This window comes from Mauremys reevesii, linkage group 16 (assembly GCF_016161935.1).
Source record: "Mauremys reevesii isolate NIE-2019 linkage group 16, ASM1616193v1, whole genome shotgun sequence".
NCBI classification, from domain to species: Eukaryota; Metazoa; Chordata; order Testudines; family Geoemydidae; genus Mauremys; species Mauremys reevesii.
This window is the reverse complement of record NC_052638.1, coordinates 7,712,123-7,771,575: the sequence shown is the minus strand read 5'-3', so window position 1 is coordinate 7,771,575 and position 59,453 is coordinate 7,712,123. Positions and strand designations below refer to the sequence as shown.

The 59,453-nt window shown below is 43.7% G+C and overlaps 1 protein-coding gene across 1 annotated transcript; it reads right to left on the bottom strand.

The window, feature by feature from the left end:
- Window positions 1-200: 200 nt before the first annotated feature.
- LOC120384656 (cyclic nucleotide-gated cation channel beta-1-like) lies at window positions 201-43,323 on the bottom strand. Its single transcript, XM_039503637.1, has 17 exons — window positions 42,961-43,323; window positions 29,965-30,072; window positions 25,808-25,958; window positions 24,463-24,622; window positions 23,639-23,847; window positions 22,950-23,000; window positions 22,217-22,303; window positions 19,729-19,793; window positions 18,718-18,840; window positions 17,668-17,809; window positions 17,121-17,280; window positions 15,456-15,553; window positions 15,284-15,367; window positions 13,951-14,069; window positions 12,464-12,610; window positions 8,263-8,458; window positions 201-2,229 (listed from the first exon to the last, which is right to left on the bottom strand). The coding sequence occupies exons 1-17, from the start codon at window positions 42,990-42,992 to the stop codon at window positions 2,023-2,025; spliced, it is 2,139 nt and encodes a 712-aa protein (XP_039359571.1). The 5' UTR covers window positions 42,993-43,323; the 3' UTR covers window positions 201-2,022.
- Between the last annotated feature and the right edge of the window lie 16,130 nt (window positions 43,324-59,453).

Below are 59,453 nucleotides of genomic sequence, written 5' to 3'. Positions count from 1 at the left end.
AGCGGTGTAATTGGCTTTGTGGTAAATGTTACCACTGAACTTCTTGATTTGCACCGAGAAGATGAGTCTGTCCAGGTGCTCACGTGAAATATGGCATAAAGACTCATAGCTCTATGACAAATTTGTAATATTAGTTAGGGGTTGTTTTAAGTCTGAGAAAATTGTCCTAAAAGCTTGCACATAAATTTGTTTTGTTGATGTATAGCAAATTAATAGACAAAGCTAAAATAAGCAAGAATTTTTAACACATTCTCTGATCCAGAAATGAATCCGCACAGGATGAACAATAATCTAAAAGTTTAATGAAAATGCTTTGGAATATGAAAGCCACTGCAGCAGAAGGCATATTATTCATTTAAACTATCCTTACAAACCATATCAAAATATACCCAGGAATCAAAACCCATTTTCACCTATAATTTTTGCACAGATTTCCTGTTTTGACTTTTAAAATGTTTATATAGTGAAAAAATACTATACACTTTCCACCAAAATGTAGGAAACTAAATAATGTACAAATCTTCATGGGATAAGAAATATTCAGGGAAGTTTCAACTCTCTTATCAAAACTCAGGCTTTTACCCTGCAGTGTTAAGAGCAGTGGTGACTTCAGCTGTACTTGTAACATATCTGAGTTCCTTAAATGTGCTGCGGTCTGTAAGAATTCTTAACAGAAATCAAGATGCTGCTAATCAGCATTGACATGTATTTCTGCCCCCAGAGAAGCCCACATAGCTTCTCCGAGGACCATTCTTGGGAAGGAGAACATTTGTAGGCATGATAGTAAATGGTGAAGAAGGGGTAAGGTAAAGGTCAGTCATTTCATACCAAAACTTTCCCTGTAAAATAAGATCTGAAAAGTGACAAATGTATAATGTACATATGACTGTAACTGTTACAGTGGCATCCTACTCTCTTAGCAGCATGGCCGTTCCATATGTAAACTTCTGAGGTCTGCACTACTAATTAGAGCATGAGTATTTGTTGAATGAGTGGAATTCTATTTTAATACATTTTGGGACTGCCCCATGTAGCAAACATCTTATTTCTTCTTTAGGCAAAGAAGAAGGGAAATGTTCCTTCAACCCAAATGAGATTTCTTGGTTCAGACACTGAACCAAAAGATCAATTTTTGTTCAGCCTGAGTCCCGACCACAGTACTGTCTATTGGGTGAGCACCGAACCAAAGAGATGACGAGCAAAGTATTGCAATAATAAGCTTTGTGCGAAGCAGTAGCCTGCTTCCTTATAGGCAGAGGGCCTGAGATCCAGCAAGTAACAAAGGAATTGCAAAGATGATGTTAAAAATGTTGATCAGCCTATGAAACCAAGCTGTGTTCATATGGTGACACACACACCCCATTAAAACACATTACGGGCTTGTTTGCATATCTCAGAATTCTGAACTCGGGAGAAGTCCTGTCTTTCAGGCTATCAGTTATGCTAATTTTCTTTGCTGTTCTTTAGAACCATGTTGGTTTTTCCATCATTTCCGCGTCTTACACAGCATCGTCTATGACAGCCTTGCAGCAAATGGACAGGAATCTTGGCTTTTCTTCTGTTTGTTTTGAGTAAATTATGAGTCACATTAAGGGGGGGAAAACAACTGCAACCTTTAGAAGGGGCTGCACTGATCTCTGATGCAAACAGACACTAACGATTCAGAACTGGAAAAAGCCAGTATTCATTACTGCAAGGCTCCCTCACTGTAAGGCTGGATTTGGAGGCAGGAGGGTTGGCCGGGTATTTAGTGGGAATGTTTATGAAGGAGTTCAATAAATGTTGACTTCCAAAGTGTAGAAGCTTTGTACAGTTCTGGGCCCTATGGCAAAGAGCCTTATCAACAGCAGCCTTGTGGTCTAAATACCCAAGAAAGGCAGAGCATATCAAGATGGCTTCATGAGCGACGCTTAAAGCCATTGAACAGAAATCGGAAACCAGTAAAAGCTTCTATAGGATGCAGTTGTCTGGCTGAAACTCATGGCAGTGGCTTTCTAAGAGGGACAGCGGGTTGTTTGCTTTTCATTTCTTTTCTTCCTTGTCTGAAACTTCCACAGAAAGAATCTGTTCGCTGCTTTGTGGGGCAGGACTCATGCGAATAAAGACTGAATTATCTGAAGACTTTGAGATGATATCCTCCTTGTCAGTGTGGTCACCTGATTTACAGGAGGCTCTAGATGAATCATGGCGGACTGGTAACTTCAGCAGAACTGGAGTGGAACTGGATTCCTGGAACACAAATAAAACAAAGTAAAAGTGATGAGACCCTAATCTATGATTGGGACCCTTAGGCACTACCACAGTATTAGTAACATGAATTAATGTGTCTGGCAGAGAGAGAAAGGAGAATTTCAAGCCATTTTGCTGAGTCCGAACTCGTTATCAAGATTTCACCTCACTATGATGTTTTTCCTTTTGGTAGGGGAAGGTGACTTATATGCTCAAGAAACAGCTAGAGATCAAAGACTCACAGACTTTAAGGCCAGTAGGGACCATCATGATCATCTCGTCTGACCTCCTGCACATTGCAAGCCACAGAACCTCACCCACCCACTCCTGTAATGGACCCATAACCTCTGGCTGAGTTACTGACATCCTCAAATCAAGATTTAAAGACTTCAAGTTACAGAGAATTCACCATCTGCTCTAGTTCAGACCAGCAAGTGGCCCGTGCCCCATGCTGCAGAGGAAGACGAAAAACCTCAAGGGTCTCTGCCAATTTGACCTGTGGGAAAATTCCTTCCCGACCCCAAATATGGCAAACAGTTAGACCCTGAGCATGTTGGCGAGACCCACCAGCCAGACACCCAGGAAAGAATTCACTGTAGTGACTCAGAGCCCTTCCCATTTAGCGTCCCACCTCCGGCCGTTGCAGAAATTTGCTATCAGCAGTCACAGATGGCCACATGGCATTGCATGCAGTCTCCTCATACCATCCCCACCATAAACTTATCAAGCTCAGTCTTGAAACCATTAAGGTTTTCTGTCCCCTCTGATCCTTTTGGGGGGCTTCTTCTAGAATGTCACTCCTCGGCCAGTTGGAAACCTTTGTCTAATTTCAAGCCTAAACTTGATGGCCAGTTTATATCCATTTGTTCATGTGCCAACATTGGCACTTAACTTAAATAACTCCTCTCCCTCCCAGGTTTTTCTCTCTCTGATGTATTTACAGTGAGCAATCATATCTCCCCTTGGCCTTTGTTTGGTTAGGCTAAATGAGCCAAGTGCCTTAAATGTCCTCTTGTAAGGTAGGTTTTCCATTCCTTGAATCATCCTACTAGCCCTTCTCTGCACCTGTTCCAGTTTGAATTCATCCTTCTTAAACATGGGAGGCCAGAATTGCATACAATACTCCAGAGAGGTCTCACCTGTGCCTTGTATAATGGTAATAACTCTTCCCTATCTCCACTGGAAATGCCTTGCCTGATGCATCCTTGGATTGCATTAGCTTTTTTCATGGTCACATCACATTGGTTGCTCACAGTCATCCTCTGATTGACCAATACACCCAGGTCTTTCTTCTCTGTTGCTTACAACTGATATGTCCCCAATTTATAGCAAAAAATCTTGTTGTTAATCCAAATGCATGACCTTTCACTTTGCACTATTAATTTCATCATATTTCTGTTACTCCAATTTTCAAGGTCATCCACATTATTTTGTATGATATTCTGGTCCTCCTCCATATTGGCAATATCTCCCACCTTTGTGTCATCTGCAAATTTTGTTAGACCACTCCTGTTTTTTGTGCAAGGTCATAATGAAAATGTGAAATAAGATTGGCCCCAAGACTGATCCCTGAGGAACTCCACTAGTAACCTCCCTCCAGCCTGACAGTTCACCTTTCAGTTTGACCCACTGTAGATTCCTCTTTAACCAGTTCCTTACCCACCTTTCAATTTTCATATTATTAGTTAAATTGGAGAAGATGAGGGTTAATTTCCCATGTGGAACTGTATCAAATGCCTTACTGAAATCCAGATAGATTAGATCTACTCAATTTCATTTGTCTAAAAAAATCAGTTATCTTCTCAAAGAAAGAGATCAGGTTGATATGGCACCTTTTGATAAATCACGTTGTATTTTATCCGAATTATCATTTACCTTTATGTCCTTCACTACTTTTTTTTTTTTTTTCCAAAATCTGTTCAAGAGCTTGCATACAACTGAGGTCAAACTAACAGGCCTGTAGTTTCCTGGATCACTTTTTTTCCTTTCTTAACAATAAGTACTATATTAGGGTATGAACCATAGGGTATGAACCCTGAGTTTACAGATTAATTAAAAATCCTTGATATTGGGCTTGCAATTTTGTGTCCCAGTTCCTGTAATATTCTTGGATGAAGATTATCTGGATCCCCTGATTTGGTCGCATTAAGCTGTTTGACTTTGACCTTCACTCGGATGTGCTCATTTCTACTTCCATATCCTTGTTCTCATTAGCCACTTTGCCACTACCCCTAAGCTCCTCATTATCCTTATTAAAAACTGAGGCAAAGTACTCATTTAGGTGTTGGGCCATGCCTCAATTATCTTTCATCTCCACCCTGTCCTCAATGCTTAGCTGTCCCACTTCTTTCCTGTTTTTTAAAAAATATTTACATGGCTAAAAAACCTTTTACTATTGTTTTTTTAAGTTCCTCTGCAAGGTCCAAATTTGCTTGGCTTTTGGTAGTTCTCACTTTTCCCCTACACTTTCTGACCTCCAAGATGTAGCTTTCCTTGCGGATCCACCCTATCTTCCATTCCTTGTAGGCTTTCTACTTTCTCTTAATAACCTGGCTGAAATGCATCTTCATCCAGTTTGGTCTGCCTTCCCTAGAAATTTTTTCCCCTTGCTTGGGTTGCAGGCTTCAGATAGCTTCTGTAACTGACCAAGTAATTCCAAGCCTCCACCACATTCAGATCCTTGAGTTCTTCAGCCCAGGCCACTTCCCTAACTACTCCCCTTAGTTTTTTTAAAGTTTGCCCTTTTGAAATCAAGGACCCTAGTTGCAGATCTATTTTTGTTTATTCTTCTATTTTTAGTTTAGATGGAATTAGCTCATGATCACTCGAACCAAGACTGTCCTGTACAACTAGTTCTTCTGAGGTCTTCGCTACTTACCAATACTAAACCTAAAATGGCATCACCTCTTGTTGGTTTGACTATTTGGTGAAGAAATCTGTCAGCTATCACATCCAGGAATATCTGGGCCCTACTATTACTAGTAGCCCTTGTCCTCCAATCTATATCTGGAAAATTAAAGTCTCTTATAATCACTCAACTCCCAGTAGTATTTATTTCATTAAAAATATTTTAAAAGTCTCTATCCATATCCAAATCAGACCCTGGGAGTCTCTGGCAGACCCCAAGCACTATCTGAGAGCTTTCTTCCCCAAAGTGATTTTGACCCAAACAGATTCCATTTGATCTATACCATGATTTGTAATTTCCTTACATGCTGCATTGCCATTGATATACAATGCTACTCCAACACCTTTACCTCTATTTCTGTCCTTCCTGAACATCAGGTACCCTTCAATACCTGTACTCTAGCCCTGACTACTATTCCACCATGTTTCTGTTATCCTTATGATATCTCTTTTCACTTCCTGCACCCGGAATTCTAGTTCCTCCATTTTGTTACCCAGGCTTCTTGCCTTGATGTACAGGCATCTTAGTTGTTTCTGGTTGGCTTTGCCCAGATTCCTCGTCTGCTTAGGTACAGTCATTATACTGCCAGTATCGCCGACCTGACCGTTGTTGCCAAAATCAATGACACTATCTTTCCCCTTGATGTCCTTTCTCCTACCCTCTGTTGTTCCTTTCTCCATTGCTGCATCCTCTCTTACTTGATTTTCCTCCTGCTCAATATTAGCATCAGGCTTGGAGATTACATGAGCATCTTCCAAACATTGCCCCCAAATTCCTACTTTCAAGATCTTTTCATCTGTTCCCAACCTCCATCCCAGAAGTCTATTTCTCTCCCTACTCAGGTGGAGTCCATCCCATGAGAACAGTCCTCTGTCCATGAATGCCTCCCAGTGGTCAAACATCCCAAAGCCCTCCTTGGTTTGCCTTCGTTCTCCTCTAGGGAAAGGCAGAATTCCACTAAAGATAACCTGAGCCTCTGTTTCTTTAAGCATTGTCCGTAGCCTTGCATACCCTCCCCCTTGATGCGTTCTAGTGAGAATCTAGAGGTATCATTTGTTCCCACATGAAGGACAATCAGTGGATTCTTTCCTTCTCCCATTAAGATCATCTTCAGCCTCAGGTCCACATCCTGTATCTTAGCTCCCAGCAGACAGCACACCATCCTGCTCTCTGGATCACCTTTGACGACAGGCCTGTCTGTTCTTCTTAGTAGGGAGTCCCCAGTCATGTAGATCTGCATCTTCCTGGTGCTGGTGCAATTCTCCAGCCTTCCTCCTTCACTTCTTTCTGGCTGCAAATCCTGTTGTCTTTTGTTCTCATTTGTGGTCTTCTATCCTACATCCTCTCTTCTCTCAAGGCTTCGAACTCTGGCTATGTCCATGACTTTTCCCCTCTTCTTGTAGGACTAGCTGCTCTTCTCTTCTTCCTTGCCTCCCAACTTCTGTTACGGCGTCCTGCACCCTTTCAGTTTCCAACTCAACAAACCGGTTCCTCAACTCTATTTCTCCTTTGCTAGCCTGTCTTTTCCTCTGCCTTGTTCTCAGTCACATGCTTACCCCAACCACATCCTCACCCAGTATCTACCCTCCCAGTTCTCTAGTCCAGCTTGCATCTGCAAGTCTCGAGGTTTCCTTTCAGCCTCCTCTCACTTTCCACCCCTCCATTCAACCCCCCTTCGAAACTCAGCCATGGTTTCCACCTGCCTCTCCAAACATTGAATCTACTCTTTCATCAGATCTATCGGGAGGCGCTTTATACAAACAAAACTCCTGTCAGGTACCCTATCCAGGCTAATGGACATCCCGCAGGTTCCACATCATTATAATGCAAGTAAATTGTGGAAGCTTTCTTCATACAGTTTAGTCATTGTGCTTCAATTCTAATCTGAAATATCCCCAGGATTTATCCTAGTTTACCATGGTACTAGTTTTGCAATAATGTGTAACAGCCCACTGGATAAGTTGCCAGCTGGGCCTAACCTGGATCTCTCTCTCTAAAAGCATCGGCCTCTCCATCTTACATCAATTAGCAGCAGCCGTCTCAGAGACCTTTTTATGCGAACCAGCGACTGGAGAAGGACAAAGACCTACCTGTGTTGATGTGGGTTACGAATGGAATGCCTTAATTACGGAATTCATTCTCCATTACTATCCAGAAAGTGTTGTGTATGTCAGCATCTATATTCTCTGCCACTTTGAACTATTCTTTAATTCTTGTTACAGCATTTAAGTGTACGAAGCCTTCTTATTCTTTTACGAAGGAGGCTAGAAATATATTTCATTGTTCTATGTGTCTTTCTAAATACTTATACAGCCCTCTTTACCATGGGACCTTAACACTACTACTAAGCAAAGACTTTCAGTTATGATACTGTCTGTATAATATAGTGATTATAATACACAGGTATAGCTAATTAATACAAGCACAGTCCTTTAGTATATTCATATTAAGGCTTTTACTTCTTTTAAATTCAGCAAATCATATGCAGACAGAACCACTATTGAATACTGGAGCGTGACTTCTGCTACAGTCACACGGCTACAAAGCTGGACCAATATACTTCCCTGTGGATGTTGGATGTCTGGCTGCGTACTTGTCTGTCTCTTTAACATAATATGGATTGGCTCTATGAATGTTACACAGTAGAGTGGTGTGTGATGTGGATATATGTCCACTGCAGACTAGAATGAGACCTAAATTTTTCACATTATTAGGATCTCCTCAAGTGAAAAGCTAATGTGTTCTGCTAGGCCACAGATCAAGTTCGTACATTAGCCCACTGGATTACAACGCCTTCCTGCAAGGGTTTCCTCAATCCATCTAGGACCACTCTTCCATATTGCTCTCATATGAAATGAGTTGGTTATCTCAGCTGATTTCCTTATGGACAAATTTCTGTCCATGATTGCCATCAGTTGGCACCCTTGTAGATAGTCCAAGCAGAAAAGTAAAAGAAAGAAAGAAAAAAAGAAAGAACATGTAGATTGTGATCAACCAATGGTTCATTATTGTTCAGCTGAAATATAGACTCTCTGCTGTTTCTTGTTAAGTCTCCATGAACGGTGTTGCAAGACGATAGTTTCATTGTGAATGAAAGATCAAAAACTCCAATCCTTGGTCCTTACCTGCATAGCTTGCATTGCTTTCAGCTCTCTCAATTTCCATCTGATATGGGCAAGTTTTCCTCTGCCTCCCATCTTTCCTGCAGCTGCCAGGGCAGCTTGAAAGAGTTTAGGTGTCCCAGGTCTCGGAGGAATGATAAGCACATCTTTTGGCATGCCTTTTTCTTCTTTGGGTTTACTGTTGTTTTTCAGCATTTTCCTAGAATAAGAAAAAGACTAATTTTGTCCAGAGACATGCAATGTTGGATTAATTTTCTAACACAGACAGTTCAAGTTTTGCAGTCGTTAAAGGCACTCTCAACATATTAGACTTTGTTGCAGAGTAGAGCTGGGAAAATTGTGGGGAAAAAATTCCTGTGAATATTTTAAATTTTTTTTTAAGAATATGAAAATGAAATTCAACAAAGACAAATATAAGGTGCTACATTTAGGGAAGAAAAACCAAATGCACAAATACAGAATGGGGAATAACTGGCGTGGCAGCAGCACTGCTGAGAAGGAGCTGGGAGCTGTGGTGGATCACACCCTCAGCATGAGTCAGCAATGCGATGCTGTTGCAAAAAAAGCAAATGCAATTTTGGGTTGCATTAACAGAGACACAGCATGCAAGACACTGGAGGTGATAATACTGCTCTGCTCGGGGCTGGTTAGGCCTCAGCTGGAGTACGGTGTCCAGTTTTGGTCACCAATGTATAGAAAGGAACTAGAGAAACTAGAAACAGGGCCGGCTCCAGGCACCAGCTGAGCCAGCTTGTGCTTGGGGCAGCAGATTAAAGGGGCGGCTTCCCGCCCAATCCTTTTTTTTTTTTCTTTTGTGCTTCGCCGCCTCCGCCGCCCCTGCAGGTTTTTTTCATTTTGGTTTGCTGCTCCTGCCGCCCTGTAGGGGGCGGCAGCGCGGAGGAGGGGAGCTGCTGGGAGCGGTGCCAGGTCTGCAGCAAGTCCCGCACGGCAGCCCACATCCTTCTCTGCCTGCCCACCGGAGCGGCATGGAGCCCTCCCAGCAGGCGGCGCGGCGGGAGGGGCCGCATGGCGAGCGCCCCGCTTAAGGAAGCCCTGGCCGCCCCCCTTCTCTCTCCCCCCTACCCCGCTAGCTGGGGTGTGCACTCCGCTGCCTGGGGGCTGTAGGGCTGGGAGTCCCCCTGCACCCGCCACCCTGCAGGTATTGTTTTTTCTTTTTGGTTTTTTGTTTTTTCTTCCCTTCGCTGCTCCAGCCGGCCGGGTGGTTTGTTTCACGCCCCCCCACCCTTCGCTGCTCCAGCCGGCAGGTTTGTTTCACGCCTATCCCCCTCCCCCTCCCCGCCCCGTCACTCCGACCGGCCGACAGATTTCCCACCCCCACTTCGCTGCTTCGGATGGCTGGCAGGTTTGTTCCCCCCTCGCCCCTTCGCCGCTCTGGCCGAGCGGCAGGTTTGTTTCCCCCACACACACTTCGCTGCTCGGGCCTGACTAGAAAGGATCCACAGGTGAGCGACAAAGTTAATCAAAGGGGTGGAATGCAGCCATGTGAGCAAAGGCTGAAGGAACTGGGTGTGTTTAGTTTGGAAAAGAGGAGATTAAGGGGGAATATGATAATGGTCTTCAAATCCTTGAAAGGCTGCCATAAAAAAGATGGAAAAAATTGTTCTCTCGTGTCACGGAGGGCAGGACAAAAGGCTTCAAACTGCAGCCTGGCAGATTCGGTTTACATCTCAGGAAAAACTTCCTAACTGTAAAAACAGCAGGACAATGGAACAAAGTGCCTAGGGAAGTCATGGAATCTTTCACTGGAGGTTTTCAAAAGGAGGCTGAAGAGCCACCTGCCTTGGATGGTTTCGACACAACAAATCCTGCATCTTGGCAGTGAGTGAGACTGGATGATCCTGGCAGTCCCTTCTAACCCTGTGATTCTATGATTCGATGAGTCTGCTTTGGCTGTGTTTGTTCCCATGTTGCATTCACAGTTCCTGTGTACATTGGAGTGATACAATTTGACCAGTACAAATGTGTGCAGAGAACACATTTAGTCACATGCATTATTCTCTGCAGAAGCCAATTGTAAATGTGCATGCACAAATACATACATTCCAGAGCCGTGTTATAGCCACATTCGCATGTACCTATGTCCACGTCACTTGCACTCTGCCCACCTACCCCTGTCCCTCGGTCTACTTCTACCATTCTAGCCTGGCAGCTAGGTAGTAGTAGAATTCCAAACCTCTGTGCTGCTGTGCTGAATAGAATGAAAATTAATTATTGAGATTAAATTACTGGAGGGGAAAATTTAGGCTGAATATCAAGGAATCATTTTTCACAGGGTGTGGTAGCAGCCACATTGCTTGACACATTTAAACGTAGACTATACAAAACACACGTAAACAGGGAACAATTCTGCAATGCCAGAGGGATAAACTAGAGGCCCTAATTAGTCTTTTCCATTCCTGAAGTGCAGATGATGTCCTGACACGCCTAGGATGAAAAACGGCAATAAACGAGGAAAGGAAATTACTAGCACTCTGCTCAGCAAAACTGACGAAGAAATACATCTTAAACTACAGCTGGGATTTGTAGGAGTCAGGATGTAATTACTGTAGACTCAGTTGTGACACCATCCCCAAGGAAAGATAGTTACACTGCTCATGAGCGGAACAGGAACCAGTCTGTCATTCTGAGAGTCACAGGCTAGCTCCCCGCTCTTGCTCCAAGAGGAGGTGGGGAGAATCTGCTTCACCTCTATACCTAGTTCAGATTACTTGCCTTGACACGTTGGCTCAGCTGTACTGGCTGGTGCATGAGTGGGGGGGGGGGGGGCAAGGCACTGCTCACTCCTCAGCATCCAGGGCCGGCTCCAAGTTTTTTGCTGCCCCAAGCAAAAAAATTTTCCTGCGCCCCCCCCCCCCCCAAGCCCTGCCCCAACTCCGCCCCTTCCCTGCCCCATTCCAACCCCTTCCCCAAATCCCCAGCCCCACCTCCTCCCCCGGGCGCGCCGCATTTCAAGCCTGGGAGGGAGGGGTAGAAGCGGAGTGGCGGCGCGCTCGGGGGAGGAGGCGGAGGTGAGCTGGAGGGGGAGTGGTTCCTCTCCCCCCCCCCCGCCAGGGTTACTTCCTGCTGCCTTCTCCACACCCCCCACCTAGGCTGACCAGACAGCAAGTGTGAAAAATCAGGACAGGGTGTGGTGGGGTAATAGGAACCTATATAAGAAAAAGGCCCAAAAATCGGGACTGTCCCTATAAAATCAGGACATCTGGTCACTCTACCCCCACCGCCGCAGCTCACCTCTGCTCCGCCTGCTCCCCTGAGCGCGCTGCCGCCACTCCGCTTCTCCCCCCTCCCTCCCAGGCTTGCCGCAAAACAGCTGATTCACGCAGCAAGCCTGGGAGGGACGGGGGAGAAGCAGAGCAGCGGCACGCTCGGGGGAGCAGGCGGCAGTGGAGCGGAGGTGAGCTGGGGGGGGAGCGGTTCCTCTGCCCCCCCCGGTTACTTCCTGCGGCCCTTCCTGCGCCCCCCACCGCCGCAGCTCACCTCCGCTCAGGGGCGGCTCCCGGCTTTTTGCGCCCCAAGCAAAAAAAAAGGAGCCGGAGTGTCGCCCCTTGGAAAGTGCCGCCCCAAGCACATGCTTGGAGCGCTGGTGCCTAGAGCCGGCCCTGCCAGTATCATACGTGTGAAACAGGAAGTAGGGGCTGCTCACCCTCTGTGTTGCTACTTGTGATTTGGGTTGTATATGCAGGAGAGCAAAGTGATTCCTAAAGTTTCTGCTTCAGCCAGTGTCACAGTTTGGCCCTTACATTGCAATTTGATCAAGGCAGATAAATTACATTTTCTTGTGAAAAGTGCCATGGAAGTTTGAAAATGACCACAAATTATTAGGACTTCAGTTTAACATCCCATCTGCAGAACACCAATTCCAACGGCACCAATGCTAGCTCAAAGGGAAGGGCACCGTCTGCTGAAACATCAACCATTCCTGTAGCACCTACGTTTTTCATCTCTAGCCAAGTCCTGATCAGGCTCAAGTCTGCTTCATTTATGAGAACTGATGTAACTGAACCTCAAAAAGAAGATCTATGTACAGTCTGGTGTGCTTAGCACTGAACATTTTCCCTTAATGCTTTGGGTGTAATTTCTCCAGGGTGCAATCCCAAAGATCACCTGTTCTTTCAGAGTTTGAAAATTGCACTATATCTGCATGTTTATGATAAATGACATTTACGAACATCCTGTCACTCACCTAGCCTTCTTACGCAGCAGCTTCTGAGATTCTGGATAATGCACCAAAATTTCATTCAAGTCCTTCTTCTCCAAGATGAAAAGGTTAGTAAATCCATGAGCCACAACATTTGCTGTGCGACGATTTCCACCTCCCACTGCCAACAAGCTAATTAAAAAACCAAGAGAGGTTAAAACTATTGTAGGTAGGGCCAGTTCAGTTTTTACCATTTAAAATCTGAGATTTTACATGGTTTGATCGCAGAGTTTGCTGCAGGAGTCGTGTCACCGGTGTACTTGGAGCTCAACTTTTGCCAACCGTGACATTTTACGCATCTAACATTTTAAATGTTTTGGTGATACACTGGTATGAAAGTCACTACATAAAAATGATTTCATTGTAGTTATTTTATAATATTGCTCTTTAAAACTAGCTTAATACAGACAGAAAAGTACCCACCACCAGCGTGTTACAAACCACTTCTGTACTCTGGGCAGCTATGCACAAGTGTTGGATATTAACAATAGTAGTGACTGTCGTTTACATACTACCATAGTAACCAACTTTATGTAGGATAACCAGTTCAGCATTTTAGTTCCACCCTTCTTTATTACCACTGCAGAGTATGTAGATCATGGCCAGTAACGATGCATAGATCTTTTTAAACGATAATATTTTGTTTTCATGTTTGTATCTCAAGCTCTTGTTTCTACTTTGGGGTCGGAGGACCTGAACAGCCAGCCTAGCTCATTATAAATATGTTCTCACCCTGATAACGATGAGTTATTTTCACTGTGCTTTGATTTCACCCATTCTCACTCACATAGATTCCCTACCTGAAGCCATATCAGCACAGGGCAAATGGCCTAGAACAGGAAGCTTGCAATGATTTCTTATTGAGTGATTTGTGATTTGTAATTGTGATTTCTTATTGAGTGATTTGTGATTTGTAATTGTGATTTCTTATTGAGTGATTTGTTTTTATCCAGGGGGACCCTGAATATCCTTGTTGCAGGCCTGTGGTAACCCCGTTTTTATCTATTTCTGACCATATTGTGGTCAGCCATCTTTTCAGCTGAGAAGCACAGCAGAGGACTCCTGTAAATGCTGTTTAATCAGCCAGGATGATTGTTGATGACCAATATATGGCATTCCCTTTTTTTCCCTTTTTCTCTTCCCCAAGAGAGTTGCCTTTGCAACTATCACTAGACAACCAAGTCAGTTCATACCATGCAGACTTACATAGAATGGAGTCAGGGAGACAATGACAGTTCGAAAGTTTAAAATTAAAAAGTGGAATTTATTTGTGTTAACAGATCTCAGTGTTAAATTGTGGCCTCTTTTAATTATAACAAGCAAACAGGTCCTAACAATGGATCCTCATTTCCAGATCTGATTTCCAAATTTTTATTTTTCTCCACTTCTGCCTTATTTCCCCAACTTCCTTCTAATCTTAGTCTTAATCTTACACTTTATTCTCCCAATTCCCCACCGATCCTCTCTCTGACCTTATTTCTCCAAACACAGATCCAGCTTTCAGTGTCACAAGCACAGTTTTGCCATCAGGTCCTCCAACCACCTGCACCTGTCCAGCTTGTATAATGTACATCTCTCGACCAATTTCCCCCTGAAACAAAGATTAGAACAACTTGTAGGGTGTGCACTGGTCATCCTGCTGGAACCCAGAAAGAGGGGAAGAAAAAGTATGGAAAATGTACAGAGACCCTGATGCTCCAACTTAAACTATTTAATTACTTCACTGATGTTGTTTTATGTCTCATAAAGATATTTTCCTAGCTTTCCACTTGCCGCTCATGAATGCTGGAGGTTCCAAAACGGGAATAGGTTTGATCATCTTTTTTTTTTTTAAACAAATGCTTCTCAACACGTTTTCTAAATATTCTTCCCTTCTGTTGTTGTTTTATCCTGCTTATTCTCAGTGGTTATTGTTTAATGAGCACTCACAGCTGCTTTCCTCCTGTATTTTTTCCAATTGGTGTTAGTGCCGTGCACATTTAAATCAGCAGAGGTCACTCTTTGCACAATATGATAGTGACACAGAGCACATTTTTGCTTTGAATCGCTCTTGCACAACTTAATCAGTTCCTGGTGTGTCAGTGGCTCTTCTCATGGCTTCAGGTAGCTCTCAGGAAGTGCAGCACGGGAGGTGAAACACAGGAGTGGCCAAAGGGGGCTATACTGTTCTGGCTCCCGGCATAACCGAGAGGCTGCCTTACTTTACAGCAGCCCTGTATGACTGCCTGTGGGCTGCTCTACAGCTCGGAATAGCTGGAACACTTTGCGCTCCATCCACACTCTCAGTATACACCTGCTCCAGAGGCTGCACAGGAGGGTAATGAAAAGCTGCATAAGCCAGCCTGATAATATAAGGAGATACGCCTATCCTCACAGAGCTGGAAGGGACCCTGAAAGGTCATTGAGTCCAGCCCCCTGCCTTCACTAGCAGGACCAAGTACTGATTTTACCCCAGATCCCTAAGTGGCCCCCTCAAGGATTGAACTCACAACCCTGGGTTTAACTGGCCAATGCTCAAACCACTGAGCTATCCCTCCCCCCATTAAGTTACTTCTGTGCCAGAGGAATTCCCCAGGAGACCTTTATAATCCCTTGATGCTTCTGGGTGGCTGTAGTGTCAACCACAATATGGTCCCATCTCTCAGTTAGCCTGGTGTATCTCCTTGCCAAACACACTGGTCAACGAAATCCATATCATTCCAGCAACGAGCTTCCACTTCTGGCCCTGCTCTTCCCCACTGCATATAGAGCATCACTTTATTCCAAGTCTCTAAAGAGAATTTATGTAAAGAAAATGCTTGTTACCTTCTTACACACATAATCATTAGGTAAGTAAACAACAGATCGGAGCCTCTTCAACATGTCGAAAATCATCTGCCGGTCACAGCCCTGAACCCAAAAGAGGAAGTGGAATTACTTAATTTGTAGGAGCCTCTCAGGAGTCAAGAAACGGACGATTTAAGAAGGTAGACAGTACCTGAAAGAGCGCCACCTTGCTGACTATGTCGTAGTTCACATCAATAGCAATATCCAGCCTCATCTTGTCTGGCAGCTGCACCATCAGCTCCGATTCGTCTGTTAAAAGGGGAAACAAAACAAAGAACTGGCTACTTACAGAAATGTACCCAGCTTTCCAATATGGAGCTCGGTAACAAGTCAGTGCAGATCGTGCTTTTCCACAATGGGATGAGTTAGCAGGAATGGCAGGTTTTTCCTACACAGAGGGTTGTGATTTGGCCAACAATCTCAATTCAACTAACTTCATCTATAGACTGGGAGTTGCAATCTTGGAATGTGCTGTTGTATGATCATGCTAGTTCACTAACAGGCTAGGAATTAGAATCCTGGTACTAGTGTAGTGGACAGTATAGAAATAGGGTAAAACAAGGAAGAAATATAGGGAAATAAGTAAAATGAGAAAGGAAAAAAAAAATCCCACAAAATCCTTAGGGTTAGTGTCCTAATGCTGTGCTGCCGCTGGCCTTGCAAAATGACTGTAGTGACTTTCCAAAACTCAGCAGTGCCCCTTTGGGTTGAATTGGAAAATCTCAGTGCAATTAACTGTGGAGGAGGGAGACTAGACAGAATGACACATATCTCTTGCTCTAGACCGGGGTTCTCACAACAAATTGTTGGTGGCCTCAGAGTGAGGCAACCAACTCTTGCTGGTGGCCACTATGACACTTTTTCCTACAATATTTAACTTTAGGAAAAACAAATAAATATGCACATATACATGTCCAAATCATAGTAATTTATTTATGTAGGGTTTTTTGCAGATTCAGTAATAAAAATAATGGACAGTTGTGTCTAGTCTTTATTGGACCTAAACAGAAGAGAAACACAAATAAGGTGCTTTGCACGTTCTTGTCTTTTGTTATTGTTCTTTTGCTTTTTTGGTTTTGGGTTTTTTTTAGACTTGCTAGCAAGTAAATCTGCTTCTGTGAAATTTGTATGTCTGTTAATATCACTTTTCACAGCAGCAGACTTGCTAGCTAGCTTGGAGGCAGTGAAATATGATATTAACAAACATACAAATATCACTTTTCACAGCAGACTTACTCAGGCCTGGCAAGCCAGGGGACAAATTACGCCTTGGTCGGATGGGAGGGTAGGGAGGCAGTGGGGGCCAAGGGTGATAGGGTGGATGGGTGAGGGACCGGGGGATAGAGCCTGCCGGGCCCTGCGGCTGTGGGGCGGAGCCCGTGGCCGGAACCTGCCACCACACAGCCAGAGCCCATGTCCAGAGCCTGCTGCTATATGGCTAGAGCCTACCTCCTGCCACCTCAGCACTAAAGCCAGAAGCCTGAGCTCCACCACCGGTGGGAAGGTGAAGAACTCACACCAGCTGTCTGCTCCTCCAGCATTTGTGCTTCCAGAGGGGGTCATGGCCCAACCCCTCTGGGCGGCCCAATCACTGCCCAGGAGGCTGTGGCTGCAAGAAAAGCCCTTGGTGGCCGCATGCAGCCACATTTGAGAAACACCACTCTAGACCATCTGCAATTGACGCTGATAACCAGTTCACAAAATGTTGCAAGCTGCCAGCTTCCACTGATGTTCATAGGCCAAGGTAAAAATATCAGAAAGACATGAACTTAAAGTCTTAATAAAGACAGTAACCCTAAATACAGCTAATTCTTACCTAACATGCCTTGTGAATGCCAAGTGTATTCATACCATGTTTTGACCCGATTCTGAACGGATCTGGGGATTTTGTAGAAATTCATGTATTTAATGGTACTGTCCATGCAATTCCGATAATAAGTTTGTCCTGCTGTAGCAGCGCCAACTACATCTCTCATCTGAGTTGGAGGAGGGCAGAGAACAAAATTAAAGGAAATAGTTTATTCATCTTTCCTTATAGTTGTTAAGTATCCAAAAGTCTATTAACAACTACCTTCTTGGACTGAACATACATTGTGCATCAAGACAGAGGATCTGCATCCTCGGACTTATAAAACCATTGGCATGCAGCAGGTCAGGAGCCCCTCCATATTAGTAAAACAAACCTTAAAATAATGTCAGAATGAACAGTGATGCTATTGGGATTTTTCAATGTATGAAGTTAGAAAGCCCAGCGGGTACTTTTTGGGAAACTGAAACATGATTTCAGAGAGGTGACCTTAAAAATAACAAGCACTGTGAATCTGCATCATACAGAAGGGAAGATAGATTGATTATTCACTTACCTGGCCGATCATGACAGAGAAAGCAAAGACCCCTGTGAAGTAGTTCAGAAGCTGGAAGAGTATCTCAAACAGAGTTTGAGGGTCAGGCAGTCCCCCAATAGTAATTAGAGTCTTGACAGCCCAGTAATAGCAGCGGATATAACTATAAAGGGGAAACCAACAACTTTTCAAACAGTTTCCTTCACCTGAAAAGTCAGTATCTGCTTTATACCATTAGAACTGCTCTGACACAGAGCAGCACTTGGAAACTACAGAGAGAACGGTTATGTGGTGAAAAGGGGAAAACTAAGGGGATGAAAGCCTCTCCTCTCCTTTAAATGCAAATGTTCCTGGAAAACCTACAGAGACACAGAAATTTAGGGGACAGTAGAAAACACTAGAGCTTCTTAGAGAAAAAGTCTCCAGAATTTTTTTAAATGGCAAAACAATGTCTTTTCCCCCCTAGTCTAGTTCTTAGTAATGGCTGGACCATTTTGGCAGAAACGTAACAGAATAATAATCATGATAATCATTCAGACTCAGGCAGACACACGGCCAGGGGCGGCTCCAGGCCCCAGCAAGCCAAGCGCTTGCTTGGGGCGGCATGCCACGAGGGGCGCTCTACCGGTCGCCAGGAGGGCTGCAGGCAGGCAGCCTTGGGCGGCACACCTGTGGGAGGTCCACCAGAGCTGCGGGACCAGCAACCAGCAGAGCGCCCCCTCGCGGCGTGCCGCCGTGCTTGGGGCAGCAAAATGTCTACAGCTGCCCCTGCACACGGCATGTCAAATTTCAACCTAAATGGTTAAAGTTTACCAAAGTTATAAGCAATGGAGGGTGTTATAATGGGATGTGTCAGGCAACCTTAATAATAGGCAGCGCTCCCAGCCCTGGCTATATAAATAAAATAGCACTGATACTGTACTGGAAATGTTAGGCTTTTGACTAAAAGGTGGACTCGTATGTCAAAAGTGCTGTGTTAATTTAGACTTGGGTGCATCCTGACTGTCTCTTTATCTCCCCTATTCTGCTGCATTGGCCTATTTGAAAACTGAAGGCACGCGTACTTAGTACCTGTTTCCCTTCCCGTCATAGACCCAGATGGTAGAACCCAGTCCCTGGTACGATGATGCCCAGTAATACAGGCATGAGTTCACGTGTAAGCTGAAGAGTAAATAGGCTGTGGTCCTTATCACTCTGCAAAGAAAGGCAACAATGAAAGAGGAGATTACAAGGTGCCCGATCATGAAAAACACCTTCAAATCCCCAAAAATATCTTTGTTAAAAGGGAAAAATAATTCATGGAAACACAGGGCAAGCTCTGAGATTTATAGTCCTGTGAGGAAGAGAAGAGGAGTGCTTCGGAACATTTGACTCTAATTATTCCAAGGGATTCCCCGCCAGTCATACAGCTAAAGCTCTGCACAACTCGGAAAATGTAGGGGAAAGTATATTTTTATCTGCTGCTTTACACTGTTTATCCCCACCACTTCTGCCCCCAGTTGCTTTGGGAACAAAGAGATCATTGCAAATAATGTTGATAGCATTTATCACATGGAGCTGCAACTGGGAAGAGGTTAATGACTAAAGGCTATTATTAATATAGATCATTTTTCTACAGTCATCTTTCATATTGTGGATCTGCGACATATCCTGGAAGCAGTGCCATGTGCTGCAATGCAGAAGACAGAGTTGAGAATGACTGAAAATGAGTCGCTTGCTTCTTGGCTAGGGAGCGCTGGAAAAGTAACACGCTTTGGGCTGCAGAGGCCCTAAGGTGATGTTTGATTCCGGTGTGTGTCTGCCAGTCACCTCATGATGCGCTATTAGTGTTGTCAGCCTCCCAGGAGACATTTCCAGCCTCAGCAGAAGTCACTGCGATTGTGGCAGTCAATAAGGAGGAAGAATTTTCTCTGTCTAGAATGACTATGATTTAATCACATATGGGGAACAAAGAGGAACTATGTTTAGCTGGAGATTGCTGCATCTCCACCAAATTGCACCTCTTCTGCCTCCAATAAAAGAATAGTCCCAAAAATATCTTCCTACAAAAATATAAAGATGTGTATCAGGGGTTTGTCTCACCTGTAAACATATGCCTTGCTCAGGATAGCTTCAAGCCGGTTGTTAAACTCAAAGAAGGCCATGTACTGTTAAAGAGAATGATACAATGTGCATTAGCTTCCCATCAATCACAGCTGGTAACTAGTTTTCAATAGACATTGATGAGAATCCTTTAGTTCAGGGGCTCTCAACCTTTCCAGATGACTGTCCCCCTTTCAGCAGTCTGATCTGTCTTGCCTATCCCCAAATTTCACCTCACTTAAAAACGACTTGCTTACAAAATCAAGACATAATAATACAAAGGTGTCACAGCCACAGTAGTACTGAAAAATTGCTACATTTCTCATTTTTACCATATAATTATAAAATAAATCAATTGGAATATAACTATTGTACTTACATTCCAGTGTATGGACTATAGAGCAGTATAAACAATGCACTGTCTCTATGAAATTTTGGTTTGACTGACTTGCGCTAGTGCTTTTTATGTAGCCTGTTGTAAAACTAGGCATGTGTCTAGATGAGTTGATGTACCTCCTGGAAGATCACTGTGTACCCCCAGGTGTACGCTTACCCCAGGTTGAGAATTACTTCTTTAACTAGCAAAACTATGTTTCACCTCCAGGCATCCTCCAAAAAATATATCTCATTTTCCTTTCAATTGTACTCCTACAGCAGTTCTGTATTAAAAACTACAAAAGGCGCAAGATGAGAGATTCCAATGCTTCTTTTAATGATCACTGATCTTTTTTATTTTATTCAGTATTTTAAGTGTGTTTTAGAGTTGGGGGAAGGTGCTGGATTGACAGCCTTGGAGACTCAAATCTTCCATGAACCTTTCAAATCTTGGCCTTTCTCCTAATCCTGCAGATTACTGCCAGTCCATTAGGGACCATCCTGAGACTAGTGATTCATTTCACATATGCCACAAAATAGGTGGTAACGACTTTCACTTCCTACTAATGTGGCTTAGATTTGATCTAGTGCAGGGGTCAGCAACCTCTGGCATGCGGCTCGCCAGGGTAAACACACTGGCGGGCTGGGCCAGTTTGTTTACCTGCCGCGTTGGCAGGTTCGGCTGATCGCAACTCCCAATGATCGTGGTTCGCTGTCCCAGGCCAATGGGGGCTGCAGGAAGCGGTGCGGGCTGAGGGATGTGCTGACCACGGCTTCCCTGCCACCCCCATTGGCCTGAGACGGTGAACCGCAGCCAGTGGGAGCCACGGTCGGCCGAACCTGACGACGCAGCAGGTAAGCAAACTGGCCCAGCCCACCAGGGTGCTTACCCTGGCGAGCCGCATGCCAGAGGTTGCCGACCCCTGATCTAGTGAATCCATAGCCCACTGAGTTGTCTAATCTTCTAGCTGAAAGTAGCTTTCATATGCACTCTTTCAGCTGTCCTCAAATTTTTAAAACATTATTGTACTTTCGTTTAAAACCTTAATTGCTTCAAAATCTCTCACAGGAGAGTTGTTCCCTGCTTACATCAGATCCCATTACAGCCATGTGGAAACTTTATAATCATATGATATGGAACTCACTCCTGTTATCATTGGAATCAGTGGTCCATTATCTTCAATAGACACAGGATCAGACCCTTAGTATGTGCTCTTGCAGTCTTCCCTCCCCTCCCATTCACCCCCCACCCCACACAAATAAAAGAAATGATGATGCTCCTAATGACAACTAAAATGTATGGCAACTTTTAGTAATACCTTCAAAAGGACTGTAAACGGGTCGACTCACCCCTGCGGCGCCTCCTGCTGGTTGCTCCTCTGCAGGCCAGTGATCCACCTGTTCGTAGGCCCCGTGTCCCTCCCTGACCCGATGCCCTTCTACATGGGGTGCTGCCCCCAGCAGCACCCTTTTCTCTCTTCTCCTCTCTTTCTCTCTCAGGACCCCCCTCTCCTCCCTCTACCTGCCTGCCTCCTGGCTACTGTCTGTCTCTGTCCCCACCCTCTGGGGCAGGGGGGCACTGCAGTCTCAGCCAACTCATCCTGGCAAGGAGGGTTTGGACCTGCTGCTTTGTCCTACCCCTGCTGCTCTCTCTGCCCCCCCCCCCTTGGGCCACTGTTTAGGCCAGCCTGGGGGCTTCTCTCTTGGAGCTCCCGGCTCCTCAGCCCTGCCTGCTGCCACTCAGTCCTCAGCTCTAAGCAGCCAGGCCCATCTCTCTCTATTGCCAGAGAGAGACTGTCTGGCTTCCCTGCCTTCTTATAAGGCCAGCTGTGGCTCAGTTTGGGGCGTGGCCTCCAGCTGCAGCCACTTCCCCAATCAGCCCAGCCAAAAAGCCCCTTCCCAGGGCTGTTTTAAAGCCCCAAAGGGCAGGAGCGGGTAGCCTCCCCGCTACAAGGACAAACCTCTTCCCCTCCCTGCCCCCAGGCAATTGTACTGTCATCTACAATTAATCTACTTCTGCAGACAGGAATAGCGCCTCAAAAACAGTACGTGATTCTGTGACATTAACTAAAAATGCAGTGTGCCCCCTTGTTCTTGTAACCTCCTGACTTACCTTTAAACAGCGAGGCAACCGCAAGAGAGAATTGACGCCAACTTTGAAGTAAAAGAAATCCAGGGGAAGAAGGCACAACACGTCCATCTAAAACTCACATGAGAGACCACAACAGAAAACACGGTGGTAAATTGAAACCATCATGGGGCTCTTTTGCTTCTAGGGAAAGGGTATTCGGGACCCAACTCTGACCTCATTCACTAGGAAGCAATTTCCATTGAAATCAGTAGCGGGGATCGGAGAGGGTGGGTAGTAGGGTAAGTCAATGGAAATAAAACTCATGTTCTGCGGACCTGATTGTGCACAAACTTCCATACATTTGTACACATAACAACTGGGGAGCTGAGGAAGCCAACCTTGAAACAGGACCTCCACCACCCTTAACTGTGTGCAGCACGTTCTCTTGCTTCAGCGAGCTCTCCTCTTCCTAGCCCTCTCTGAGGAGGCTACTGCTGCCTTTGGCACTTACCTATCAAAGTGCAATCCCCAGTTATATATGGCTAGCCCTTGTCCAGACATACAGCCAGCCCCCTTTCCATTCCTTTCATTCCCAGACAGGGCCATCCTAAACCTGAGCTACATCTGTCAAGATAATTATCACACATATTTTATTCCGGTCCTAATATTCAGAGGTGTGACTAATAACAAGAGGATATGGATTTCAAAATAGGATTGCAATGTGTCCTTTAAATAATAATAAATATGTGTAAAAATCAAACACGGTGTGTCAGACCTTGAAGCGTCGGGATTTCAGGTAGTTCTGTCGCATGGCCTTTTTATCAGTCTAGACGAGAACAGGAAAAAGAGGGAAACAGAGGGAAACATCATCACTGGTTGGCCTGCACCTGAGTGAAAAGGCAGAGAGGAGGCACCTACACAGCATCACCATATACTTCCTTCCTATTATATAGCCGAGGGGAGCAGAAGAGTCCTAATTATGTGGGGAAGGGATTGGGATGGGAAAGAGGGGTGGAGGGAAATGACATCTTCTCCCCACCATAGGATAGATACTGCCATGACCTTGCCACAGTTAACATGGTAGATCTCCTGTATAAGGAAAACAAGGAGATGTGGCTTGATAAAAGGAGGAGGGGGGTGTTGAGGAACAACCTCATTTAGTGTCCTAAGGAGAATGTGAAGCTGAGTAAACTGTCGTGCCAAAAGCCTCTTACATAGCTTCTCCTCTGCACAGTGAACATTTCACGATGTGCTCTGTGGGTAAAAAAAATTCACTCAGGGCCCACGAAGTAAATAAGGGATGCAGTGGGAGAGCTGCCTTTTTGCTATATGCTCTTATCTTCCAACGTTTGCCCAAAAACTTTTCTATGGACTTCAAGGATTACAGCAGGAGGTACCCAAAGCAAGCCAAAGCCCCGTTTGAAATTTTGCCTTGTGAGGGAACTGCTACTAACCGCCACTTACAATTATGTCTCCTCCTTGGACAAACTGCAGGCGGACCTGAAAGACAGTGATGTCCAGCAAGTAGATGAGGTCGCAGAGATAGTCTACAAGTAGCCACCAATGGAGGTTTTCAGGCATTTGGTACGGAAAGGCCCAGCGTACTGGAATCAGCCAGCAGTTCCAATTCCAGGCCAGAACAACAAAGAACAGCCACAGCACATACATCAAATCTAGGCAGAGGGAAGCACAGGTCAAAATTAGTGAGCAGTTGACAGAGAATAGCCGCATATTATCCATAGGGTTGACTGTAAGGATGAATGAATGAATGAAGTACTAAAAATTAAAGGGAACAAAACTTCCTACATTCCAAGCACTTATATCAGACTGCCTTTGCTCTGCTTCCAGGATAGAGCCACTTCTGGCTTTTGGAGAGAGGTGACTCTTAGAAATGAGCCAGGTGGTTAAGAAGAGTGAGTAGCTGGTGGGGAAGGAACTGGGTTTTCAGGAGATTTTCAGAGCAGTCTGACAAAGTCTGTCAGATAAAATGGCCAAAAACCACTGGTGCATTGCCACCCTCACCAGCTTTGGGGCAACAACTGAGGCTAGCTATGATTCCTATGGAATTTATCACTTCCTTCTGCTCTTCCAAATGAAAAAAATTCAATCAGACAGGCTCTAAATCATTCCTTTCTTCCTTCCCTGGTGTCCTTACCACACTCCCAACTCTCCCATTTCTTTCTCCTCCTCTCCTGCTTTCTTTCCATGCCGGCTCTACTTTTATCTTCCCTTTCTCATAAATGGAGCAGCAGCATTATCTCAACCAATAGTACTTTTCAATTACTTACTGGTGAGCGGGTCGATGCTGCTTGGGAACCGGTACTTTTTCACATGGCTTAGCCAGGGGCGGCATCTGAATTTGCAGCAGAGCATCTCACAGTAATGTTCCTCCACTTCAGCTTCTGTCTCTTTTTCTTCTGGTGGCGGCGGTGGTTCTGGACAGGTTTTCTTGGGGGCTATGAAAATTTATAGAATTATTGAAAGCAGCACAAACTTCTCTGACAGGCTGAAGTTCTCATGTTTGTCCCTGGTCTTTAAACTTCTCTCTTATTAAATGGCCTCTTCACGAAAGGCCAGTCTGCATTCCTAGCTAGAGTTTTGTTAATGTTGATGACTTTCACGTTCTCTTTGCAGACCAGCCTCTCTCAAAGACTAAGGGTACGTCTACACTACCTGCCGGATCAGCGGGCAGCGATCGATCCAGCAGGGATCGATTTATCGCGTCCAGTCTAGACATGATAAATCGAGCCCCGAGCCCTCTCCCATCGACTCCTGTACTCCAGCACCACGAGAACCGCGGGTGGAGTCGACGAGGGAGCGGCAGCAGTCAACTCACTGCAGTGAAGACACCACAGTAAGTCGATCTAAGTACGTTGACTTCAGCTACATCATACACATAGCTGAGTTGTGTAACTTAGATCAGTTCTCCCCGGTGTAGTCCAGGCCAAAGAAGCAGCTCAGCCTTCATGCCAGCTTACTTATTCCTGTGTCTTTCATAATCATAATATTATATTCCGCACTTATACAGCTTTAAATTTCAAAGCACCGGCAAACTATTGGTATATTTATCCTCACAACACTCTGTTGCGGTATGGAAGTATTTTTACTCCATTTTACAGATGAAACAACTGAGGAACAAAGAGATTAACCTGAATTGCCCAAGGTCACACAAGCAGAGTAAGGAATAGAACCCAGCTCTCTTTAATTCTAGCCCTTTGCCTTAAACAGAAGACCATCCTCCCCCCCTTTTTATTGGGTAACAATTGCTAATTATGCCACATCATCTGGAGCGGTGTTTTTTCTTTGTTTGCAATGTGCTTTTTTTTGCATAGGGAACTAGACCGAAACCACCAATCATTTCAGCGAGGCTCTTACGATAGACTTGAACACTGCTCTAAGGGGGCTATTGATATCCACACACTTCTACTCAACAATTCTGTCTCCTTTTATGTACCCTGTATCTATTAATGGAAGACAGGTAAGTTGCCAAGTTTCCAGGTTACAATCCCATATCGTCATTTTTATTGCTTGGGCTTTACAAAACCAGTTTCTCCGTCTCAGGAACTTCTGCCTCTTGCTCAGCATTCCCGGTCTACCGAGAGGTCCCAAACCCAGCTGTAACTCACATGCCACAGGAGTCTCATCATCAGAGGTGGTATCTGGGTCAATCAGTTTCTCTTTCACTTTCTCAGTCCTGTCTTTAAAGAGCCTCACCAGCTCCTGCAGCCGGTCATTGATTGCCAAACTGTTCTGGCTTGTTGCTGAACCTACTCGCTCTGGCAAGCTGCAGAAAAACCATCAGAGAATTTACTAATGTAAAATAAAAGCCGGGTGTCAGGTGACAGCCCTTTTTTTTCACCTGTAGGATCCTTAGTACGGATTCAACCCTGTCCGTGTTGCTATTGCATAACTGTACACGGTCAAGTGTGACAACTAAAGTAAATTCAGTCTCATGGGATTACAGTCAGAGAATCATAGAAACGTAGATCTGGAAGGGACCTCGAGGGGTCATTGTCTCCCCATGCTGAGGCAGGATCAAGTATACCTTTAGACCATCCATGACAGGTATTTGTCTAACCCAGGGGTAGGCAACCTATGGTACATGTGCTGAAGGCAGCACGCGAGCTGATTTTCAGTGGCACTCACAGTGCCTGGGTCCTGGCCACCAGTCCGGAGGGCTCTGCATTTTAAATGAAGCTTCTTAAACATTTTTAAAACTTTATTTACTTTACATACAACAATAGTTTAGTTCTATATTATAGACTTAGAGAAAGAGACCTTCTAAAAAGGTTAAAATGTGTTACTGGCACGCGAAACCTTAAATGAGAGTGACTAAATGAAGACTCGGCACAGCACTTCTGAAAGGTTGCCGACCCCTGGTCTAACTTCTTCTTAAAAATCCTCCAGTGATGGGGATTCTACAGCCTAAGTAGTGGTAACCCGTTCTACTACTTAACTAGAGCAACAGTTAGAAAGTTTTTCCTAATACCTAACCTAAATCTCCCTTGCTGCAGATTAAGCTGGTTATTTCTTGTAACTACCTTCCATGGACATGGAGAACAATTGATCACCATCCTCTTTGTAACAGCCCTTAAGGTATTTGAAGACTTATCGCGTCCCCCCTCAGTCTTCTTTTCTCAAGACTAAACATGGCCAGATTTTACTCTTTCCTCATAGATCACATTTTCTAAACCTTTTAACATTTTTGTTGCTCTTCTCTGAACTCTCTCCAGTTTGCTTCCATCTTTCTTAAAATGTGGCACAGACACAGAATTGACCACAGTACTCCAGCTGAGGCCTTACACAGCACAGCGGAACAGTTATCTCATGCCTGCTGCTAGCCTTTCTTGCAACTGAATCACATTGTTGGCTCATATTCAATTTGTGATCCATTATAACCCCTGGATCATTTTCTGCAGTACTACTGCTGAGCCAGTTATTCCCAAGATGGATAAAAGTTGATGATTCTTTTTAAAAAAATCATTTTTTTTATTTAAATCAGATTTTATTTTAATAAAATAGAGGGGGGGGGTTAAACTTAAATTTGAAATTATGACAACCTATGTTAGCCCTAAACTTACTCTAATCTATTGAAATCATTTAATTTATTTATTTTTAATTATGCAGTATATGTTTACTGCCAAAGTTTTAAAGAAAGTCAAACCACTGAACTGACGGAAGCCACTGGCTAAGCACCTCGAGCCAGGGTTTGTTAACGTGCTAAACCAGCTTTTAACAGCAGTAGCCTCTTCTGCAGGAGAGAGAGACTATTTTCTTCATTTCAGTTTATTTAATTAGTCCAATTCAATGATAGTTCATTCAAAGTTTAAAACCAGTAAGAAGTTGAGAAAAACAGGAAAGCTTGTTTTCCTCTTCTAATATATGAATAAAAAATAGGCGTGAGAGGATGAGACCGACTATTTCTAAAATCTTAAAGGACAACAGGGACAAGACACAATCAGTTCAATTCACTAACTACTGATAATACTTCCTTTGTTAAATAAATCAGTTTTAAATGCAAAACATGTTTTCATAAACTTTTTTCTTATGTATTCAGCACTGTTAAAGTAGTTTTATTTAACTAATTAAAAACAACTTTAAAATGCAAGGGGTTTTTTCATTTTTAATTGCATTCAAATTCCCACACACACCACAAGTAAAAAATTATTCATTTAGTAAATAAGAAATGCATTATTCACCATTTTCTAACATAATAAAAATGTAAAAAATAAGACCCAGAATAAATGTAAATTCAGCTATATAACTGCTTAAATAAATGTATATGGAAATAGTGTATTCTCCTGGTTTGCAAAAAGAAGCATCAAATTTAGTGAAAGGACTATATTTAGGTGCCAATCAACTTTTTTTATTGTTACCAACCAATGAGAATCCACCTTTCTTGAGGAAAATAACTAAAAAGTACAAATGCAAAACATATTAAAATCGAGATTTAAATCACCATTTCCTGCTTGCTGATTTAAAACATGATTAAAATCAGTTATTTAAATTGCTTTGATTTAAAACAATCCACCCTGGTTAATCCCCATTTTGTATATATGCCTTTGATTTTTCCTTCCTAAATGTAATACTGTGCATTTGTCTTTATTGAATTTCACCTTGTTGATTTCAGACAAATTCTCCAATTTATCAAGGCCATTTTGAATTCTCGTACTGTCCTCCAAAGTGCTTGCAATCCCTCCCAGCTTGATGTCATCTGCAACTTTCATAAGAACACTCTCCACTCCCTTATCCAAATCACTGGTGAAAAAACTGAACAGTATTGGACCCAGGACAGACGCTGGTGTGACCCCACTAGATACATCCTCCCAGTTTGATAACTACTCTTTGGGTACGGTCTTTGAACCAGTTGTACCCACCTTACAATAATTTCATCTAGGCCACATTTCTCTAGTTTGTTTATGAGAATGTCATGTGGGACTGCGTCAAAAGCCTTACTAAAATCAAGGTACATCACACATACTGCTTTCCCCCTATCTGCTAAGCCAGTAACCCTGTCAAAGAAGGAAATTAGGTTGTTTTGGCATGATTTGTTCTTGACAAATCATGTTGGCTATTATTTATCACTGTATTATCCTCTAGGTGCTTACAGTGTCACGAGGTCATACAGTATGTTTGCTTCAAAGGGCAGACAGTGCTAGAAATGACTTGGTAATTATTAAGAACACATGCTACTTTCTGCCATCACTCGCCATGCTCTGTCATACCAGGAGAGGGCTTTGGTTGAGAACCACTGGATGGAGCTGTAGGGGAAGCCTACGAACATGTAGGCTCTGAATTCCCCTTTCAGTCTCTCATGGCTTGTCTTGACTAAAAAATTAGGTCAGGTTAAAGTTAGGTTGTGTTAAGTAATATGATTGCAAAGTCATGTTTAACCTCAGTGTAGACAGAGACAAGTCATGTTTAGCTGCATATCAACTGGGTTTCGTTAACGCTAAGGTCCTAATAGGCTTTATTCAAGATCAGCTGACACAACAATTTCTGTCTACATGGATTGCTAAATCATGTTGAACATTGTGTTAGTTCAAGCGACTCCTCAAGGCCATGGTCTCGCATGATCCAAGTTTTTAACAAAGACAAGCACTCAATGGGAGAGGTTCCTCTCAGGACTGTTGCATTCGTGGAACACGGTAAAGAAGTCCAGGACTGAGTACACATGATGTAAAATGCCCTCTCATTCCAGAAAGGAGAAACAAGACGTTTCTGAACAACGAATACAAGTTGGCAGCACCGCATATCTGTAATACTGTTCAAATTAAAATGCAGCCACCTTCTCTGCAAGCTAAGCCAAATCTTTCAGTGATGTCTACAAATCTGGCAGCACTTGACAATGGTATATATTTTTTTAAAAATCTACCTTAAATATGAATCTGTATTAGAAAATAGACTAGATATTAAATGCAGCTTTTAAATGAGTTCTCAAATCTTTGATTCAAAATTAGATTCTCCTTTCACTACTTATACAGTCTCTGGTTTTTGATGCAAAAGTTTTAGGCCACCAAAATCTAGGAGAACATTTTTCATCGCAGTGCATGAAGAATAACAGGAACAGTTTCAACTCTGGTAACAGCATATTTCCTTACTCACTGCGCTGAAACATCTTACTCATCAGCGCTAGATATCCATCCATCCAGCTATCCATTTCTCTATTGCATCTTAGGTATTTCTAAGGTACTAGTCACCTTTGTATCTATGCACCAAAATATGAAATACTAATAACTACACTGATTCATGAATCTGGGCCTCTCATTCTAGCAGTATACCCAACTCACTTTTTTCTCTGTAGGTTGGACTGGCCAGGTGAGGCTCTCACTGGAGATGCAACTGGGGATGGCACAATTAAATCCTCTATACTGTCCTCCTGGGAGCGTAGCGTCCTCCTAAAGAAAAATGAGTAAATGGCATCAGGAACAAAAACAGATAATCAGAAAGAAAATGTTCTTTGCCCTTCGTCCTCACACACACACACACACACACAAGCCTCCACGTAAGGTTTAAAAAAAGTTAAACGGAATCAGAGTAATTTACTATGTAAAATAACAGTACTTCAGAGAGAGCTTTAATATTGTCTGCTGTATCTCGGCAACTCGTGGTGTAGGACGCCATCAGGTGGTCTCGGGACATCTATTTAGAACACATCACCGGACATCGGCAATACCAGGAGAGATGAGCTGGAGTGCCATTGAGAAGCAAAGTCGGGAAAGTAACTGAAATACTTCTCTGAGGGATTGTATTTACTGAGGGACAACCTAGCCTAAATTCTCAATGACTGAGGGACAATCTACACTCATTGCTATATTTACTTTCCACAAGCTACTCTGAGTATAACCTTTTATGAGTGATGTATCCGAATATTTGGATGCTAATATCTAAACTGTATCATTACATTTATTAACCTAAATTGGGGATATTGCAGATTATGTACTATATTTATTGTATGACTTTTAAACCAAACTTTGTACTTTTGGATAATTTAAGCATTATACCTAGATGTATAGACACTCTTTCCTTAACCTGTGTATTAGATCATTTTAACATTAGCTTTAATAAACATTTTAAAATCTGTTCTTGTCTCTTGTATCTCAGCTACAGAATGCACTTAGCACTCTGGGGCCTAGATTGCTACTGGGGCGCTATTTAATTTAAATAATAGATAATAATTATCATAATAAAATAAAATGAGCATGTCTCAGCGTATCAGTCAGTAGTGCACTGCACAACCATGCAGGAAACTCAGGTTCAGGAGCAGTCTTGGGGATTCTTGCTTCTTATGCAAGAGGAAAACGTAGTCATCATACAGGTGTTTAACATACTTCGTCTCTGAGAATAAGGGCTGCTGTATATAACAGTCTTTTGCACCAACAGCCGCAGCCTGAACATTAACGTTGCAACCTGGGAGGAGGTTGTTGGACATCCTAAACGTGCACACGGTTCATTTGCACATACACCTGGTATGTGAGAAATGTGATTATGTGGGGAAATAGATAACCCATAAATTAGTTATGGCTCACAATGAATGGCTAAGCAGTATCTCTACAAACCCTCTAAGGCAGGTCAGCCCACAATATACGACAAACTCCCTCCTTGGTTAGCCTTGGTCAAAGGTCAGTCTAGGTGAGCCTCAGTGAATCCCACACATTTGTTTGGGGCCACTCTGCTTGCAAGACCAAAACCAAACACACGCACAAAATTGATTATAGGAAATCAAGAACCAAATTCTGCCCTCAGCTGATTTCAACAGACTTCGAGGTAAAACAAACAACACTCCGTGTTTTGCACGGGTTTTATGATATCATGCCTCTTGCAGCTGATAGTTCTAAAGGAAGCTAATTCACCGAATAGAGATCTGAAACCTCACTGCACCGTACTGGATGTAAATTTTAGATACAAGACATTCCAGTGACTTGGTACCGAAACAACTCATGTGAGTCGTCGCTGGCCTCCTCATTGTATAAGGATGCCTTGCAGTCAAAAAATGAATTAATATCAGGCTTAGCAAAAGATAAATTTGCACCATAGAGACTCCAACATATTTTCACTAACTGCATATGTCCTTTATTATTCAAGCCCACATGTTTACAAGAATGCAAATATTATAAAACAGTAGTTCTCGTACACTGGTTTGCAGAGTTGGTCAAATGTATTTTTGAAAGTAACAGTCCTTCTTTGAGGAAAAGCAAACATCCTGCTGTGTTGAAAAAGTACAACCCCCTCTTTTCATTTCCTTAAAGACTCTTACCTGACGCACTTTAAAGTCATCCTTCACGCCCACCAGAATATGCAATCTGTCTTTTTGTGTCACATGTGTTTGGGGAGAATGCCTCTACATTTATTTTCAAATTAACACAAATGCCCTTGGGGAGATAAGAAAGAGATCTGTCCTCTAGCAATTCTGAATGTCTGGGCACTCAGAGAAAAGGCTTTGGTAGTCTGCTGTGGCTGCAACTCACCTACTTTCCTGGCAGATGTTACAACCTACCAAGAAAGGAATTTAAAGTTCAGCTGATTTTAAACACTTTGGAGGGAGGGGTTCTGTGGGAACCTGGGGTATCACTACTAAATACCTTGAAGATATCCATGTGTGTGTAAGTGGGTTGAGGAAGTTAATATTTTCCTAACAGGCCTCAGTTTCTTAATTGCCTGAGAAAGTACTGAATCTCTGTGTGACACTCCCATCAGAACATACAAACGGCCATACTGGGTCAGACCAATGGTCCACCTGGCCAGGTTTCCTGTCTCTGACAGTGGCCAGTGCCAGATACTTCAGAGAGAATGAACAGAACAGGGCAATTTCAAGTGATCCATTCTGTGTTATCCAGTCCCAGCTTCTGGCAGTTGCAGGTTTGGGGAGACCCAGAGCATGGAGTTCCATCCTTGACCATCCTGGCTAATAGCCATCGATGGACCTATCCTCCATGGACTTATCTAATTCTTCTTTGAACCCAGTTATACTTTTGGCCTTCACAATATAGAATCATAGGACTGGAAGGGACCTCGAGAGCTCATCTAGTCCAGTCCCCTGCACTCCTGGCAGGACTAAGTATTATCTAGACCATCCCTGACAGGTGTGTGTCTAACCTGCGCTTAAAAATCTCCAATGATGCAGATTCCACAACCTCTCTAGGCAATTTATTCCAGTGCTTAACCACAGCATCCCATAGCAAAGAGTCCCACGTGTTGACTGTGCGTTGTGTAAAGAACTTTTTCCTTTTGTTTGTTTTAAATCTGCTGCCTGTTAATTTTATAAGGTGACCCCTAGTTCCTGTGTTACGTGAAAGGGTAAATAACACTTCCCTATTCACTATCTTCACACCATTCATGATTTTATAGATCTCTTCATATCCGCCCCAGTTGTCCCTTTTCTAAACTGAACAGTCTCCGTTTTTAAATTTCTCCTCATCAGTGGTCCATATCACTAATCATTTTTGTTGCCCTTCTCTGCAAGACTCTATGAACTAATTTTGCCCTTAAATACACTACGGCTGCACCTTCAAAAGAAGTCAATATGTATTATATCTCTATAACAAAGGTCAAACCTGGGCTGGAAAGACTAGATTCAAAACCCATTAAAATCCACTGATTTAAATGGGCCTTAGAACAGGTCCTCTATGGCTAAGATGGCATAGCAATTTAACAGGAGTGTGTTTACATGAAGTAAAAGTTACGCATGGAAGAGATTAAATAAATAATCAACAATACACGCTCAGGCACAAATTCCAAAGTCTGTTCTATATATACAGAATTCTGCGCACTTTCCCACTTTAACAATAAATATGCTTATTAGTACCTATTTGAGCTATCTAAATAATTGTAGAATATTGTCACTTATTGACTTATAAAGTAGCTTTCACAGTGCTGTACAAGATGAAAACCAAACCCAACAGAGCCTTGCAGCCATGAATCTAAAAATAACTAAAGGAAAAGAAGATTTTTAAAACACAGAGTGTGATGCACAGGCAAGAAGATATGCACAAATTTGAAGGAACTGAAGTATGGAGGATTTTGAATAGAAGTAATACAAATGTAAATTGTGTCTTCAAGTTCACAGGTAGCTAAAGTAACTGCCTAAATAAAGACACCACGTGAGAAGGGTGAGGTCTTGAGCAGGGGAAAGGGAGGGGTAATGCATTTTGCAGTGTTCTGAAAAGACTGTCTTGGAAAACCTGACAAGGCAGGGAAACCGAGAAAGAAATGAATGCAATGCTTCAGTGGCAGTAGAGCAAAAGCATGAACCAGAATTTCTGCAGGGTCAGAGATAATGCCCTGAATTTGGAAAAGAAAAAATGGCTAGCAGAAAATGATCTAGTTAAAGTGTCAGGGTGAGTGGCCAAAGATTACCTAGTTCTAGTGCGGTTTGCCTAAAAGCTATCAGGTTTGTCCTTGTGGCAGATCCTGTGGCTCGTTTTGACTGTATACATGAAAGTGATTTTTTTAAATTTAGCTTTACTATCGTGTGTTTTGTTGCACTGTGCTTGAATACAAACACAGCATTTGTATTACTGTAGCAATGAAAGCTCTAACCAAGATCAAACAGCTCTGTTGTGTTAGGCACAGAATGCTACAAATGGAATGGGAGAGAGTCCCTGCCCTAAAGAGCTTACAAGCAAAACAGACAAGAAAGACAAAGGAAGTACTATTAGCCCTATTTTATAGATGGGAAAGTGAGGCACGGAATGATTACATGATTTGCTCATATCTATGGCAGCTGGAAACTTAACCCACATCTACTGAGTCCCTATCCAGTGCCTTAACCACAAGACCAGCTTCCTCTATTAAGTATATAAATTAGGGCTGTCAATTAATCGCAGTTAACTCACGTGATTAACTCAAAAATTAATCATGATTAAAAAATTAATTGCAATTAATCACACTTATAACAATAGAATGCCAATTAAAATTTATTAAATATTTTTTATTTTTTTTTACATTTTCAATATTGAGTTCAGTTACAACCCAGAATACAAAGTGTACAGTGCTCACTTTATATTATTTTTATTACAAATATATGCACAGTAAAAATGATAAACAAAAGAAATAGTATTTTTCAGTTCACCTCATACAAGTACTGAAGTGCAATCTCTTTATCGTGAAAGTGTAACTTACAAATGCAGATTATTTTTTGGTTACATAACTGCAGTCAAAAACAAAACAGTATAAAATTTAGAGCCTACAAGTCCATTCAGTCCTACTTCTTATTCTGCCAATCGCTAAGACAAACAAGTTTGTTTACATTGACGGGACACTACGTCTTATTTACAATGTCACCTGAAAGTGAGAATAGGTGTTTGTATGGCACTCTTGTAGCCAGCATTGCAAGTTATTTATGTGTCAGATATGCTAAACATTTGTATGCCCCTTCATGCTTCAGCCACCAATCCAGAGGACATGCTTCCATGATGATGATGCTCGTTAAAAAAATAATCTCCCCTTGGGGGGAGAATTGTTATGGCTCCTGCTCTGTTTTATCTGCATTCTGCATATATTTCATATTATAACAGTCTCGGATGATGACACAGCACATGTTCGTTTTAAGAACACTTTCACAGCGGATTTGACAAAACACAAAGAAGGTACTGATGTGAGATTTCTAAAACTAGCTACAGCACTCAACTCAAGGTTTAAGAATCTGAAGTGCCTTCCAAAATCTGAGAGGGATGAGGTGCGGAGCATGATTTTAGAAGTTTTAAAAAAGCAACACTCCAGCAACTACAGAACCCAAAGCACCAAAAAAAGAAAATCAACCTTCTGCTGCTGGCATCTGACTCAGATGATGAAAATGAACATGTGTTGTTCTGCACTGCTTTGGATCATTCTCAAGCAGAATTCATCATCAGCATGGACGCATGTCCTCTGGAATGGTGGTTGAAACATGAAGGGACATATGAATCTTTAGCGCATCTGGCAAATATCTTGCAACACCAGCTACAACAGTGCCATCTGAATGCCTGTTCTCACTTTCAGATGACATTGTAAACAAGAAGGCGGCAACATTATCTCCTGCAAATTGTAACCAACCTAGTTTGTCTGAGTGAGTGGCTGACCAAGAAGGAGGACTGAGTGGACTTGTAGGCTCTAGAGTTTTACATTGTTTTATTTTTGAATGCAGATTTTTTGTACATAATTCTACATTTGTAAGTTCAACTTTCATGATCAAGAGATTTCACTATAGTACTTGTATGAAGTGAATTGAAAAATAATTTTTTTTTGTTTTTTACAGTGCAAATATGTGTAATCACAAATAAATATAAAGTGAGCACTGTACACTTTGTATTCTGTGTTGTAACTGAAATCAATATTTGAAAATGTAGTAAACATCCAAAAATATTTTTAAAAAATGATATTCTATTGTTGTTTAACAGCGCAATTAATCACGATTAATTTTTTTAATTGCTTGACAGCCCTAATATAAATAAATATAAAACATGCTACTGGGACATATGCAGGATCCTGTGACAGAGAAAGAATGAATACAGTTCTATCTGTGTCCTATTTTACACCTTCATGAGAAGCATTTTGGTTTTTTAGAGAGAGCTAGAAGATTTTTCACACTTAGCCTCAAAAGTATTTTTATTAAACTGTGTCAAAGATCAGTGAGATGATTACCTTTAAGAAGCTGCGGGAACTGGTTATGAGACAGGCTCAAGCAGAGAGAGGGAGCATCAAAGAATAAGACTTATGATTACTCAAACAGCTCAAATACTCCGTGAAGGATAAATTTCACTGATTTTTTTAATCACTCTCAGATAAAACAAAATTCGCGTTGTGCTCACTCAGTGCATTAATGGACTCTGTTTTAGTGCATCAGCCAATTGGGAACACTGACAATGGCAAGGAAGCAAGGAAAAGAAAAACGTATCAAGATCAGAGTCCGGGGACCTAGTTCCTGCCTATCTATCTGTACATCTAGATATTTATACTGGTCTCTCCACCAAAGTACAGGAACTCTTTAGAATCCAAGTTCTGTTCCCAGTTATGCCACATCCTTTCTTTGTGACCTTGAACAAGTCATTTAACTTTGACATGCCTCAGTTGCCCCTCACATGTAATATGGAGAACAATATTACCATATCTCATAGGGTTGTTATGAGTTTGATTCATTAATATCTGCAAAGTGCTTTGAAATCCTCTGTTGGAAGGTACTAAACACCTTGAAGGATCTCACTGTTGGTGAAAACGAGTGGGGAGATTTGGGAACATTTTCCGTATTGTTTGTTTGTTTTTCAACCAGTTCTACTTTTATAACCAGGTATCCAGTGGCCATCATGCATTCATCTTCACCTAAAAATGCTCAATATGTGACAGATATGAATATTTAATAGCAGCAGCAGTCAGCTGCTGGGTCTATGCTAGAAAAGTACTTGTTCACTTTGACATTCATTACAAAATGAAGCACTGGAATGAGTTACCTAGGGAGGTGGTGGAATCTCCTTCCTTAGAGGTTTTTAAGGTCAGGCTTGACAAAGCCCTGGCTGGGATGATTTAGTTGGGTTTGGTCCTGCTTTGAGCAGGGGGTTGGACTAGATGACCTTCTGAGGTCCCTTCCAACCCTGATATTCTATGATTCTATGAAAATCACACCAAACAACTGACACTCATTTCAAGTTCAAAACTTCCATTGGTTTACAGAGAATTTAAGCTTTATATGACAGTACACAACTCATTGCGGTCACAAAGAAAAGGAATGGTGTGACTCATGGAGAATCTGTATCCAAGACACTCATTAAACAAATTGTGAATCATTCAGTATGATATTATAGATCTAAACCATGTATGACAAGTGTCACTTTATCAAAACAATGTCACCCCAAGTCCATCTGAGTCATCAGATGACAAAGAAATGAGACAAATGGATGAAGATCATGGAAAAACAGGTTACTGATCAATGGGGAAGTTACAACACTTGATTTCAACCAAAGCAACCAAATAGTTATAAAGTAGCCAGGGACTAGTAAGCAATCTAGACTGTTCGATCCAAGACCACTTATCAAGAAAAAGACATTCTTGTCACTTCAGTAAATAATGATCCTGACACATATAATTTTTCAAGAGATATCAAGCAACCCAGTGCTAAGATGAACTTCCTCATGCCAGTAGGCAAATAACTGTTGACTCATACAAGACTCCTTACAACAGAACATCTATTACCCCTCAGAGAAACTAGCGCAGGACTCCTGAGAGACTAAATAAAGAGACCTGGAAATCTTGAATGAGGCCTCAGAAATGTTGCAGCACAACTGAAATATGGTTTTCACCTTTTATGAAGCTTTCTTCCCAGTGCATGACCCGCAAATTGTTGAATGCAAAGCACTTCTAGTAGATTTTCCCTCTATTAAAATGAATTAGATGTATATTTTTCCCCTCCAAAAGTGGGTGAAATTGTGCCTATGAAAGGTTCAATGGAAGATGATTTACTGCATCTTAGAATCCTAGTATAGGCACAGGACCTCTAGTGGTCATCTTAAGATGGTTGAACTAAAAACATCACACAAACAAGATATATCACACACTTCGAGTATACTGTCTGCTCCTTTAATAAATACTCAAATAGCAGGCAGCTTGAAATGCTCCAAACTATATGCACACTGTGGATTTAAAAGTTATTTTTCTCACATCGCTGACAGACACCACTGATAAGGAATGATCATTAGCTAGGTGGTAGTTATATAGGATCTACCAGTCCAGGACAGCGATCTGTACTGTCTGTTCCTCCTGTGTCTACTAGGTGTCAGTATCACAATGAGGTATCTTGCTATGGTTGAAAGGCTATACAGAGAAAAATGTAAACGAAGGTTCTAGTGTGCACATGCTAAATAAGATTACTCGAGGACATAGATGCATATGTAAAAAATACCTAATCTAAATACCTAAAGGCCACCTCTATAAGAATAGATGGGTCTGAGCCAAAACCCAGTGTCTGATTATGTCTGAACTTTGTGGATGTTTAGAATCTGAACCAACTCTGAAATTTCTGTCTGGTTCCTGTCTCTACAATAGTCCAAAACTAAACCACAGATCCTAAAGCCTCTGATTTGGGGGTGATTGAACACTGGGTCAAAATTTTGCATCTCGGTCCACCTTTAGTAACAGGATGCCATATTAAGGCAGCTCAAGAATTCTTACATCTCTACCTGGTGGGAGGAGGAAGATTACTTGAATCTGAAATACAAGCACCAGGAATACAGTCCAGGTTTTGCAACAGATTTTAATATATGGAAGTCACTGGACCTCTCACCTCCAGCATTAGGTCTTGTCTATACTAGTCCCTGTTGCTGACAAAAACTGTTAGCAAGGAATAATAATATTCCATGCTGACAATGGATATCAGCAACAGGTGCAGCTAAAAGGGAGCTGAATTTGGTTTAAACTGCAATTGTAGCCAACGACAAACCAGGTTCAGCACGGTTTTAGAAACCGTGATGGCTTCTGAAATGGTATGGGAAGTGCTTTGTCTGTGGCTACTCACAGCCTCTTGTGATGTTCTGTCCCACTCCGATCCTCCAGCAAACAAGGAAGTGGAGACTGCTGGACTAAATCAATGGAGCTAGGCCAGTTTTCACTCACTGAGGATCTGGCCCTGATGTATCTGGACCATTTTCAGCATTAGTTCAACACCACTGATTGGTGATGTCCTTGCGACAGATCGTTTTCCTAGCTTAGACCAGTTTAGAAACTTTTGAACTGAGTGTCTGCCTCTGTGGTTAATCTCAGTGTTTCCTCTGCTGTGGCACGGCAGCAAGAGGAAAAAGGAAGCAGAACTGTCTGTGCTACTGCAGAGGGTGGGCAGGGAAGAGCCTTCTCTGCCGATTGTCGTTAATGACATAGGAGCTGCACCCAGAGAGACAAAACAGACATACTGTACAGGCCAGTGCGCAGCTAAGCAACCAAAGGCTGACAGTCACCAGTGGGGCTGTGAAACACATGGCTTTTCTGTCTCAAAAAATTATCCCTCATTTTCATTTTTCCAACAGGTGAATCCCTCAACCGGGCCAGTTCATTTACCTTGGTACTGACCGCGGCTAACCTACCTTTAGCGTCCTTTTTATTAGAGCTCCCTGGAATTAAGACCAAAGGTAGAAACGATTGTCTGCCAGCTCTAGAAGCAGCACTGCATAATTTTGACCCTGGTAAAGATGAAATCCTTTCACTCACCAGTCACTCACAGCACAGGGGGTTCTAGTAATCTGTTTTATTGGTTTTTTAACCACAGGCTGAGCTTAAGGCTGTTCAGTGTCAGATTAATGTCACCGGCTCACTAGCTGTGATCACATTGTTACTGGAAAACCTTTGTCCTTAGGTCTAAAAGAAAAATAAAATCCCCCTGTGGTGAAATCCAGTGACTTTCTAACAATAGATCTTCTTAATGCTGTCAACTATTTGCAGTTTGGCATTTCACTTGATACTTCTCAATCTATTTTTCCAATTCTAATAAACCTATTTGGTAAACTGGACTACAGGGGTTTCTGCTCTTTCATTGTGGGTGGTCTTAGGGACCTGGAAAACAAAAGATCCATTAAGCTAGGACAAGAATGTGTTTTAAAGTGATCTGCAAAAGGAAAACATGTTTTGTTTTTGGTTTATATTGGTCCTATATGATGCAGAAAGACAAGGAATTTCACCTCTTTCAAGAAAAAAAGAAGTTATTTTCTGCTGCTTTTTTAGATTAGAAATATGAGGCCTGGTTTTGGTGGAGCGTCCTTTGGGAGACTGGAAATCTGGGGTTGGGGTAGTTACCTTCCAGCAGACTGAAACCTGGGCTGCGGTTCTCCCAGCCCTCAGGAGAGGAGGCAGGGAGTGTTGAGTCATAGACTGTCTCGACTAAGGGCTGAGAAAGTTGCACCTTAACTCACAGCCTCTTGTGATGTTCTGTCCCACTCTGATCCTCCAGCAAACAAGGAAGTGAAGACTGCTGGACTAAATCAATGGAGCCAGGCCAGTTTTCACTCACTGAGGCTCTGGCCCTGATGTATCTGGACCTCTCTGATCTATCCATTGTGAACAGATTATTAGGGCTTGTCTTCACGTACAGTGCTACAGCAGTGCAGCTGAGCCGCGCCTGTAGCACTTTAGTGAAGACATTACTCTGCCGACGGGAGAGCTTCTCCTGCTGGTGTAGCTACTCCACCTCCCTGAGAGGTGGCAGCTCGGTCGCCGGGAGAAGCTCTCCTGTTGACATAGTGCTGTCTACAGGGGGGGTTAGGTCAGTATAACTACACTGCTCAGGAGTGTGGATCTTTCACAGCCCAAGTGACGTACTTATACCGAAATAGGTCTGAAGTGTAGACCCGGACTCAGATTTGATACTCTTTTTTGTTCACGGCTCAGCCAACAACAGATCTGGTATTTTATACATGCAGGCCTCGGTAGTGATTTTGGAGCAAATAGTCTTTATGGACCTTTGAGGTTCAAGCTGTGTGACTGGTCAACTCAATTTCTGTTCCCTGATGAGAGGCCAGCAAGCAACACACCATCCTATTTCTCCCTCACAGCCCTCCTCCCTGTCTGCAATCTTCTGACATCACGCCAGCAGGAGCCTTCATGACCCTGTGTCATGTGTAGAGGAGGTTCCACAAGGGAGTTGCACCTGTTGCTATTCCACCCTCCTCAAGATCCGTCCATTGTGTCAGCGTGTTGCTGTATGTTCTGAGGCTGGAACATGTTCAAAGTAAATCCAGGCAAAGGATTTCCCTCTCTTCTGCTTCTCGCTATTACTCATGTTGATGTTGTAGTTATTTAGGGCTTGTCTACAAGGGGAAATTTTACTGGCATAACTATACTGGTATAATTATACTGCTATAACTCCCCAGGTGGACACCCTTACTCTGGAATGAGAGTGCCTTTTTCTGGGTTAGCCTAAACCACTTCCAAAGTGAGATAAATTTCCCCATGTAGACAAGCAGGGATTCAAAACACGCCCATTGTCTCTCCCTACCTCTGAACACTCTCACTTCCAAACACATGGATCCAGGGACAGGCTGGGTGAGTCCTCGCAGTCCAAACACTCAGGAGTACATTTGTTCCCCTGTGCGCAGGCACATATCCCTATTTGTATGCCCCACGCGCATTTGTGCAGAGGGAACCCAGACACGACGTTCACGGAAAAGCAGACAAAAAAGATCTGAACAGGGTCAGACTGAATCACGTCAGACCCTGACACTTTCCCAAATCGTTTTTTCTATTCTTTGCCCAGCTCCAGTCTCAAATACAAAAAACAAGCTTATGCAGCAGGAGAACAGGGAAGGGTTCCTCGTGCCCCAGGACCACCAGCAGTTCTGCTGACCTCCAATCCTTCTTCCACCCACATTCCCCCCCTTCCCTGTGGCCCTTTGGAGGACAGCCTCAGTCCTTCCCACACTAGCAAGTTGACAGGAGGGACCCCCTCGGGCATATCTCCTAATCACTACAGGAGAGAATCCCTGATCCTGAGGACCTTCAGAGATTCTCAGGACTGGAGCGCCCATTTTGCAGACCATATGAGACCAACAGCATCAGGACTCCCCCACACAAGATAGTGGGTGATGACAGTGGTTAGCAGGAGACTCAGTGACCAGCAGACTAAGGGGGCATTTTCCCAGACCTCCTAAGGTCTACTGGTTTGGTTGTTCCAACTTGTGGACCTGCTAGGGTTTGCAGGAACAGAAAACATTGCAACCATTCTTAAAAAATAATCTAAGGAAATTCATCTCCAAAAATCCTTGTTCTGGTGAAGTTAAAGCTTCAGACACACAGCAAAGATTTGAGTACTCAACACGCAGAATTAAGTTGGCACCTTTCAAACTAGGTACCAAAACTACCTCAACTTTCTCAGCCTACCATCATCCCTTTTTTGGCACATAGTTTCACAGTGGTGCACCGCTGAACACTGGTTTGCTAATCTATTTCCTACCACTTGCCTCTCTGATGCTGTGAGCTACTTTGTCACTTACTGACCTTTGCTCTTCTCAGGTAAGTGCTCTAATTTCAGTCTAGCTCATATGAAGTTTGTATACGGAGACACTCCAGCTTAGCGTCAAATGGTACCTGGAAAACTGGCTGCTACACTGAAACTTTCTTAACTTCTCCTTAACAAAGATTTTTGTCTTGGTATCTATAGACACCTGAAATCTCCCAAGTGTGGAACAACAGGTGGCACACTTGTGGGCAGACTTGAAGAGAATGGTTTAAAGACAACCCTAGGTAACGGTTAATGGGCTGCTTGTCAGGGTGTGATGTTCCCTAGCGTTAAAGTCCAGCAGAACACAAAGCATTTAAGACATTTTCCAGACCCATACCTCTTCGGAGCCACAGGTGCGCCTGGTACCATGAGAGTGTGGGAATTATTCCGGGAAAGCGGGGGCAGATGGGGGTCGTGTGTCTGCACCCCTGCAGAGCTGCTTTGGGCGTCGACATCCTTGACATTTACAGTGGGATATCTACTGGACGATGGCTCTTGGAGAGAAAAAACACAAAAGGAATCAGAAAAGGAAAAGGGGCAAAATACATTAAGGGGCAAAAATCTCTCTAGAATCACTTGGGACCAGAGTTTTTGCTCAACGTCAAAATTAGTCAACCTGTTGCCACGGATGTCAATCTAAGCTGTCTCCAGGCCTTATGTATTTATGTATCTTGAAAGCACATGTAGTACCATTCAGCTTGGAAAAGAAACTAACAAAATCACAAAATTCAAAGTTAAGGTCCATCCTGAAAGGGAGGGAACCAGGCCAGATGCTCAGTTGATATGAATCAGCGTATCTTCATTGACGTCAGTCACCTACATCAGCTGAAGATCTGGCCCATTAAGCATCACAACATGAGTTGATCGAGATGCTGCTCTTGTGCTCTCATAGCTTGAGAATGATGTTGTCTTTTAAATATCCTGAACAGATTGTAGTCACTCATTCCACATTATGAGGAAAAATACGGTGAAGTGACTCAGATTATCGACATCAAAAGCTGCCAGCTAGGTATTGTGACAGGGTCAGGCCAGATGGCTACAAGAGAGTGATCGAAGGTAGATACATTAGCTCCAGGTTAAGCAGGTCCCTTTTCCCTGGGTAAGATAACAGGGACTATTCCAGAACACTCAGGAACTTTCTAGAACTAATTAAGGCGGGCAGGCTAATTAGGACACCTGTAGCCAATTGGGTAGTTACTAGAATTAATTAAGGCTAATCAGGACACCTGGTATAAAAAGGCTCTCACTCCAGTTAGTGAGGTGTGTGTAAGGAGCTGAGAGTGAGAGGATGTGCTGCTGGAGGACTGAGGGGTACAAGCATTAACAGACATCAGGAGGAAGGTCCTGTGGTGAGGACAAAGAAGGTGTTGGGAGGAGGCCATGGGGAAGTAGCCAGGGAGTTGTAGCTGTCGCACAACTGTACCAGGAGGCACTCTAGACAGCTGCAGTCCACAGGGCCCTGGGCTGGAACCCAGGGTAGAGGGCGGACCCGGGTTCCCCTCAAAATCTCCCAACTCCTGATCCAACACAGGAAGATCTCTGAGGCTAGCAAAATCCACCAATAAGCGCAGGACCCACCAAAGTAGAGGAGGAACTTTGTCACAGTATCCATAAGTCAAGTCCCTCAACTGCTACGTACACACACCCGTGAAGTTTTCTAAGGTGTGTTACATCAGAATTACATTGTTAGAGTTCCGATTCATACTGTAGATTTCAAATTGCATGACTGCCTGTTTTTACCCCAAATAAGACATTATTTAAATAATAATTTGAAGGTTCTCGAATCAATCTGGCAGGAATCTCAGAACAACCAGCCATGCACATTACAGTTAGGAGCACAGCCAGCACCTGGGTCCCACTCTGCATGCCTGGCCCTCACCTGCCGAAACCATGGTGGCTCTTCTCAGCACTGGGGACTGAGTCTCATCAGTGGGATGGGGGAGCTTGGGATTCCCTCGAGCACTCCTGGAAGAGGGACTGACCCAAGGCTCATCAGTCATGTTAAGACCCTTTCTGTTGTTTGGGGAATGGCCAGTGGCCATTTGCGTGTGTGTGTTTCAGAGGGGGCAACCCTACCCTCATGATGATATCTGAAATCCCAGCCAGCAAGTCCTTGCAACTTTTATTTACAAAAGGTGAAAATTCAGCCTCGTGTGTAGAGGGCCTTGCATCACTTATGTTCAGTGTGGGGCTTTCTGCCCAGAGATGACTGTCACCCCAACAGCACAGGAGAAAGAGTCACATGCACAAACAAACCTCTGCATTGTTTACCAGAGAAAATATTCTGCTAGAAGCGACAAGGCAAGCAAAACACAAGAAACGTCACACAACACACGCTACTGAGCCTTAAAAGGCCATTAAGAGGCAGGTTCTGCCACCCGTACTCATGCAGAGTGGTGAATTTTAATGATGTTCTATCACTTGTGCCAAAAGGAGTTCCGTTCGTTTCTGTGGGGCTATTTGTGAAGGATGCTAATGTTTGATTTAAGAATGGCAGAACCTGGCGCTTTCCTTGTGAAAGAGACCCACAAAAGCAAGATTAATGCTTATGGACTAAACTGCTTATAACAAGTCTCCCCTTCCCATTCCTTTGTTCTCGCTGAGCATGTATGTGGGTGTGTTAACGGCAGAAAGTGTCTGTGTATTGGAGATTTCATCCTTTAACTGGGGGTTTGCTTTTGAGAATTTTGAGCAGTGACAAGGGGAGTGGTGGTTTTTTTGTTGTGAGGGGTTTTTGTTGTTGTTGTTGTGGGGTTTTTTTTTTGCAACCCAGACATTTTTTAATGTTCTTTGTTGGGTGAACGTGACAATACTGTAATTATAATTCAGTGATATTAACACAAAATGATTCCATTATAGAAATAACGTGTGTCACTATGTTACAATAGGGAACATGTTTTTTTTATAAACAAGAGCACCCGAAAGGAGACACACAGATAAAAGCCCATGCCCAAAGCCATGCTAGCACATCCGAAAAGCCATCCTCTATACTACCGAAAGGATGAGAAGGGGACCATTCCTCATTCAAAAAACTGGGGTTCACCACACCAGACTTATGCTTTTTGGAGCTGAGGACTGGGATGCGGGAGGCGGTGGAGAATCGGTAGCTGGGAACATTGGGTAGCTGCTCTACTGTGCCTTGGAAGGAAGGGGAGGAGCTCCTGCAGTCAAGCGGCTGGTCATGCACCAGGCGATCTAACTCAACGTCTCTGGTTTGCTTGGACATGGTGCTAGGAGCCTAGGCGCTTCAAGCAAAGGACAGGGCGTCTGAAGCTGCAACAAGAAACATAGAATCAGGCGAGACGGTCTTGTTTTAGATCCACATGAGCTGTTTCTTTAAAAGAGAAATACAACCTTGGTGGTGATTTTTGTTTTGATGCTCACAAGGGCGAAAGCCAATAGCTTAGAGTCAGGAACAGAGCTGGCAAGCACCATACAGACTTCCCTTACACATGTAACACTGGCAGGCGGGATTGAACCTGGGACCTCAGGAGCTAAATGCATGAGTGGCTACTGCATGAGCTGAAAGCCGTAGGGGTCTTAGCTAAGGCTGTACAGCAGACTCATTAATTTCCCTCTCTCTAAGTGGTCCCAGTGCCACTAGCTGGGACAGAACACCACACCCAGGAGGTGTGTGGGTTACACACAACTTTACTAAGGGGCCTCCGTCCTGATTTTCAGCACCCAGCGTTATTTCACTACTGAGTCTCACCTAAACAGAGACTGAGAGTCATGACAAAATTGCAACGGCAAATGTCCGCTGAGGAACTAGACTGTCAGCACCAAAGACATCTCCTGTCTGAGCCAGGCAACGTTCTCCAGAAGGGAAAGGGCATGTGTCCCTTTCCGCTGCTTCACTTCCCCTGCCTGCCCAAAGCCCCCTGTTTTCACTTGAAGGCCTTTCCAGATCTAATGTCTCTCATTCATCAGTTGCCCAGAATGCGAAACAAGCAGTTTCCAAAGCACGAGTGCTAGTGGAATATGAATTGCGTCAGTCTGAAGGGCAGGCATTCCTGATCCCTATTCCCATCCAGCTGAAATGAATCTGTCTCACAGATAAGTAGGGACCCAAAGATTAAAAGAAGCATTAAGGGTCAAATGTTCAAAAATGTCTATACATTCTAGGTGCCTCTATTTTTGAAAGCCCACCTTGAGACTCCCTGGGGCCTGCTGCTACCATTGGCTACAGCAGCAGAAGAGGGTACTCAGCACTTTGAAAATCACACCCTAGGTGCTTCAAAGCGGACACCCCAAAACAGAGGCACCTGGAATTAATGGACATTTTTGAAAACTTTGTTTGGAATATAAACTCTTTTGTCTCTCCATGTTCTTGTTGCACTGGCAGTAAAATGCTGGAGAGAGAGGGCTCCATCCCTGGTCTTGGACACAAAATGTTTCCTGTGAGGTTGGGCTGTGACTCGCATCATTCTATTTGTCTTCTGCTGGAATCCAGTGTTGTGTACCTGAGTACCATCGCAGCCCAAACCGTAACGCTGAGATCACTTTTCTGTTCTGTGGTCTTTTCATGCAACGTGCAGAGATCATCCACAACCATCTGCCAACGCAATGCTCCTCTGCTCTCCCACCAGGCAAAAGAGTGTCGGGGAATAATGGGCAATGATTAAACTAGGCACCAGACTCTAAGAATTATCCACACGGTATTTCATATTAAAAGAAAATTTAAATCACTACAGATGTAGAGCCCTATTCTCTGCTGCGCTGCGTTCCCACAGGACTGGCGGCATCACAGAACTGGTTACAGATCACGGATTTTCTGCCCAGCCCCAGGGCAGGATAGAGCAGCATGGGGGCTGCTCTAACCTGCATCCTCTGGCAACAGCGCTCAAAGGACTGTCTGCCAGGAGAGTAAGAGCACAGTACATGTTAGTCATGCCTGCTTCCTGTCTCAGCCTGTCCCTGATACAACCCCCGTGCCAGGGTCGCTGCAGGCGCTATTCCAGCTCTGTTCCCAGTGGAGATGCCCCCCATGCTGTTGAATCCCTAGCAGAGGGGACAAGGCCAAATTCTCTCCCATATGTGCTGCCAGAGCAATGCAAAGGGGACTAAGTGGAGCAGAGAATCTAGCCCATCATTCATTTCCTGGCTAATTGCGACTGGTTTGGCTTCAGCTTGCTGTTGCTTTTGTGTTGAAGGAAGGTTTAGGAGAATTATTTTGAGACTGTCCTTGCGGGAAATTACACTTAAACGCAGATGCCGATGAACCTTTTTAAGCTCTTAACGCAAGAAGGCTTATGTGAACGTAAGCAGTACCTAGGGGCTTGTGAACTTCAGTCACAGAAAAGACATGCCCTGCAGTTGCTGCTGAAATTGTAATGTTCTAGCCAATGTAGCTGCAAGAACACATGCTTGGCAGTTTAAAAAAAAAACTCTCAAAAAAGTAATAGAGCAATGGGGCAAATCATCCCTCGGGTAACTCCACTGAACTCAGCGGAGTGATGCCAGGAATTACCTTGGCCCAGTGAGTCTCTGATAGTCTTACAAATCAAGTCCCACTCTAATTTTTGTTACCAAAACATCACCTCCTAAGATGTTAAATTAAAATGCATTTTATGTAGACAGTTATTTTTCAGATAAAACAAGGTAGCTGAGAAAAAGACTTTTTCCCCCTCCATGTCTGCTTCAGCTGAAGGAGAAATTCTTATTTCACAGCAAGGTTTGCTTAATCAGCAAGATTAAGTGCTGTGAAACTACTAGCCTCTTATATCTGGGCATAACTGACAACAACATCACTGCCATATTGCTCCCATAGGATACCTGCAACTAGTAAAAGGCCGCAGAAAGCAGGCCCCTCGCACAGAAGAATTATGTGTTTGTTTCTATTGCATAAGAATTCAAAAGGGTGAGTCTATACGTCGTTTTTTTCTCACCAGACATCTCATTGCCACTTTGTGGTTATAATAATTCCACGCCATTCTGCATTATATACTGTACCTTCAGCATCAGTTCGGGCAGCTCCAGCTTTCTCCTCTTCCACCTTCACAAAACAAACAGACAGTTCTAAAGAAAAACATCCCATTCCATTACAAAAAGCGAAACAGGAAACCAATCCTCTATACGCAAGGGTTGGAGTTCAATGCAGGTTTAGTAGCAAACTGAGAGTTAATATTTCTAAAATGGGTTAACAAGTTCCCCTGTATCTGGGAGGAAAAAGACAGAGGTGGTCTGTATGATCAACATATCAGCTGTAAGCTCCTTTCATACGGTTCATTCATTTTAGAGCAAAGACGCTTCTTGGAGGGTGTGACAATTATTTTTTCCTTTTCAATTATTTTTTTAAATACTGTATAACACTATAGGGCCACACTGGAAATACTAATACAATGTGATGAGCATACTCATAGACTTATAGACTATAAGGTCCGAAGGGACCATTATGATCATCTAATCTGACTTCCTGCACAATGCAGGCCACAGAATCTCACCCACTCACTCATACAGTGTACATTGGCCATTCTATCGCATCCACAACACAGCACTGTGCATAAAACTCTGCCCTTTACTGATGCAATAGGTGTTGGGGGGGGCTGCCTCACCCCTGGCTTGAAGTGGTTTCCATCACATCCAGGGTTTACAGTTTGGTTCAGTGGCTCTCAGCTCCCTCTCTGTACTAATTGTTCCAGCCCCCTGAATAATGCACTTTTTTTTTAGTGGGGCAGTGTGTACAGCCTCTAGTGTTTTATAAGGGGAAACACTCTGACTATTGAGCTATATTCAGCACCCAGGCAGTCTCTCTCTCTCTCTCTCTCTCCCATATTTGTAGTTTTCAAACTTTTTATTTTCCTAGTGTCTAGCTGCCATCTGTTAGCATCCATTACTAAAGCACCTAAATATGTCACAATCCTGAATCCCCAGCTTTACGATGGTATTTCATCTACTCACTTTCCTCTGGGTCTTCTGAGTCCAGCTTTCTAACTTTACCGCTGAGCTGCTCTATCTAAAGCAATTGAAACTCACTCAACTTCTAGGGCTTTCTAGATTTTCTTTACCAAAGCAAGTTCAAGACCGCAGGGGAGTGGGTCAGCACTATCACTGCTCCTTGCCCCATGACCGTGTATTTATATTTCTTCTGTTGTTCCAAAAGCAAACCCTAAGTATGTACCCAGAGGCAAAGCCAGCTGACAAAGGTCCTGAACACCGTGGAATTGGTATGGGCTCCGCTCCACAGAAAAGGGGCAGGAAGAGCTTGCAAGGGGTTTGCACCCTTTGCACATCTCAGGGCACAGCTACCTCTCCCTGGACAAAGAGGGAGTGGCTGGGGGAGCAGGGGGGGTTGGAACAAAGATGGAGGAGGAGCAGAGCCAGTAGCTCTAACAGACAATTTCTGCAATAATGGCTCAGCTGCTTCAGCTACTTCTCTCGAGGCCTGCAGAAAAGAACTGCCGGAGTCTGCCCCACTCAGAAGCTCCCTGAGCAGAAACCAAAGCATTATGTCTCCACAGGGATCATCCTTAAACTTGCAAGTACTTGTTTCTGGAGAGGGTGGTTAGCAACCTGAACACCCGAACTGCAAGACTTAGAAGCATGCTTGTACCTGTAGCAAAGGGTCTTTGGGAGCAGCCCCCTGCTCTTCTTCTAGCTGCTCAAAACCCGGGCCAGCGGCTGCAAAGGCGCCCTCATCCAGCTCACCACTGTAAGCAACGCAAGGAGCGTGAGGCAGGGATCTACAGAACGCAGATGAAAGGCAGCGCAATAAGAACAGGATTTCTTCCAGCCATTTCCGAGCCTGGGCATGTTATGGACAAGAGACATCAGGGGAATGGAAATGTCTCTAATGAAAAGGTCTCTTGAGTGTCAGGTTGCAAGACCATTGCTTCATAGGCCATCTACTCAAGCCCATTTGCAGATGAATGAGAACACACAACTATACCAGAGGGAGCTGAAGGGAGAGAGTCTTACTAACTGTTGTTATTATAAGAGGCCATGGTCCATTTAGCCATTTGCAAAGACCCGCTCTAAAGAAAACAGATGTTGATTATTCCAAATTTTTGACAAAAGCACCTTTTTCATGGCACTAACCTGCAGCCTTTAACTAAAAATAGACAAATATCAGCGAACTGTCATGTATGAGGTGAAAGTTTTAACTAGTGTGTGAGAAGAGACGTTCTTATAATGTTGGAAACAATATTAAGTGGGAGACCAAGTGAAAATCCTATAAAACATACAGCTCATTGGTAGGAAAACAAACTCATCTTGCTGCGCTCACTACATTTCTAACTTAAGTGAGAGCCCTCAAATAACAGCAGAGAGCCCGATTTTCCAACAGGAGCACCTGTATACACCATCTAAACCACCCATTGCCACATCTAAATTGTCACTGTAACGCATAGTGTTCATTTTCAGTTCCTAACCGCCAACTCTAGTGTCCAAAAACTAAATCCGCACATCCTAGCCTGCCATCCATATTTGACAAATTGGGCCCACAAGATTAATGTTATCAGTTTAATGTGACTAATAAGCTTAACTGAAAAAAAAATCTTCAGGTTGCTGTGGTTGGTGATCATCTTCTCTTAATGCTCCAATAGCTGTAATCAAAAATCACCCCAAAATCAATTTGTTGGTTGTGGTAGTGGTGTTTTGTTTCATTTGTTTTTTGTTTGGGGGGGCGGGGTTGGGATAGAAAATGGGGATCATTAAGAAAATAAATAAGAAAATAGCTAAATACGTGAAAATTGCAATGCCCACATTATCAAAAAAATAGGTAGGTCCTTAACAATGAGGATGTATAATAAAAAGGATGACTCTTTCATCTGCAGCTAGTTGTTACTTCACAGGATTTTTGTTTTCATTTTGATTAATAAAAGCTGTTCAAAATCCCATCTCAAATCTTTTGATCTTATCCCAGAAACACACTCAGCCTCTCTCTTTTCCAGTAAAAATCCAAACACACTGAAAGAACAATTGCAATCAAAACTGAAACATACATTTTGCTAATAGCCAGCAATAAAGGATTTCACTTGCATCAAAGCTCAATAAATTACAGTGCAGCAGTTTCTGAAAAACAGGTTTTGATAAAATCAGAAGCAAAAAATGTAGAATTTAAACATTGAACAATAGTGAATTTTCAGTTTCCAGGTGAAACTCTAGGTGTTTCAGTTTTTAACTAAAAGGCACAGTATAGTATTACAGAAGCAGTAGTTTACTAGATAATAAAACTCCAATGTTTGCACCAAGTGAAACCAAAACAAAACCACTCCGCTAAGCAAATAAGCTTTCTAATGTATCTGTAGCCCAACGTAACCATCTATAAAGGTTGTGGTCGGTTCAACCATTTCCTACAAGAGAAAAACGATTTAAAAATTCACCTACTTGTATTAAATTGCATTTGCGGATCTAATACATAATCCCATTTTTAAATCCAGCTCCATAATATTCATAATAATCCTGAATGCATTTTATTTACAAATATGTTTTTAAATGGTCTGGAACTACTTCGAGACCAAGATTTTTGATTCTGCCTCTCGCTTTTGATGTCTGCAGATTAGCTGCAAATCCTATTTCCTGTTAATCGGATCGAGTTGCCATGCAGGCAGTGCTGCAGAACCCCCTGTGGGAGGGGGCAACAGTTTAGGGACCAAAAGGACTGCAGTTGCTAGGAGAAGCTGAGCAGTTGCTAAGGAGGAGAATATGTCGCTAGGAGACACTTGCTGGTTACTAGGTACCTCACGTCATCAGCAAGCCCTTGAATAAGCCAAGTTAGCTAAAGCATCCTTTCTAGGCTGCACTTTAGCAATGATCTCTGACAACAGTTCTGTCTCCTACACAGAGGCCTGGTCTACACTACAAGTTTAAACCGATTTTAGCAGTGTTAAACCGATTTAACCTTGCACCCGTCCACACAACGAGGCCCTTTATATAAATATAAAGGGCTCTTTAAACCAGTTTCTGTACTCCTCCCCAACGAGAGGAGTAGCGCTGAAATCGGTATTACCATATCAGATTAGGGTTAGTGTGGCTGCAAATCGACGGTATTGGCCTCCAGGCGGTATCCCACAGTGCACCATTGTGACTGCTCTGGACAGCAATCTGAACTCGGATGCACTGGCCAGGTAGACAGGAAAAGCCCCGCGAACTTTTGAATTTCATTTCCTGTTTGCCCAGCGTGGAGCTCTGATCAGCACGGGTGGTGATGCAGTCCCAAATCCAAAAAGAGCTCCAGCATGGACCGTACGGGAGATACTGGATCTGATCGCTGTATGGGGAGACAAATCTCTTCTATCAGAGCTCCGTTACAGAAGACGAAATGACAAAGCACTTGAAAAAATCTCCAGAGGCCACAGCAGGGACTCAGCACAGTGCTGCGTGACAAGCGTAACGGAAAGCCAAAGAATCAAATGGACGCTCATGGAGGGAGGGAGGGGGGACTGAGGACTCCAGCTATCCCACAGTCCCCGCAGTCTCCGAAAAGCATTTGCATTCTTGGCTGGGCTCCAAGTACCTGAAGGGTCAAAAACATTTTCCTGGGTGTTTCAGGGTGTATGTCGTCAATTTACACCCTTCATCCCCCCCCCCCGAAAGAAAAGGGAAAAAAATCGTTTCTCGCCTTTTTTCAATGTCACCCTATGTCTACTGCATGCTGCTGGTAGACGGGGTGCTGGAGAGCTAAACATCAACTTCCTCTCCCCTCTCCCCAGTGCAGACAGTACAGTACAGAAGGACTGGTATCCGTTCTTGTCATCAGCCCGTGAGTGCTCCTGGCTGGCCTCAGGTGAGGCTGGCTGGGGGCGCCTGGGTAAAAATAGGAATGATTCCCGGTTATTCCCAGTAGATGGTACAGAACGGCTGGTAACCGTCCTCATCATAGCAACTGGGGGCTGAGCTTCATCAGCCCCCTCCCTTTCATGTGTAAAGAAAAGCTTCTGTACTGCCAGTACTCTCATAGCAGCGGGATGCTGGGATCCTCTCCCCCACACCACTTAATGTCCTGCCTGGGCTATCATAGCAGCTGGAGGCTGCCTTCCCCTCATTTTATCTCACTAACAAGTCACTGTTTCTTATTCCTGCATTCCTTATTACTTCAGCACACAAATGGGGGGACACTGCCACGGTAGCCCAGGAAGGTTGGGGAAGGAGGGAAGCAACGGGTGGGGTTGTTGCAGGGCACCCCCCGTGAATGGCATGCAGCTCATCAATTCTGTGGGGTCTGACACGAAGCAGCTGTGCTGTCTGGTTCTCTGATACACTGGTTCTCTAGTACACTAGCCCCATATTCTAGGCAGGACTGATTCTATTTTTAGATACCATAAAGGAGGGATTGACTCGGGGAGTCATTCCCATTTTTGTCTTTGCACCCCCGGCCGACCTCAGCCAGGGGCACCCATGACAGCAGCAGACAGTACAGTACAGAAGGACTGATAACCGTCATCTCATTGCCAATTTACAATGGCAGCAGACGGTACAGAATGACCGATAACCGTCTCTGCTATCATGCAAAAGCAAATGAATGCTGCTGTGTAGTGCTGCTGTATCGCCTCTGTCAGCGGCATCCAGTACACATACGGTGACAGTGACAAAAGGCAAAACAGGCTCCATGGTTGCCATGATATGGCGTCTGCCAGGGCAATTCAGGGAAAAAGGGCGCGAAATGATTGTCTGCCGTTGCTTTCCCGGAGGAAGGAATGACTGAGACATTTACCCAGAACCACCCACGACAATGATTTGTGCCCCATCAGGCACTGGGATCTCAACCCAGAATTCCAGGGGGGGGGACTGCGGGAACTATGGGATAGCTATGGAATAGCTACCCACAGTGCAACGCTCCAGAAATCGATGCTAGCCTCGGACCATGGACGCACACCGCCGAATTAATGTGCTTAGTGTGGCCACGTGCACTCGACTTTATACAATCTGTTTTACAAAACTGGTTTATGTAAAATCGGAATAATCCCGTAGTGTAGACGTACCCAGAGACATAGAAATATAAGAGTGGAAGAGACCTCAAGAGATCAGCTAGCTCAGTCCCCTGCATTCATCACAGGACTGAGCATTATCTAGTCCATCCCTGACAGGTGTTTGTTTAACCTGTTCTTAAAAATCTCCAGTGATGGAGATTCCACAGTCTCCCTGGATAATTTGTTCCAGTGCTTATCCTCCATGACAGTTAAGAAGATATGTGCATGTCTTGCAAAGAGCATATCAGTTGCCATCAGAAAGGACACTAGAAGATGTGGAACATTTGACCAGAACTCCCACCACATTCAAATTCAGCCTAAGGTTGAGTGTGATCTGCTTTTGCAAACCTGCAGTGGTTCATGTGAATTCTGTTTGTGGAGCTAAACTTTGTGACACACCCAGATATACAAAATGTTTCTCTCTCTCTGCAAATATTTGTAGGCAGCTGTTTGTCAGAGCTTTCCAAGTGTGCTCCGTGGGAGAAGGCCCCTGCAGCACATCATGTTGATATTTTCCTACATGGCAGGGCCGGCTCCAGGGTTTTTGCCACCCCAAGCAGGGAAAAAAAAAAAAAAAGCCGCGATTGTGATCAGCTCTACCGCCACCGCTTCAGCCTTCGGCGGCAATTCGGCGGCGGGTCCCTCGCTCGGAGAGGGAGTGAGGGACCTGCTGCTGAATTGCCGCCAAAGACCCGGACGTGCCACCCCTCTCCGTTGGCCGCCCCAAGCACCTGCTTGCTGGGATGGTGCCTGGAGCCGGCCCTGCTACATGGCCTCTCGTCTCCTCTGGCTCTGGTAAAACAGTTAACCCAGGCAAAGAGTATGAACCCATCCAAACTGAATCTTGCCTGCGGGTTTGCAGTGAGATTCAGCTTAGGACAAAACCAAGTTTGTTTGAACCCCAAACCTGTTAAACTCCATGGCCTGCAAACGCACATGAACGGATTCGGACATAAAATCATAAATCCATGTTGCGTCAAACTGGAAAGAATCCACACAACTCTGAATAGCACTTACCCTGCAATCTTCCTTTCTTCCTCCTCATTACCTTTCTGGGAACATGATGAGTGCAGCCTTGGAAAAGGAAAGGTTCCTTACATTAAATATTCATTGTCTTATACATATTTTGAGCCTTAGGTGGGAATTTGAAATCTTTTGACTATAACAATATAGCCACTTCTACCTACAAAACTCTACAATAATCTTCAGGTACGCTTTGGGCAGGGGCGAGGGAATGTACCTGCTCAATACCACAAAAGAAATACACCTCTACCTCGATATAACACTGTCCTCGGGAGCCAAAAAGCCTTACTGCGTTATAGGTGAAACTGCGTTATATTGAACTTGCTTTGATCTGCCGGAGTACGCAGCCCTGCCCCCCACCTCCACCCCGGAGCACTGCGTTACCACGTTCTATCCGAATTCGTGTTCTATCGGGTCGCGTTATATCAGGGTAAAGGAGTATTGGGAGGCGAGGGATTTGGAGATATTGGCCATGCCTTGTTTCACAGGCCTTCATCATCTGTGGGTTCATCATTTGTGGGGGAGTGAATACAGAATATCTACAGAGTAATGGAGTAAAAATGTTATAAAACAGAAATACGGTCTTGGACACTAAAAATTCGACTTGCTCTGCAGGAAGAGTGTCTTTTTTATAAGACCTCGTTGTTAATGGAAGTCACCCTTCAGGGCAGGAAATCCGCTGCTGGCCATGTGGAATGTTAGGTTTCCAGGACTGTACATTAGAAAAAAAATTGTATCACATATTTCCATAACAAATCCATAAATACATTTTCTGCATGGTGGAAGGAAGCACCACTAAGCAGCATGTGACTGAATGGAACTCTGGGGCTCACTTTACGTTAGCACCATCATTTATTGTCAGGAAAGCTAATCAGTGAGAAGGAGTCGATTCCCAGCTCCAGAACCGCAGAGCAGCAAAATCTATCAAGGACTGTGCCCTGCAGGTTAAATTCACACATACAATTCAGTGTCTCATTTCTGAGCTAGCAGCAAAGACAATGTTTAAACATGGTTCTAGGAACAAAGGAATTGTGATACCAGATCAGTTTCTCCACCATTCTGTCTCTCCCCTCTATGGTCTTATTTACATTACAGTACAGACTGTTAGCCAGGACCCATTATGGGGGTTTTACACCTTCCTCTCAAGCACCTGTTACTGGCTACTGTCAGCAAGATAGTGGACCCGGTGGCTCATTGGTCAGAGTTTGTTCAGGGTGGGGATGCATTCAGCGCACTGTTAAAGGGGAGCACAGCTCCCATTCTGGCATGCACTCTCCCAGAGGAGTGTGGACGGAGTTAGCCAGCAGGCCGCTGAAGAGGTACAGAGACTCCCATCCCCCTCAAAGCAAGCTACTGAACAACCTCGCTTTTAGCTGCTTGTTTGGAGGCAATGTAGAAAAGTTAACCCCTCTTCTGTATGTGCGCGGCTATACTGACATCCGTTGGCCAGCCAGGCTCATCCCAATTTCTCTTCCCTTCCCTGTGGATAGCCTAGAGTGGTAACTTGTTGGAAATATATTCCAGGCCCAGTTTCTTATTCAAAGTGACCAATTTTCTATGGCTATGCAGGGCCGTGTATCACATACGCTGTTCCCTCTTCCTAGCTTCATCCCAATAGCCTTCTCCAGGCCCCGCCCCCATTACGATGTTAGCTTGATGTACAGAATGAGATTAAGCCAGCAGGATTCCACCAACAGACTCTGATTTTGCTTTTCCTTCGTGAAACCTCCCTTGTCCCATAGGATAAGAAAAAAACCTAGCCATTCTCCCTCTTCCACCACTAGAGAATGCAGATCCTGCCTGATTCCATGGAGCTGCAGCATTAAATCACACTATGCAGGAGGATGGATTTCCTGCAACATTAAATCCCACTATGTAGGAGGATGGATTTCCTTTGATTCTTGTGCAACACGGGCTATAATTTGAAATCATATTACAGATGTATTTATTCTTGGAAATTTCTTTTCTATGTACTGAATCTCTAGCCACATGGAGCCACTTCCCAGTAGAATTTTCTATTCTGCAATAATGTTTTACTGAAAACCTGAAATTCAGCACTTGCAAATACTTACAATTTTCTCACCACCTGCAAATGCTGTTATTGAACTCAAAGGTGCTTTCACAATACACTGCAGCCTCTCTGGAAGCATTTCAGGCTGGACTGTACTATTGACTATCTTTCGGATGCCCACCGCACTGAAGACGGTAGGTGATTGAATTCTAACAATTCAGTCTTTCCAGCAGAGATTTAAAATCTGTAGGCTGGTGTCTCCCACAAGACTGAGGAAATGGTCAGTTAAGTAAGTCTTTAGTTACACTAGAGCATAAGGGTCTGGTGCTGCTCCTACTGAAATCAATGACAAAACTGCCAATGACTTCAATGGCACAAGACCAGACCCTATACGACAGTTTTTTGGAAGAGATTAGATGAATTATAAGGAGACGGGACCAAGAATTTCCAGTTTTAACAGTAACTTTTTTTTTTTAAACAAGCCTTTTGGAAGGGATCTAAACCCCCAAGCTTTAGGGCATAAGCCAACCTCTAACTATTAGAGGTTAGGAAGAAACTTTCCCTGGGATGGGTTAGCTCATAACTGCCTACTACAGGGCTTGTTGCACCTTCCTCTGAAGCAGCTAGTATTGGACTGTCAGAGGCACGATGCCAGACTAGGAGAACCACTGGTCTGATCCCATCTGGCATTTCCTATGATCCAAATCCCAGTGAAATCAAAAGGAAAGTAAATTGCTTGTTTTAGTAACTTTTGGAGGTTTGCAGTGCATATCACTTTTGTAGACTTGTGTAAATTACCATCTGCCAACTAACTCACACAACATATTGCACGGCTACCATGAAAGAACAGACACATATGGATGATATTCAACCTTCATAACACTCCACAGCGGAGTACTTCATTCTTTATAATACAACAGCCCCTTCCAATATCATCCTTCTCTTCCTACCTCTTTTCTTCATCCTGAATTTCCTCTCTCCGGGAGTGGCTGGGAGGAGCATACACTGTAAGTTCGGCCTCGTTGTCCCAGTGCATAACTTCTTCTCTGGCTTCATTATCCCAGTTAGTATCTAGCTCTCCCATCACAAGATCCACCTGCCCCTCGGGGAGGATAGAGACTGAAATGGGAATGGTGGAGGAAGTGGTGAAATGAAGGTAGCAGGTTTTATAAGAATCTATCCACACCATACGAGTTTTTACATGTGGGCTGTGGTACTGCATAAATATTATTAAACAGAGAAGTATTCAAATATGCCAGAACTCAGAAAATGTAGCTCAGGATTTGAATCATTTTCAGTCATACCGGAGCTGTGACAGACATTAGTTTTGAGCCGTTTTCCCCAAGGAAGAAGTTCAGGGGTTCCATAATAGGCCAAAACAAGAATCAGTCCTACCTATGAAAAACAGCTGTCTCTGCACTCATACACCAGCGATTGGGTCAGATCTTCAACTGGTGGGAATTGGTGCAGATCTGTTGACTTTATTGGAGAGAGACTGATCTACACCAGTTGAGGATCTGGCCCATTTATCCCTGGGCCATAATCTGATTGTTCTTGCAAAACTATGCAATGGCGGGGAAAGACCCAGAAAGCTCTTGTTCGCTTGTACTCTACTACAAACAGCAGCCAGAATCCCCTCCTGGAAATTCACCCCAGTGCACAGACATGGCCCCCTTCCCTTCCACTCTGGTGTATAGGCCGGGGCACCCTGCACCCCTAGAACACTTGCCTGGTTCAAGTCCTCGTCCAGTACCTCCAGACTCGTTCTGCCTGCCTGTGTTCTCAGCAAGCAGAACGCCTCCAGGAAGCGTTTCTGGGCCAGTGCACCTCCACACATAACCCTACTGCTGCAGTGCCTGCGGAAGTCAGAGTTATCCCCAGGTTTGA

What these genes read in the sequence shown, in the direction of transcription:
- LOC120384656 (XM_039503637.1), bottom strand. Translation starts at nt 42,992, where the DNA reads ATGGTACCAGGCGCACCTGTGGCTCCGAAGAG. An exon ending in CCTCTGATGATGAGACTCCT is followed by an intron (nt 24,623 to 25,807) that starts GTGGCATGTGAG and finishes ATAGCCCCCAAG; the next exon opens with AAAACCTGTCCAGAACCACC. An exon ending in AGCAAGGCATATGTTTACAG is followed by an intron (nt 18,841 to 19,728) that starts GTGAGACAAACC and finishes CTTTCTTTGCAG; the next exon opens with AGTGATAAGGACCACAGCCT.